At 45.9% G+C, this 71834-nt stretch overlaps 1 protein-coding gene across 4 annotated transcripts; it reads left to right on the top strand.

Annotated features, from left to right (window-relative positions):
- Positions 1 to 13129: 13129 nt before the first annotated feature.
- TLR3 (toll like receptor 3) lies at positions 13130 to 71552 on the top strand. Of its 4 annotated transcripts, none has more exons than XM_030191486.1 (5): positions 13130 to 13449; positions 31604 to 32056; positions 57373 to 57564; positions 62218 to 64058; positions 70810 to 71552. In XM_030191486.1, exons 2-5 carry the CDS (start codon positions 31613 to 31615, stop codon positions 71033 to 71035), a joined length of 2703 nt encoding a protein of 900 aa, XP_030047346.1. In that variant the 5' UTR covers positions 13130 to 13449; positions 31604 to 31612; the 3' UTR covers positions 71036 to 71552. The 4 variants fall into 4 exon arrangements, with proteins under 4 accessions (XP_030047346.1, XP_030047343.1, XP_030047344.1 ...); XM_030191483.1 differs by having other exon boundaries at positions 31592 to 32056; XM_030191484.1 differs by lacking the exon at positions 13130 to 13449 and adding an exon at positions 13590 to 13700 and having other exon boundaries at positions 31592 to 32056.
- Positions 71553 to 71834: the final 282 nt, after the last annotated feature.

The following is a 71834-nucleotide window of genomic DNA, read 5'->3' as shown; positions in this document are numbered from 1 at the left end:
TCCTAAACCACACCCTTCATATTACCCATACCATGGTGGCCTCCAATGAAGCTTCTCCCTGATGGTCACTCCTGCTTTGCTCATGCCCATGCATCCTGACCTGCTCATGTCAGTCTTGCATTTCCAGTTCACATACAGCAACTAACTTCACCTCCTGTCAGCTTTTTTCCATACTACCCTCCTAGAAACACCTGATGATCTAACAACTCATTCATCCCTAAAGAAGGAGGCTTGCATATCTAAGCCTTTGTTCTGTGCACTCATCCTTCCCCTTTCTCTTTATTCCAGGTGACCAGCAGGGCCCCTCTGCATCTCCTCCAGATGATGCCTGCTTATCCCATGCCTCCCACAGTGGACTGCCTTGAGCGACCCCTACCTGAGAAACCTTATGTTTAAAGAAAGCATGCATCAGAAAAGGTATGAAACAGCTCTCCTTGGCCTATATGTGACTTCAGCTGCAGCCTTTGTGCCTCCCATGCTGCACCACATTGAGTTGCATACAGGCCAGGGGGAGCTATGCTTTCGGATGCCATACAACTGATTAAGGAGTTGAGTCAGAAGCCCTGTGCTGACTGAAGTGGCTGTTGCACTTCCTTCCTTCCCCAGCAGCATCAACATCTGACTTAGATCCAGCTGGCAGCTTTGATATATTGCCTTTTGGAAGGCAATATATGTAGGTACTTCTATCCCTAGTGGGCTCACAACCTAGGTTTTTGTACCTGGGACAATGGAGAGTTGAGTGACTTTCCCATGGTCACAAGATGCCACAGTGAAACTCAAACCCAGTTTCTCAGCCCATTGCACTAACCATTAGACCACTGCAGTCCACTCTGCTCTTGAGCCCACCACCAGTCCTCTCCTGGGTTCTCCCGTGACTGCCAGTGCAGACTCTGCCTATCGACATCTCTGCAAGTGCCAGCGTGTCTGTGCTTGTGCCATTGCCTGATAAAATTGGGATGGCCTGGCCCGATTGGCCAACAGACCATTGAAGGAAGAAAAAGAGATGTTGGTTTATCATCATCATCATGGAGGTAGGAGGAGAAAGGACCTATTATGTTCAATGCCTTTTTTTGGCCTGGTCAGGTGGGAGACAGAGAGAGGGGAATTTAGGGAATAGGAGGAGAAAAAGAAGGATTGGGGACAGTGGGACAAAAAGAGGTGAGTGTGGGATGAAATTGGGTCTTGGAATGATATGAGAAGAAATGGGGACAAAAAGAGATAGAGATGGAATGGTTGGGACAGGAAAGTGTTGGGTAGCAAGAGGAGAAAAGAAAGAGAAAGGGTGGGTGTAGGATAGAAAGAGAGGGAGAAACTGAGGGGTAAAAGGAGGGAAGCTGTAGTGGACACAAGGAGGGAAGACCGATGGGAGGAGGCAGAGAGGAGAGTATGGAGATGTGTCAAGATAAGCAAAGGGAGTATTGCAACAGGAGGGGCAAAGAGAGGCAGTAAGAGAACAGCGGGATGTCAGGAGACTGTGAGATGAAAGGATGGGAAACATGTATGGGGGGGGGGGGAGAGTGTAAGGGGTAAGACAAGAGAGAGGGAGGAAGTAAGAAGCTGTTGGATACAGTTTGCAAGGGGAAATAGGATTAGGAAGAGATATGGGTAGTGTTTTTGTGGGGTAGAAGATGTTTGGCTTCTTAGAGTGGGAGGTGTTATGTTGGAGCCATCAAGCCCCTCTTGATGTTTTTGCTGGTGTGGGAGGTATGGTGTTGGGGACCACCCTGACCAAGCCATCCTGTTCTTTTGATTGGAGTGGATAATATTGTGTTGGAGCTGCCAAGTCACTCTTGTTTTTCTGAAGGGGGAAAGTGCTTTATAGTGACCATCGAACCTCTCTTGTTTTTGTGGAGGTGGGAGGTGCTATGCTGGTGCTTCTGAGCCCATCTTGTTGTATGACACATATATAAGTATTATTTTTTGTTTTGTTGAAATTATGTGTGTTTATGATTTTTGTAAGCCACTTAGTGGTAAGCAGGGTAGAAGTTGTAAAAATAAATACATACGGAATCTTCTACTATAAGTATTACCACACACCACTGCATGAGTTTAATATCTCTGTCTCAGAGAAACAGTCTTGATGGGCAACCACAAAAGTTGAAGTCAATTAAACTATGGAATGTTTGATGTCTGATAACAATTTGTGACATTCCATGCTACCTCTGTTCACACAGGCTTTGTTCTAGGGTGTATACTGAGTAAAGGTAGGATTCTGAAAATGGTACAAAGTCCCTTTGTTCTGGAAATGAAACTCCATCTATAGCTATTAGCAGGGGCAGCAGAATGCCTTTTAGTTTGGGAGTGCCCAAACTCCACCCCCAGCCCTGTTCCTTCCCTACCATTCCATAGTTTCCCCCCATGGTGTTCATTATCTATCTCCTTCCCTTCCTCCCTCCCTCTCAACCCTCTCCCATGGTGTTCAGCATTTCTCTTCTTCACACATTTTTGAATCCCCCCCCCCCCCCAGTTTTTTCCAGGCATCGACCACCCTCTCCATGAAAAAGATTTCTCTGACTCAGGGGCGTAGCTACGGGTGGGCCTGGGTGGGCCCAGGCCCACCCAATCTCAGCTCAGGCCCACCCAATTTTACAGCAGCTGAGCAGCCATACTGTTGCCACAGCCTTAATTTCTTCCCTGACAGCGCCGGCGGGGCCGCTCAGCCACCTCCCACATGGTTTTCTCATCAGTCGGCACTCACTGGCAGCTCCTCCTCCTACCTCAGCCAGCGTGCGATGCCGGGCCTCAAGTAATTTTGTGCTAAACACAGTCTCACGGAGGTTAGCTGAGGCCAGAGACGGCAAAGGGAATCTTCTTCAATAAGCCCTGCAGCTCCGGTGTTTTTTAAAATGTATATCAGTGCTAAAGGCCTCCAGCAAGAACAACTAGCAATGCTCCTGCCTTGTTTGCTGCTGCTCGGGAGTCGGGCTTAGGGGGAGCCTCCGCTCCATGCTCTTAGGGCTGCTGTCTGCTGTTCTGCCTCTGTTCCCTTCCCTGCAGGCAGCTCTAGCTTCTAATCAGTGTCGCTTGTCTGCCCCTGCAGCACGTGTGTTGTGCACACCAGTGACCAATCCTGCATGACTCCTGTCTCCGAGTCTCAGTCTGAGCATGCAGGATTCAAACCTGTGCCAAAGTTAAGGAGTCGGGAGCCCTGCCAGCTGGTGCTGCGTTTAACTTAGCCGTCCTGGCTGGCCCCATCCTTTGTAGCTGGGGAAGTCCGGGCATTTATAATAATCCTGCCCCAGACCAGGGTTGCCAGGTGGAAAATTTTTTTCTAGCCCAATCCAGCCCAAAAAACAGCCCAAAACCCGCCCAAACACAAACCCCGCCCCTGACACCCCCACCCCCGCGTCATCACCCCCGCCCCCGCCGTCATCGGCCCCGCCTCCCCCGTCACCGGCCCCGCCTCCCCGTCATCGACCCCGCCTCCCACATCATCGGCCCCGCCTCCCCGTCATCGGCCCCGCCTCCCACGTCATCGGCCCCGCCCAAAACGTCATTAACCCCGCCCAAAAACGTCACTAACCCCGCCCCCCGCGGCCGAAAAAGGCAAAAAGCCGCCCAAAAAACCGCCCTGAAGCCCAAAAAGCAGCCCAAAAAACCGCAACCCGCCGCGGGCAAAAATTTCCTGCGGCGGGTCGCGGAAAACTGCCCAATTGGGCGGTAAAACCGGCCACCTGGCAACACTGCCCCAGACTCCTGCAATGTGTCAGTAGCCTCTGTAGCGGCATTGATGTGAAGCCTGCTCCCCTCCCCCCTAACCAGTCTCCAGCACTGCACCAGGATCAAGGTCAGTAGACTTATCTTGAATCGCTGCACTGGAAACTTCTCTGCACTGTGCTTGGGTGAAAAAAAAAAGTTTTGTATTTAATGCTGGTGGGCTCTGCAATGTCCAGTTAAATAAAATGTTTTATATTTTATGTTTGTGGGCTTTTGGGTGGAGGTAGGTGATTGGGAAGGGTAGGGGAGTTGTCAGGCTATGGGGGGGGGGGGGGGGGGGGGGAGGGTGGGGCTGTTGCCAGAATGGGAGGGGGAGGGAAGAGTTGATTTTGGGCTATGGGGGAGGGGGTAGGAAGGGCAGGGCTGATGCCGGGCTACAGGAGGGGTAGAGAAGGGTAGGGCTAATTTTTGATCCTTTATTCTGAAATAGGTGAGGGTTTGTCTGTGTTCTGCATGTGACCCAAAGGTAAGAAATTCTGCTGGCATGTGGTTTATGTGGGGATCTATATGAATGTGACTTCTCTGTCTTTTCAAATGGGACACGTATTGTTGTTGTGTATATTTGTATGTTCAGATTTGGTGGTGTTTTAAGGTTTGCTACATAGGCTATGAAAAGCTTCTTCATAAGATTTAGTGTTACTTCACAAATAATCTGGAATGAAAGAAAGGAATTTTGTGTTGCTGTTACAGAGGTCCTACCAGAATTTTAGTACACGTTTTGTATGGAAAATTGTAAGAGGAAAAATCTTAGCTGTGCACTGTGACAGGTCTGCCTAGTAATTTTTAGGCTGGTGTCCAATTTGCCATATTTATCTAAAGTTTTAGAAAAGGTGGTTTTAACACAACTGCTTGATTTTGTTGAGAAGCAGGGGGGTTCTTTCTGAGTTTGTCTGGTTTCAGGAAGTTCCATAGTATGGAAACTGTTTTGTTGGAAATTACCTATTAGTTCTGTTAGACCCAAGTGCCGCCTTTGATACATGTGGAGGGACATTTTTGATATGATATCTAAATCCAATTTTGGACGTTTTGCTGAAAACATCCAAAAATCAAATGGAACATAGAGAGTTTCGAATGAGGAAAAAGCTTTTGTTTGTTTCGAGAATGGCCATTTCTTAGATGTTTTGTAGATTTTTCTTTTTGTGCTCAGTCTGCCCGATATTTAAAACCATTTAACCAGCCAGGTATGGCTCCGGGCAGGTTAAATGGCATTTAACCGGCTATCTGGCAATATTCAGCCGGAGATCACTGAATATTGTTGGTTAGCACTTAGCAGATAACTGGTTATATTGCAAGATATATCCAGCTATCCGCTAATATTCAGTGCATTGGCAGAAAGGTTTTGTGGGCACATTAGGCCATCAAAAAGCAGTAATATCTTTGGCCATTTAAACTTAACAGAATATCAGCATGGCCAGTTATGTTTATACATTGAATATCCAGCTCGGCTCTGTTTGCGGAAGGCAGCTTGGCTAGCTCCTGGGGTCTGAATATTGGGCCATAGTGCCCACCCAAATTAGCTCTGGGCCCACCCAAAATTGCAGGTCTAGCTACGCCACTGCTCTGACTATTCCTATGTCTACCACCCCACAACCTCAATTTATGTCCGCTAGTTTTACCACTTTCCCTTCTCTGGAAAATATTTGTTTCTATATTAATATCTTTCAAGTACTTAAACGTGTGTATCTTTATCTCTCCTGTCCCTCCTTTCCTCTAGGGTATACATATTCAGGTCTTCCAGTCTCTTCTCATATGTCGTTTGGTACAAGCCCCATATCGTTCTTCTCGCCTTCCTCTGGACCGCTTTAAGTCTTCTTACATCTTTAGCAAGATATGGCCTTCAAAACTGTGGGGGGGGGGGTACACTAGACATTAAGGAAAGTTTTTTTGTTTTGTTTTTACAGTTGTGGTCGAGGTGGGTGGGTGGGTAGGGATGGGAGATGCACTAGACACCAGGGATTCATTTAATTCAGAGGTTGGTTTTCCGAAGCATAGGTTGGAGGGGGGGGGGGGGGGGGGTTAATGCAGACCATTATAACTTTTTTTTTATGTTACCTTTCTTGTTAGTAGTACCTGAGCCAATCACTGCTCAGGCATTGATAGAAAAGGTGATATTTTGCAATGAATTGCAAATTACTGCCGTGACTTTAACATGGCAGTAATTTGGATGCTCATTGCTTACATAGCAGCGGACTTTCTTCGTGTTAATTATGTTAGAACCAGCATGATGAGCTGGTTCTACTGTGTGTCTTTCTGCATTGGCATCTGATTTTTCTCATAGTAATAGGTGTTAGAACAGGGGAGAAACAGGTGCAGTCTCCAGTCCTCAGTGTTCCTGTCTTCTGTGGTCCTGTCTCAAGTCCTCAGTGTCTCCATCTCCGAGCCCTGTTGTGTCTCCAGTTCCAGCCTTGCTTCCATATCGCCAGATCCAGTCTTGCCTCTGTGTCTCCAGTTCCAGCCTTGCATCCGTGTCTTCAGTTCCAAATTTGCCTCCATGTCTGCAGTCCCAGCCTTGCCTCTGTGCCTCCAGTTCCAGCTGTGCCTGTGTGTCTCCAGCCTAGACTTGGTGTTCCAGTCTGCAGTCCAACCCAACGATCCTGCCTTCAACCCTGCCTCAGTGTGTGACTTGTCTGCCATCTGTCAGGACCTCCTGACTCTTGGGTTGGGAAACTGACAGTGGTCCAAGGGCTCACCACTCAGACTGTTGACAGACTGCGAAGTCCATGAGCTTGACCGAGTCACCAGCCTTGCAGCTCCTTCAACAGCTGGCTCTGCAGCTTCAACAGCTATCCGGGGCAGTCCAGGACTTAACCCTTCGGATGGACCATCTTCCGAGTCCTGCAGTGTCCCAGACCACAAGTGCTCCTTCCACAGCAGCCAACTCTGGATTAGCTCCAGTTGTAACACCAACTGTATCAGGGGTTCATTTGGCACCTCCTCCCCAGTTCAATGGGAACCCAAAGTCCTGCAGGGGTTTCCTCAACCAGTGCCAAATAATATTTGAACTTCAGGCATGGCACTTCGTTTCTGACAGGGTCCGAGTAGCGTATATCATCTCACTTCTTTTGGTTCCAGACCTTGCTTGGGCCTCTCCTATTTGGGAGTGAAATAACCTGGTACTAAACAACCTAAATGAGTTCCTTGGATATTTCCGCCTTCAGAAAATGGAAGAAGGAACCATCTGAAAATAACAAGAAGCAACATAAGGAGTGTCAAAGCAAATGCAAGGAATTTTAAATCAGCTGACCCTGGCATTTAAAAGTTTTTAGAACGCCACGGCCATCTTTTATTGAGAAGCAGATTGTGATACACACTGCATGAAGATTAAGGTACTTTGGGTCCTCGGGGGCTTTTATTGGCCTACTAAAGTTTATTATATTTGATGTCTTTTAATATTCTTTTGTAGGGGAACGCCTTGAAACAGCCTTGGGCGAAACGTGTTGGCACAGTAACCCCTTACTTATAGCTCAGATAAGTAATGATTGTCAACTTATCAGCTTATATGTTTTAGAAATGTTCATAAATCAACTGAGTGAAAATTGCATGAAGTAAAAGAAAATATAAAATTTGAAAAAAAGTTAAGAAAATCATTTTGGATTGATGAAGAGATAAGGTGTTAAACCTGCTTCCATTATCTCCAAAGCCGATGGCTTAAGTGGAAGTCTTCCTCTGAAGATCCAGTTTTGTATAATTGTGATGATAGTTGTTTGATTACAGCAACAATTAATATATAGCTTGTTTATGGACATACAGCTGTTGTTCTGACTATATTGAATATTTCTATAGAGCCTACACTTTTTTTTTTGAAGGTTACTCTTCCAGGTATCATCCCCAGACCCAGTGACGTACCAAGGGGGGGGGGGGGGGGTCCGCCCCGGTGTCAGCGGGTGGGGGGTGCTCCGCGAGAGCTGACAGCTTTTTTTTTAAAATCTGTGCAGCGATCGCCAATGCAGGCAGCGCCTCGCGTCTGCCCTGCATGAACTGAAAAGAGAAAATCGCTTCTGGCGTCGGGCCTTCCCTCGCTTGTTGTCCCGCCCTCGAGGAAATAGGAAGTTACCTCAAAAGAGGGCAGGACAACAAGCGAGGGAAGGCCCGATGCCAGAAGCGATTTTCTCTTTTCAGTTCATGCAGGGCAGATGCGAGGCGCTGCCTGCATCGCTGCACGGATTAAAAAAAAAAAAAAAGCAGGGTGGTGGCTTTAGGGTGAAAGAGGGCTCAGGGCTCTCGATGGAGGGGGGCTCAGAGGGGAGAAGGGGATTGGTGAGGGTGCTTAGAGGGGAGAAGGGGATTGGGGAGGGTGAGGGTGCTCAGAGGGGAGAATGGGATTGGGGAGGGTGGGGGTGCTCATAAGGGAGAAGGGGATTGGGGAGGGTGGGGGGTGCTCATAGAGGAGAAGGGGATTGGGGAGGGTGGGGGAGCTCAGAGGGGAGAAGGGGATTGGAGAGGGGAGTGCTCAGATGGGAGAAGGGGTCTGAAGTTGGAACTGGGGTCTGACAAGGGGGCAGGTGGGAGAATGGGTCTGGGGCTGAAAAGGGGGGATGCAAGGCATGTGGTGGATGAAGGGGGCTGGAACTGGGGGCTGAAAAGGAGGGTATTTGGGATAAGGGGGCTAGTACTGGAACTGGGGGCTGAAACGGGGCAGGGGCTGAAACTGGGGGCTGAAGCTCGGGACTGATGGGAGAAAAGGGCTGGGGACTGCTGGGATAGTGGGGCTGAAAAGGGGGGCAGGTGGGAGATGTGGGCTGTGGCTGGAACTAGGGGTAGGTGGAATAAGGGTGTGAAAAGAGGGGGCAGAGAGAGAGGGGACAGACCCTGGATGGAAGTGGGGAGCGTGAGGGAGGGCAGACCTTGGATGGATGGGAGAGGGAGGGCAGACGGATTGAAGGGGCAGAGAGAAAGGGCAGATAGTGGGTGGAAGGGGGAGAGAGAAAGAGGGCAGACTGGGGTAAATGGTGGATGGAAGGGGCAGAGATAGAGGGCAGATGTGGATGGAAGCGAGAGAGAGAGGGCAGATGTTGATGGAAGGGGGAGAGAGAGATGGCAGACTGGGGCAGATGGTGGATGGAAGGGGCTGAAATAGACGGCAGACAGTGGATGGAAGGGAGAGGGCAGACAGTGGATGGAAGGGGCAGAGAGAGAGGGCAGACAGTGGATGGAAGGGACATTAGAGAGGGCAGACACTGGAGGGCAGAGAGAGAGAGAGAGAGCGAAGACAGATGCTGGATGGAAGGAAGACTGTGAAAAGAAGATGAGGAAAGCAGAAACCAGAGACAACAAACTGTAAATAAAATACATTTTTTTATTTTTTTGCTTTAACATGTAAATGAGGTAATCTTTTTATTGGACTAATTTTAATACATTTTGACTTAACTTTCAGAGAACAAAACCCCCTTCCTCAGGTCAGGATAGGATAATGTAACAGCACTATACTGTATTGACCTGAGGAAGGAGATTTTGGCCTCTGGAAGCTAAATGTATTAGTCCAATAAAATGGTATTATTTTATTTTCTGTATTTGTTTTCTGTATTTGTAAAGTGGTGATTGGTGTTAGTTTTTTCAAATTTACATCTGCTGTCTTTATATTTTGCACAGTACTAGGTGACAGTTTCTGTTTCTGTGGTGTTGCATTGTATGCAGAGTCTGGCATCGGGGGTTCAGTTTAATTTTTGTCTAAATAGATTACTTATTCTATAGTGGATTAGGGTGTATCTGTGTTTGTGAAAATGACATGGCTTTCGGTTGGCATTGACAGCAGGATCCACGATCTGTACTAATCTGTCTGTTTTCGTTTTACAATAGGCGAATTGATGTTCTAGTGCTCACTGTAGTGTTTAAGATGCTTTCCTTTTCCTTGTGTGACTCGTACAAATTACTGCTTATGGTATGGTAGAATCGCTCTATAGGTCCTGAATGTTTTGTATTCTCGGTATGCCTAGTACTGGATTTGGGGGGGGGGGGGGGTTAAAAAATGACCGGCCCCGGGTGTCAACTACCCTAGGTATGCCACTGCCCAGACCAACGGCCAGACAGAGAGGGTCAACCAGAAGGACTGGTCACAACTACTGCCTTGGGTGGTGTTCTGTCACCACAATCATGCCTGTGCCTCCTCCAGGTCCTCGCTTTTCAACACCAGGGCCGATCCAAACCGGTAAGTAGGTTAAGCACTGCAGGGGGGCGTCTGCCTTCAAGAGCGCCGCTTTGCAAGCAAGCAAGCTCTGCTGAGGCTTTTGTTTTTCAGTATCTAATCTCTGCTGCTCATCTCAGTCTGGCTCCAAAGCGGGAGCTGTCAGCTCTCTGTCCTGTCCCCTCCCCCCTCCCAAGCAGAGAAATATCCTCCTCGTGTTTGTCAGAGGCAGTGGCGTTCCTAGGGGGTCTGACACCCGGGGCGGATCGCCGATGCGCCCCACCCCCCGGGTGCAGCGCCCCCAGGATGCAGCGCGGCCCCCCCCGGCAAAAGGACACCCCCGCGAAGGAACCCCCCCCCGGGTGCACACCGCTGGGGGGGTGCCGCACACATCTGTCCTCCATTCGTTCCATGCTTCTTCTCTGCCCTGGAACAGGAAGTAACCTATTCCGGGGCAGAGAAGAAGCATGGAATGAATGGAGGACAGTCACGCGCGGCACCCCCCCAGCGGCGTGGACCGCACCCACCGCCCCCCCCTAGGAACACCACTGGTCAGAGGACCTCACTACTCCAACTGAATCTGGCTCCGAAATAACTTGTGGGAGTGCAGCTACCTCTGCCCCCTGTCCCCCACCTGGTGACAAGAAGGAAAGCCTGAGGAGGCTCCAGCACAGGCACTCACTATGAGCTCAGGAGCTAAGCAGCAGCATAGTATTCTCTGCAGCCACCCCTTCAACACATTGGGATTGAGAGTGAAACCAGGAGCTGGAATCCAGCCCAGAGAGGGCTCAGAGATAGCACAGCAGAGCCTGAACCCTTGTTTTGTCAGAGACTGCTGTTTAGTGCTGCACCTGATCCACCCTTTTCCACCCCAACACAGCAACTCACAGGGCAGGAGGGCTAGATGGCTGCTTTCAATTCCTAACCATCACCAATCTCCTATCTCTCATTCCCACTTCAGTAACTCCGGTTAGTCTGTCCAACTCAGATTGTAGAATATGTTAGTTTATGCTGATTAAGTCTGTCCTAGCTAGATCCTAAGCTGTGCTCGATGGTGTTAGTTTGACCAGTTGACTGTAAGCATTGCTAGTTGTCCTAATTAGATTACTAGAGGTGTTAGCCTTGTTAGTTGTGCTAGTCTGTTTGTCCTATCTAGATTGTAAGCTCGTTTGAGCAGGGACTGTCTCTTCATGTGCAAATGTAAAGCGCTGCGTATGCCTAGTAGCACTATAGACATGTTAAGTAGTAGTAGTGGTAGTAGAGTGGGCCTGGGGGGAGGAATGGGGTTGGATGAAAGGATGAATGGGAGTGAGGGAGCCTGGGTGGGAATGGGAATGGATGAGGGGATGAATGGGAGTGAGGAGGAATTATGCTGTATGAGAGAATGTAGAGGAGGGAACAGGGAGATGGAGGAATGCTGGGCATAGATGCTGGGGGGGGGGGGGGGGGAGAGAAAAAGAGGGTTGGGTATGAAGGGAGAAGGCTGAGAAAGAGAGACTATAGGGAATGGGAAGGCTATTGTGCTGCATGCAGAGTCTAACTTCTTAGGATTTCAGGTTAATTTTTGAAGAATTTGAAGAGGGGCTATCTCTGTTCTGCATGTGTGACTGCAAGGCCAAGAGTCTGAATAGGGATCTGTTTGTTAGATTCTGAAATTTGTTTTTCAGAGTTGGCAAGACTGTCTGTTCTCCTAATTCCTGGTCTGTGTGCCAAGTTATTTTTCTTCTATACTGGTGTAATATTTTCAATGATGCCATGGCTGGTAAAAAGGGTGTGTCTACTGTGGGGGCAGAGCCATAGTGATCCCGCCCCTAGATGGGTAGGGGCGCCGATTAATAGACTGCAGGAGGGCGCTAGAAACCCTAGGGCCAGCCCTGTTCAACACTGTGTTTAGGCGTTACCTGAGGATCCCCCTGCCAGTGCCCCTTACGCCCTCTGTACTGGCCATGGAAGCTGCAGTCAAAATCATTCACGAAGCTTTGGAAAACCACCCAGGATACCTGGAACAGGCTGCTGACATGTATAAGCAGCAGGCAGATAGGAAAAGATACCCAGCTCCTCAATTTCACCCTGGAAACTTGGCCGTCCACACGGAACTTACGGCTCAAGACTCTGTTCATCAAGTTCACCCCTCGGTTCACTGGGCCCTACCCCGTGCATTGTTAAGTAGGTCCAATAACCTACCAACTGAAGTTACCTCCCACCTTGCATATCCATCACACTTTTCACGTGTCCCTCTTGAAACCCCTCGTGTTGAGGAGAGGACAGAGGGCCCCTCTAGCACCTACTGCTATTGAAGCTGATCCTGGCACAGAATTTGAAATCCAAAGCATCCTTGATTCCCAGAGAGTACGAGGGAAGCTCTGCTATCTCACTGCCTGGAAAGGTTATGGTCCTGAGGAGAACTCCATGCCCTAGCTCTTCTCCGAAGATTTCATCACCTGTTTCCTCATAAACCTACACTGTTCCCCAGTTCAGATTCCCCCCCAACCTACTCAGCTCCTTCAGCGGCATCTTTGGGGTCCGTGGTGACTGCCTCCCGTGCTCCGAGGCACTTTTTCGCCCAGTGCCCGGTCTATGATACCACACCATTACTACATCATTAGGGGCCGACATCAGTGAGTGCATGTGCTGAAGAGGTAACTTTGACACCAGCGACCTGAGGGGAGGAGTGGCGCCTTGTGATGACTTCATTATTGATTACACAAAAGAACATAAAATTTTACAGTTCTTTCAGGTTGAAAATGATATGAAATGATTTAGGAAACCATGCTACCAACAAGTCTATAGCCTGCACTGCTTGGACCCAACCTTAACCTCTCTGCTTCAGATTAATGTCCCAGTCATGTAGGAAAGCAGGCTGGAAATCGTTGGATTACCAAGAATACTCTCTTCCAGGATTGCAATTGTGTGCTTCTTCCTGCCTGTCTTAGCTGCATCTCCAGGAACCTTTTTTCCAGCATTTATTTAGGAAAAACTCAGCCTGGCTAGAGTCCTGCAGAACAGCAATTTGCAAAAACTTTAAAACCACAGGCCCACCTTAAAGTACAGATGTATCTGGTAGCTCTGGTAATGACTTAAAGGCCTGTTTCCTTCTGTATTTTTTTATTCCATGTTTCCAACATTGAGGCCCGGCTGCAGCTACTTCCAGTGCTAAAATATTGGGCAGCTTGCCAGCAGATCACACCCTGAAAGAGTTACGGGAGGCGGAGGAGACGCTGTACAAGGGCAGGGCAGCAGACTGGAGCAGGGGGGGGGGGGGGGGGTGCTGGAAGAGTTGCGAACCTTAAGGAAAGGAGAGGAGACGGTCTGTGGGGACGGTGTAAAAGCCAGATCTGCGGGATTCTCGGGATCTTCCGGATCGTATCCGTTTTTTACCTCTTGCCCGGTCTGTGGCACAAAAATCAAATCAAACGCAAGAACTCCATAAAACTCCTCAAGCTGTGCTTACTATACTGGCCTTACCTGTCTCTTTCTTAAGTTCAGTGTACAAGACATCAAAGAGAGAGAGAGAGAGCGCGTAATGCGTGACGTGTGCTGGCAGAGGTTCAGGAGCTGCTGAGAGCCTGAGCTCAACCTCTTTTTCTCCCAGGATCGCAAGCCAAGCCACGGTAAGTTTTGTGGTCCTGCCCTTTGCTGTCCCTTCCTCCCGTATTGAGCATTGAAAGAGAAAGGTGCTCCCCCTAATTCAAGCCTCTCTGCTAGTTATAGGTGGGCTTTTCGTAGCTACGTATTATTCTGCACTTTTCCAGGGGGGCGGGGTTTTGCACAATTGTATCCAAGACACGAATAGATCCTATTTGTGCTGTTTGCTGAAGTTACTTTCTGCATCCAAACTGTGTTTGACGACCGATGCGTTCAGGTAACTTTAGCTTTTTTGCTACCCAATTGGCTGTGCATTCAGGGGTTTTGATTACAGTTGACCCCAGATGGAGGCGATACACGCCGATATTTATTAAAGGACTCTTGATTGTGCCACTCTTGAAGGCCCTATTGTGCTTTTTTGTTGTTGTTGTTGTTCTTCTTCTTCTTCTTCTTCATGTTTGTGCACTTTTGGACTTTTTGCTAGCTTTAGCGGTGTTTCACCATGAAGTGAAGTATACTGTATGTCTAATGGAGGAAATGCACTATTTCATTACATCTTTTCCCACTGGCACACATAGCGCCAGATTCAGTAAATGGCACCCAAAGTTAGGCATCAGGAAGAATCCGCACTATTCTATAAAGGCTGCTCATCATATTGCTTAGTGTGGATTTGCATGCCCAAATTTTGGGGCGAGGACTTACACCTGGTGTAAACGCTGTTGTGCAACTAGTGGCAGTTGTGTTACAGAATAGGGTGATCTACACACATACAAAAAGATTTTCTGGAATTGGCAAGCCTGACACCAACGTTCTGCCTAGCGTGGTCTAATGACATCCCAAGGCGGGTATGGAGGGGCGAGAGATTGCACCAAGCAATAGATAAGACCAGATACAAATCAAGGTAAGGTATACACAAAAAGTAGCACATATCAATTTATCTTGTTGGGCAGACTGGATGGACCGTGAAGGTCTTTTTCTGCCGTCATCTACAATGTTACTATCCAGCTTATTTTCGAAACAGATCGCTGGCCATCTTCCGACACAAATCGGGAGATGGCCGGCCATCTCCTGAAGCCGGCCAAATCGGTATAATCGAAAGCCGATTTTGGCCAGCTCCAACTGCTTTCCATCGCAGAGCCGGCCAAACTTCAAGGGGGTGTTTTGGCAGAGTAGCGAAGGCGGGACGGGGTGTGGTTACAAGATGGCCGGCTTCAGCTGATAATGGAAAAAAGATGGCCGGCTCTGACGAGCATTTCACCGGCTTCACTTGGTCCATTTATTTTTAGGACCAAGTCTGAAAAAAGTGCCCCAATTGACCAGATGACCACCGGAGGGAATCAGGGATCACCTCCCCTTACTCCCCCAGTGGTCACCAACCCCCTTCCACCCCCCAAAAAACTTTTTTGCCAGCCTGAAATGTCATACCTAGCTCCCTGACAGCAGTATGCAAGTCCCTGGAGCAGTTTTTAGTGGGTGCAGTGCACTTCAGGCAGGTGGACCCAAGCCCATCCCCCCCTGCCTGTTACACTTGTGGTGGTAAATGGGAGCCCTCCAAACCCCCTGAAAATGCACTGTACCCACATCTAGGTGCCCCCTTCACCCACAAGGGATATGGTAATGGTGTAGAGTTGTAGGGAGTGGGTTTTTTTGGGGGGGGGGGGTTGGGGGGCTCAGCACCCAAGGTAAGGGAGCTACGCACCTGGGAGCTATTTTAAATTTTTTTTTTAATTTTTTAGAAGTGCCCTCTAGGGTGCCCGGTTGGTGTCCTGGCATGTCAGGGGGACCAGTACACTACGGGTTTGAGATGGCTGGCATTAGTTTCCAGCCATTCGATGCCTCTCCACGTTACACCCATAACCCTCCCCATAGTTTATACATCATATATACCACCCCTCACACATCCACCTGATCCAGCTGTAGGGGTGAGTATGTGTTATGAGGTAGATGATACATAATGGAGTATTTATTATTTTTTATTTATTTATGATATTTATACCCCACATTATCCCGAAAACAAGCTTGAGTTCAATGTGGTTTACAATTTAGATTAAAAATCCAGAGTTTGAATTTCAACAATAGTGAAGTAGTATGATGAAGTGGCTGAGCGTAACAGCTTAGCAAATAAACTACAAACGGTGTACATATCAATAGATTTGGCAATACAGAAAAGAGACAAGATTATCAACTGGTTATTGTTATATTAACTAATGTAATGAATTCTGGAATGAATTGGTAAAGAAATGAGTTTTTAGTAATTTTCAAATTGTAAGCAGGTAGGATGAAATCGTGAAATCAGCAGAAAGTTCTAACTTATATACCACGTTTTTAAAATTTGTTAGACAAAGTATGAGAGGGTCCCTGGCTCCAAGGAAGGCTTTATGTGAAGATATTTCTGTTAAATGGTTCATATAATCTGGAGCCAGTCTATGCAATAGTATGTGCAGGGGGGAGGGGGAGTACAATGTCATAGAGGCATGGAGGACATGGGTGTATTTGATAGCAATTTGGGGATTTACGTATATTTTTGGGGGGAGGGGCTCTGGGAAACACAGGAGGAAAAGCCTCCCACTTTGTTAAACTGCAGTAAAAAGTTTACAACATGGGTAGTGGATTCGTGGAATGCCCTCCCACGGGAGGTGGTGGAAAACGGTAATGGAATTCAAACATGCGTGGGATAAACGCAAAGGAATCCTGTTTAGAAGGAATGGATCCACAGAATCTTAGCGGAGATTGGGTGGCAACACCAGTAATTGGGAAGAAAAACCAGTGTTGGGCAGACTTCTACGGTCTACGCCCTGATTGTGACTGAATAGATATGGATGGGCTTGAGGGTAAATTTTAAGGGGCTTCGACTTTAGCTTCAGAACTTTTAGTACAAGAAGAGTGCTGGGCAGACTTCTACGGTCTGTGCCCTGATAATGCAAGGACAAATCAAACTCGGGTATACTTATAAAGTATCACATACCATGTAAACATATTTGATTATCTTGAGAATTTGCTGCACCCCTCCCCCCCACCAAAGAGTTGCCATGTTGGTTATTAAGACTTATTTTGCTTATCTGTGAACTGCTATTAACTATAGAGTAATATGCTTTAAGTGTGACATCATTTTAATGTTTCACTAAGTAATGAGGCAATTCTACAACTGGGCAGCTCCATTTAGGTGCCCTGAGGATGTGCAATAAGAGGTTATTTTATAACATCACCTTGGCAGTCAGGATCCATTACAGAATACAAGCATAACCCAGTATTGGCGGCAGTGGTGTAGCCACAGGAGGGCCTGCATTTAGTGCTCAGGCCCACCCAACAGTAGCACACATTTAGCGGTAGCTGATGGGGATCTGAAGCTCAACCAGCTGAAGACCCCCTGATGCTCAGTTTTCAGCACATGCCTGCGCCATACTGTCAAGGTGGAATGAAGCATTTTTCCACCAGCTGAAATATTTTTTTTGGTGGTGGTTGGGAGGGGGGAGAACACTTGGAGCCCACCCACTTCCTGCCTAGGCCCACCCAAAATTTGTTGTCTGGCTACGCCCCTGTTTGGCGGCCTAACTGACACACCTGCAGTTGCACCAGCCGTAGACCTTGTGTAAACTTCAGGGCTGGCCTTAGCAGTTGTAGGGCCCTGTGTGGACCAGTTTAGTGGGCCCCCCGCCCCACCTGAGAATGAAAGTCTGCCTCACTGTGCTGGAGCCCCCTCCTCCCATACTGAATTTCATGAAACTGAGCATGCATAAGGCAGGCTGGCCCTCCTACATACTTGGCTTTTAAGCATGCGTGAACTAAGCATATGTGTGTGGAGGAGGGGCAGCAGTCCGTGGAAAATGCCGCCAACTGCCAGGCCCCAGGTACAGGACTGCTTCCATTGGTGGAGCACAGGGCCCTGTGCGGCTGCCCCTGTCGCCCTTGCATAATGCCAGCCCTGGTAAACTTCAGGCACCTAAATATGGCAAGGATGTGCTGTAACTTACAGTATGTTGTATGTTACAAGTGTCACTGGGAGCCCTGGCCATGCTTCAACCATGTATATGCCACCCCCCTTGCATTTACACACTATAAAGCCAGTTCAACAAATTTGCGCCTACGAGTAGGCACCAAATACCCGTATACTTACACATACGGAGGAAAAGGAGGCATCACTAATTGGTACTTACATGTGTATGTGGTTGGTGCTATTCTGTAACATACATGAGCATTGATGTCTGCGTATGTGTGACGGGAGGCATACATGACAGTGGAGCATGAACGAGCAATGGGCGAAAACACCAGATTTGTGCATAACTCACACTATTTTGTGTAAGATAACCATGAGCACTTAAGCCTGCCACTGACGTGGTATAAGTGATTGCTTGACGTGTTTGCCCTCCCTCTTCCCGTATTCTGCATACTTGCCATTACAGAATACTGCTTGGTGCTATTGTTTCTGACATTTATTTCTTGGCATCAGGTTTGGTGCTCTGCAGAATTCCCTCCTCTGTAACTTAAATGCCATTAAAGAATAGTGCTTAGGTTATCCTGCTGGCAGTTTCACAGGTAGGTGAACACTTATGTGCATAAGTTGCTAGAATTTAATACATTTGTGCACACAAGGGGCACTTAAATGCGGACACCTAAAATTAAAGTATTGCTCGTTTACAGCTAGATTCTATATATCACACCTAAAAAATCAGGCCCAAAATGAAATGCGCCTAGTGCATTCTATAAAGTACACCTACACTTCCACCCGGTTTATAGAATACGTCGAGCACCTGTCCGCATGACTAAATTTAGTTGCAGACAGCAGTGGCGTAGCAAGGGCGGGGCGGTGGAGGCGGTCCGCCCCGGGTGTCACCAGAAAGGGGGGTGCCGCCGCTCCCGCTGCTCTTCATCCTGGCACCCCCCCCCCCCGCACCAGCCCTTTAAAAATAAATTGCCGACGCGATAGTGAGCGCAGCACCTCGTGTGCAAGTAAAAGAAGCGGATCCGATCATCTCATTGGGCCTTCCCTCACTGTCACGCCCTCCTCTGACGCAACTTCCTATTTCCTCTAGGGTGGGACAGTGAAGGAAGGCCCAATGAGATGATCGGATTCGCTTCTTTTACTTGCACACGAGGTGCTGCGCTCGCTATCGCGTCGGCAATTTCTTTTTAAAGACCGGGTGGCAGGGAGAAGACGAGGCAGGGTGGGGGACAGATGGGGTGAAGGTGGGGGGACTCGGATAGCAGAAGGGACTGGGTGGGAGACAGATGGGGTGAGGGGGACTCGGATGGGCAGAAGGGACTGGGTGGGAGACAGATGGGGTGAGGGTGGGGGGGCACTTGGATAGCAGAAGGGACTGGGTGGGAGACAGATGGGGTGAGGGGGACTTGGATGGGCAGAAGGGACTGGGTGGGAGACAGATGGGGTGAGGGTGGGGGGCACTTGGATAGCAGAAGGGACTGGGTGGGAGGCAGATGGGGTGAGGGGGACTCGGATGGGCAGAAGGGACTGGGTGGGAGACAGATGGGGTGAGGGTGGGGGGCACTTGGATAGCAGAAGGGACTGGGTGGGAGGCAGATGGGGTGAGGGGGACTCGGATGGGCAGAAGGGACTGGGTGGGAGACAGATGGGAGAAGGGGCATGGAGCTGGAACTGGGGTCTGAAAAGTGAGCAGGAGGGAGAATGGGGTCATGCCTGGGGCGGGGGTGGATGGGAGAATCAATGGATCTGGAACTAGGGGCAGCCGCAGGTGGGAACTGGGAGCCGAAAAGAGGGGGCAGTGAGAGAGGGGGATAGATCCTGGATGGAATGGGGAGTGAGAGGGAGGGCAGACCCTGAATGGATGGGAGGGGGAAAGAGAGAGGGCAAATGGTGAATCGAAGGAGCAGAGAGAAAGGGCAGACAGTGGATAGAAGGGAGTGAAAGGACAGACAGTGGATGGAAGGGGGCAGAAATAGAGGGCAAATGCTAGAGGGAACGGAGAGAGAGAGGGCAGATGGTGGATGGAAGAGGGAGAGAGAGATGGCAGACTGGGGCAGATGGTGGATGGAAGGGGCAGAAATAGAGGGCAGATGTGGATGGAAGGGACATTAGAGAGTGCAGACACTGGATGGCAGAGAGAGAGAGCGAAGACAGATGCTGGATGGAAGGAAGACGGTGAAAAGAAGATGAGGAAAGCAGAAACCAAAGACAACAAACTGTAAATATATATTTTTATTATTTTGCTTTAGGATATAGTATTTTTAGCTGTGTTAATAAATGTTTATAAATAGAACATGTAAATAAGGTAATCTTTTTATTGGACTAATTTTAATACATTTTGACTTAACTTTCAGAGAACAAAACTCCCTTCCTCAGATCAGGATAGGATACTGTAACAGCACTATACTGTATTGACCTGAGGAAGGAGATTTTGGCCTCTGGAAGCTAAATGTATTAGTCCAATAAAATGGTATTATTTTATTTTTTGTATTTGTTTTATTTCTATTTGTTAATTTGTAAAGTGGTGATTGGTATTTGTTAGTTTTTTCAAATTTACATCTGCTGTCTTTATATTTTGCACAGTACTAGGGGACAGTTTCTGTTTCTGTGGTGTTGCATTGTATGCAGAGTCTGGCATCGGGGGTTCAGTTTAATTTTTGTCTAAATAGAAAGTTTATGATTACTTATTCTATAGTGGATTAGGGTATATCTGTGTTTGTGAAAAAGACATGGCTTTCAGTTGGCATTGACTGTGCAGGATCGACGATCTGTACTATTCTGTCTGGTTTCGTTTTACACTAGGTGAATTGATGTTCTAGTGCTCACTGTAGTGCTTAAGATGCTTTCCTTTTCCTTGTGTGACTCGTAGAAACGACTGCTTATGATATGGTAAAATTGCTCTATAGGTCGTGAGTGTTTTGCATTCTCGGTATGCCTAGTACTGGATTTGGGGGGGGGGGGGGTGTTAAAAAATGACCGGCCCCGGGTGTCAACTACCCTAGCTACGCCACTGGCAGACAGTTACACCAAGTAAAACTTGGTGCAAATGCCGACACCTAAATTACACACGTACTGGTTGTATCCTATAACGACGCACATAGATTTTAGAAACGCCTACAACCCGTCCGTTCCATGCCCCCTATTCAACTATGCAACTTAGAATTTACACACATCACATTATAGAACACGCTTAAACAGTTCTGTGCGTAAATTCTAATTAAAGCCAATTAGTGTCTAATTGCTTGTTAAGTGGCAATTATCAGTGCAGATTGACTTGTTAACTAATTAAGCTGTGCGCACAAATGCAGAATACGACTGGATTTGTGTGTGCAACTTAAGTCACGCTATATAGAATCCTGGGACAAATGCTTAGTTGCAGCTAAGCTTTCATTCTTGTTCTCATGAGTTTGCCCTTAGAGAGAGAGTAAGTAATCACTTTTATTGACTGATTCACTGTTAACTCAGCTTTATCTTTAGAAGGAAAGGCAGGTGGTGAACAAGCTTCAAATGCAAATAGAAAGTGCTCAGCATGTTCCCTGGTTGTGGGTGCTTCAAATGCAAATAGAAAGTGCTCAGCATGTTCCCTGGTTGTGGGTGCTTCAAATGCAAATAGAAAGTGCTCAGCATGTTCCCTGGTTGTGGATGCTTCAAATGCAAATAGAAAGTGCTCAGCATGTTCCCTGGTTGTGGGTGCAGCACCTGTTTCAGATAGTGAAAGACCAGTCAGCTCGTTCACCCACAACTGTTGCTAATTATATTGCATTTAGGAGACTTGTCATACCAGTGTCTGCATGCTTGAAATAGTAAGCGGTCTTGAATGCAAAAATTATAGGGACAGGCTTATGAACCTCAACATGTATACGCTGGAAGAGAGGAGGGAGAAAGGAGACATGATAGAAACGTTTAAATATTTCAAGGGCATTTATGTACAGGAAGAGAGCCTTTTTCAAATGAAGGAGAGCTCTGGAATGATGGGGGCATATGACAAAGATAAGAGGGAATAGGCTTAGGAGTAAGCTAAGGAAGTATTATTTCACAGAAAGGGTGGTGGAGGTGGTGGAGTCGAGGACTGTTCCAGAATTTAAAAAGGCATGGGATAAGCATGGGGGATTGCTTAGGAACAGGAAGAATTAGGGGTTACAGAGGATGGGCAGACTGGATGGGTCATATGGCCTTTATCTGCTATCATGTTTCTATGTTTAAGGTGCATTTGCAAAAAGCAAGAATGCCTGTTGCTGACTATGGTCATCTGCCGGTCCACATTTGGTGGTCTGCACATGTGTGACCGTGCACATGCACACATGCAGGAGTCAGGAGTTGGAAGCAGCTGCTAAGGCCTCTGGAGTCAGGGCTCCCAGGCTCTGCTTTCCAGGAATGATCCCGAGTCACTCCAACATCTTTAGAACAGGAACAGAAAACAGCACGGATTGATACAAGGTTGCTACAATTTCAGACTATTGCCACACAGCTAGATATCCACTCTGACCCCTGCATCACTGTCCAGCCGGTGCCAAGGTGGTCCACGGGTGGAGTCCAGGCAGAGCCAGGAGTTATTTGGACACCAGCAATATTAGGTGGTGCTGCCTGCAGAGATATCCGGGCAAGTAGGGCTGTATAAATATTAGTCCTACCTTTGCCCAGTTAGCTATGCAAGCATGGCACTGAATACCAGTTGTACCTGCATAACTTCCAGGTACCACCACCACTGACCCAGATTTTTAATGCTGGTGGCTGGCTATGGCCCGGCACTAAATACCTGGGTCTGTAAAGTGTTTATAAAGATGCTGACCACCACCAGCTCAATATTGACCCAAATGTATGCTGTGCACCCCCTAGGACTAGAGCAGGCAAAAATGAGGCTATTTAAACTCCAGCTGAGCTGGGATAATGAAGGGGAGACCAGAAGGTGAGAGGGGCAGCTGCAGCTTTTCCTGAGTCACAGCAAGTAGAGGTTGAGAACTGGCAACCTATAGCAGAATTTAGAAAAGGTACAGAGTAGGGTTCAAGCTACAGCAGTCAGAGAAGACCGGTTGTCATACCTATCCCAGCTTTTCTGAGCTTGGAAGATGCAGAAAGTCTTGGAAAACCTTCTGGTGAGGTTTCACTGTTTGTGCAGTGAATAGTAGAGGAGTGTGGTAGCCGTGTTAGTCCACTCTTAAGGTTATCAATAGAAATCAAACAAAATAAAACATGGAAAAGAAAATAAGATGATACCTTTTTTATTGGACATAACTTAATACATTTCTTGATTAGCTTTCGAAGGTTGCCCTTCTTCGTCAGATCGGAAATAAGCAAATGTGCTAGCTGACAGTGTATATAAGTGAAAACATTCAAGCAGTGAATAGAAAACGATCTGTGAAGTCCTGTGTTGCAACTGTGTGGCTTATTTCACCAGATTGATGCAAAAGTGGAAGATATGAATGGCAGATTTGACATAGTTGAGACACAGGTGACACAGCTGGTTTCTCAGCTGTTGCACATACTAGGGTAAAGGATAGTCTGGTTCTCCATAAGCACGTGGAAATATTGGAAAACCAGCTTAGCCTAGAAATTTAAGATTTTTGAACTTTTTAGTATTATTATTATTATTTATTGCACTTGTATCCCACATTTTCCCACCTATTTGCAGGCTCAATGTGGCTTACAAAGACCTGTCATGGCAGCGCCATCCCAGAGTAAAAGATACAGTTGGTGTTACAAAGAAATTAAGGATGGTAAAGAAGTACTAGTAAACAATTATAGAAAGAGGCGTTCAGATTCAGGGTAGTGTGGTGAGGTGTTATAATTAGGCTAAGGATCTTCGTGGTAGGCCTTGTGGAAAAGTTTTCAGAGCTTTGCGAAAGTTAGTTATTTCGCTAATTGCTTTCATGTTGGTTTGTAGTGCATTCCACAGTTGCGTGCTCATGTAGGAAAAGCTGGTTGCATGTGTTAGTTTGTATTTTAGTCCTTTACAGCTGGGGAAGTGTAGATTAAGGAATGTGCGGGCCGATTATTTAGCATTTCTGGGAGGCAAGTCCACAAGGTCTAGCATGTAGGTCGGGGCATCTCCGTAAATGATTTTATGAACAATCATGCAGATTTTGAACGCGATACGTTCTTTAAGTGGGAGCCAGTGTAGTTTCTCTCTTAGGGGTTTTGCACTTTCATATTTTGTTTTTCCAAATATGAGTCTGGCTGCAGTGTTCTGGGTTGTTTGAAGTTTCTTGATAGTTTGTTCTTTACAGCCCACGTAGAGTGCGTTGCAATAGTCCAGGTGACTTAATACCATAGACTGTACCAGGTTGCGAAAAATGTTTCTTGGGAAAAAAGGTCTCACTCTTTTGAGTTTCCACATGGAGTGAAACATTTCTTAGTTGTATTTTTCGAGTGTGAGATTTCGATCAATGGTGACTCCAAGGATTTTCAGTGTGTTTGAGACGGGAAGGGAACAGTTTGGTATGGTTATGGTGGTAAATTCTTTTGTGTTATGTTGTGAGGTGAGTATAAGACATTGTGTTTTTTCTGCATTAAGTTTTAGTTGAAATGCATCCACCCAGGAGTGCATGATTTGGAAGCTTTGGTTGTTATCGTTGGTAATTTCCTGTAGATCATGTTTGAACGGGATATAAATTGTGACATCATCTGCATATATGTATGGATTGAGGTTTTGGTTGGCTAGTAGCTTGGCTAAGGGTATCATCATTAGATTGAAGAGGGTTGATGAGAGGGGGGATCCTTGGGGGACTCCGCATTCAGGTGTCCATGGGGTAGATATAGCCGCATTAGCTGTTACTTGGTATGATCTTGTAGTCAAGAATCCTCTAAACCAGTTAAGAACGTTGCCTCCGACTCCAAAGTATTCTAGAATATGTAGTAGTATGGCGTGGTTGACCATGTCGAAGGCACTGGACATGTCAAATTGTAGGAGAAGTATGTTGTTGCCAGTTGCAATTGTTTGTTTAAATTTATTCATTAGAGTTACTAGTACTGTTTCAGTACTATGGTTCGACCGAAATCCTGATTGAGACTCGTGAAGTATAGAAAATTTATTTAGGTAGTTAGTGAGCTGTTTCATCACTACGCCCTCCATAAGTTTGGTTATCAGCGGGATAGATGCTACTGGACGGTAATTGGTTAAGACACTTGTACTTTTCTTTACGTCTTTAGATAAAGGAGTAAGTAGGATATTTCCTTTATCCTTTGGGAAGAGACCATTTTGTAGCATGTAGTTCAGGTGCCTCGTGAGGTCTGTTTTGAGTTGTTGAAGGGCATATCTTATAAGGTTATTGGGGCAGATGTCTAATTTGCATTGCGATTTGGCATATCTTCCAAGCGATTGGGAGATGTTATCGGTCAAGAGTATGTCAAAGTTGGTCCATGATCGGTCTGCTGGATATTCCCCTGGTATTGGATCTAAACACTCGAGAGGTTGACATAATCAGTTGTGTTGATAGGTATCATGAGTCGTAGCTTTATAATTTTCTCTTTGAAGTAATTCGCAAGCTTGTTTGCTGATGGGATGTCAGTGTTGTTAGAGGTGACCGGTGTGGTATTTAGTAGTTTGTTTACGAGTTGGAAGAGTTTATGTGTATCCTTGTAGTTTGCCCTTTGTCATCTGAAACTTTTCTAAGGAAGTACTTCAGTGTGATAATATTTTCTGATGTTGATCAGTTATTTCTAATTACTGTTTGCCTAGAAGTATGGTGAAGAAAAACAAAAAGGGAAGGGGCTTGTGATCAGCTGTCTTTAAATGATTCTATTGCGTTAACTATTTCTTGAGATGGATACTTTTGAGACATGAGCCATCTTTCTTGCTAATTTTGCTTTTGAGGTTGACAGTTGATGGTATTGAAAGCATACTTTAAGAAGAAGGATTTTCCTTTATTTTGTGGCAAGAAAATACATGAGTTCCCAAATAAGGGGGAATGAATTTCTTCAGGTGAGATTTCATTTCTTAGGATTATGCTGTTGCAATGCCTGTTGATGTGGACATGTTTTATTTTGAATTTTCCTTTCTGAGTACTTATAGATTAAAGAGTTAAAAAATATCCTTAACCTTTTCCAAAGTTAAGGATGAATGTGCCTATTCTTGCCAGCCACACACACGTCAGTCTAGATTTTGCTTGTAAACTGTGAACACGTCCTGTATCTGTGTCAATGCTGATGAAATTTCTCAGATATAGGGATAGCCAGCCTCTGTGGCCATAGAAAAAAAATCTGCAGTGCAGAATCACACTGAATTTTTTTTCTGTGAGCATCAGCTTTGCCATACATACAGAACATGCTCAGGTTTTACAAGAAAAGCCTAGAAGGATTTGTGTTAAGTGACAGACGTAGAGATCCCTCACTGACAGCTTATATCTGAGGGGGCTCAAGGAACTCAGAGATGTTCTGGCGGCTCCGCTGCCTGACCTCTTCAATGCTTCCTTAGAGTCTGGAGTGGTCCTGGAGGACTGGAGAAGGGCGGATGTGGTCCCTCTGCACAAGAGCGGAAGTAAGGAGGAGGTTGGGAATTACAGACCTGTCATTCTGACCTTGATGGTGAGTAAACTAATGGAAATGCTTCTAAAGCAGAGGATCATGAGGTTTCTCAAAATGAATGGCCTGCAGGACTCAAGGCAGCATGGATGGGGGGGGGGGGGGGGGGGTGCTAGATGTGGTGTACTTGGATTGTAGCAAAGCCTTGGACATGGTTCTGCACAGGCGACTGATTAAGAAACTGAGTGCCCTTGATATGGAACCTAAAGTTACTGACAGAGTTAAAAACTGGTTAAATGGGAGGAGACAGAGGGTAGTGGTAAATGGAGCTTCCTCTGAGGGAAAGGATATTATCAATGGTGTACCACAGGGGTTGGTCCTTGGACCGCCTCTTTTTAACATCTTTGTGAGTGATATTGTGGAAGGGCTGTCTGGTAAGGTTTATCTCTTTGCAGATGATACCAAACTCTGTAATAGGGTGGTCACCCTGGAGAGTGTGGATGGCATGAAGAAGGATCTAGCGAAGCTTGAAGAATAGCCTGATAATGTCAACTAAGATTTAATGCTAAGAAATGCAGGGTCATTCACTTGGGTTACAAGAATCCAAGGGCATAGTACAATATAGGGAGTAAAGTGCTTCTGTTTATAAAAGTAGAGCTTGACTTGGGGATGATTGTGTTGATAACCTTAAGGTGGCCAAAGAGGTAGAAAAGGCAATGGTCAAAGCCAGAAGGATGCTTGGGTGCATAAGAAGAGGGATGACCAGCAGTAAAAAAGAGGCGATAGTGCTCTTGTATATGTCTCTGGTGAGGCTCCATGCAATTATGGAGAATGCACCTACAGAACGATATAAACAGGATGGAGTCGGTCCAAAGGGCAACTACTAAATTGGTAAGTGGTCTTTGTCATAGGACATATAGGGACAGGCTCATGAAACTAAACATGTATACGCTGGAAGAGAGGGGATATGATAGAGATGTTTAAATACCTCAGTGGCGTTAATGTACAGGAGGTGAGCCTTTTTCAAATTAAGGAAAACTCTGGAATGAGAGGGCATAGGATGAAGATAAGAGGAAATAGGTTCAGGAGTAACCTAAGAAAATACTCATTCACGGAAAGGGTGGTAGATGCATGGAATGTCCTCCCCGTGGAGGTGCTGGAGACTAGGACTATGTCTGAATTTAAGAAAGCATGGGACAGGCACTTTGGAACTCTTAGGAAAAGGAGGAGTTAGTGGTTACTGAGGAAGGGCAGGCTGGATGGGCCACTTTGCTCTTATGTTGTCATGTTTCTATGTTTCTAAAAGTCAGCATGTGTAGAGCTCTGCCTGCAACACCTCGAGCCAGTCTCCTTCCTCCTGGGACCAACGTTGTCCAGTGTTTCGCTTAGCTGTTTCAGGGTCCAAACAACAGGGAGAATACGGTGGCCATATTCTCCTTGTTGTTTGGGCCTGGCCAACGTTGGACTTGAAACTGAGCAACTTCCCCAACTTCCTGCACTATGCGGCTCAAGTATCTGCAGAGCCCGGAAGAGGAAGGAGAAAAAAAATCCAAAGCCTGAGTTCTGCTGTAGATGTAAACAAGGCGGAAAGAGAGAGAAAATGGGCAAACATAAGAATAGCATTACTGGGTCAGATCGGTGGTCCATCTAGGCCAGTATCCTGCTTCCAACAGTGGCCAATTCAGGTCACAAGTACCTGACAGAATCCAAAATAGTAGCAGTATATTCCATGGCACCAATCCTTGAGCAAGCAGTGCCTTCTTCCATGTCCATCCCAATAAAAAACTATGGACTTTTCCTCCAGAAACTTGGCCAAACCTTTTTTAAACCCATATATGCTAACCACTGTTACCACGTCCTCTGGCAGTGAATTCCAGAGCTTAACTCGCTGAGTGAAAAAATATTTCCTCCTATTGGTTTTAAAAGTATTTTCATTTAATTTCATTTCAACGTCCCCTCTTTGTACTTTTTGACAGAGTGAAGAATCTTTTCATTTTTACCCCTTCTACACCACTCAAGATTTTATAGACCTCAATCATATCCCCCCTCAGCCGTCTCTTTTCCACGCTGAAGAGCTCTAACCTCTTTAGCCTTTCCTCAGATGGGAAGAGCTCTAGCCTCGTTATCATTTTGGTGGCTCTTCTTTGAACCTTTTCTAATTCTGCTATATGTTTTTGTAGATATGGTGACCAGAACTGAATGCAATACTCAAAGTGAGGTCGCACCATGGAGCGATACAGAGGCATTATAATATTCCTGGTCTTATTTTGCATACCTTTCCTAATAATTCCTAGCATCCTGTTTGCTTTATTGGCCACTGCCAAACACTGGACAGAAGATTTCAGCGTATTGTCTACTAATGACACCTAGATCTTTTTATTGAGTGCTGACTCCTAAGGTGGACCCTAGTATCAGGTAACTATGATTCAGATTATTCTTCCCAATGTGCATTATTTTCCATTTGTCCACATTAAATTTCATCTGCCATTTGGATGCCCAGTCAGCAGTCGAGAAAGGTATAAAGGGATGCCAGAATTATGTATTTTGTGTACTAGGGAGAGCAGCTATTGCTCGTGAAGAAGAGAGTTGGCATGGGCACGTTTCTTTCATCCAGTAATCAATTTCAGAGCTGAGTTTTGTATAATCTGAAGATATCGGATATCTTGTGCTTGAGCACCTTGCAACAGGAAATTATAGCAGTCAAGTCGTGCCACGACAAAGGAATGAGTGAGTATACAGAAAGCTGATTTCTCGAATAAATGACAAACAGAGCAGATCTGTTTTTAGATATAGAAACAGCATTTAATAGTATTAGAGATATATGGTTGGAAGCTCATGGTTTCATCAAGGATTGTGCCTGAGTTTTTTTTTATCAAAGAGCTGAGTCACAAGAGCACCAGCTAGAGAGGTGAGAATAGGAGGTGTAGGGTATCCCTTGTGTCCTGTAATAAGCCCTCTTGTTTTTTCAGGGTTTATTTTGAGTCTATGTAGTGGGAGCCATTTGGCCACACTTATCAAGTAGCGATTTAGATTGTTGATTTCCTGTTTGTTGTTGCAATTTAGATGTACCAAAATCTGAATGCTGTCTGCATATATAAACGTGGCTAAGCCTAGCGATTGGATAAGTGTATGGAGGGATGACATAAAGATATTGAAAAGTGTTTGGGCTAGTATGGATCCCTGGGGTACCCCACAGGGAAGAGAGTAAGAATGGGAAAGAGAGTTCATCCATTGAACAATATTACTTCAGTCTGAGAGATATGATCAATTCAAGCCAGTCTAAGACTTTGTCGGTAATGCCTATGTTTTATAGTCTGGCCAAAAGAAGGCCATGATCTATCAGGTCAAATTCTGAGGAAAGATCTAATGATAAAAGTATTGAGGTTCTGTCTTGATCTTGAGCCTCGTAGAAAATGTAGTGACACCTAAGAGAGCTGTTACAGTAATATGTGATTTTCTAAAATCAGTCTCTTGGGTTGAAGAGTGTTTAGTTTTCTCTAGGAAATCCTCTAATTGATTTAGTGCAGTGTGTTCTGTGATTTTGGATATGTAAGGGATTTGGGTTATTGGACAATAGAAATCCGATTGTAGGTAGTCTAGGGTCCTTTGCTTTCGGATAGATGAAAGTAGGTTTTCATGGCAGAGGAACTATAAGCCCTCATTGAGACTTGAGGCTATCATGACATGGAGGTATGGTGTAACGGTAGTTTGAAAGTGTTTCATGAAGCAAGATTGTAGTGGATCCTGTGGTGCTGTGGTGGATTTCACAATCCGTAGCACCTCAATAAATAAAGAATATCCATTATTCAGTAACCAAGGCTGCTGCTTTCTCCATCAAAGAACCAATGTTATGGAATAATTTACTTGGCTATTTAAGGTTAAGCACATCATTGCAGCAGTTTAAAAGGGCATTGAACACATATTTTTTTTGTTCAGGCTTCTTTCACTGAGTAATTGGAGGTCTTGCATTTTTTTTTTCCTGTTAGGCATTGTTTTTAGATGATAGGGCTTTTTATGGTCACAGTATGATGTTGTGACTGTTTATCTAAGTTGTATTATGGATTGTGTTTGTTTTAACCTGTAAAGCACTTAGGTTTAAGCGGTCTAGAAATTGTTTTAAATAAATAAATAAAGGTAAGGTGTGCCGATACCGGGTTATGCTAGTGTTCTATAATGGCACCTGGGCACTCAGATGCCCTTCTAGACTAATTTATCACCATATAGTAACATAACATAGTAGATGACGACACAAAAAGACCTGCATGGTCCATCCAGTCTGCCCAACAAGATAAACTCATATGTGTTACTTTTTGTGTATACCTGACCTTGATTTGTTTCTGCCATTTTCAGGGCACAGACCATAGAAGTCTGCCCAGCACTAGCCCTGCCTCCCCCCACTGGCTCTGCCACCCAATCTCCGCTAAGCTTCTGAGGATCCATTCCTTCTGAACAGGATTCCTTTATGTTTATCCCAGGCATTTTTGAATTCTGTTACCATTTTCATCACCACCTTCCGCAGGAGGGCATTCCAAGTATCCACCACTCTCTCCGTGAAAAAATACTAGGGGAGCTTAAACAGGGGCACCCAGTTATAGAATTGCCCCATGAATGTTACTGAACCATTTCTTTTATTAGGCAAAATAATAATTTTAGAAGAAAGAATGTTTTTTAAAGGGTTCAGGACTAACTCTGGGAATTAGCCCCCTGATATTCAGCACTATTTAACCAGCCAGGAGCTGTTCCTGGCCGGAGCTGTTAATATTCAGTACGACATAGCTGGTTATCAATATTCATCAGCTCACCAGCTAAGTTTAGGGGCCAGATAGACCCACGTAAATAGCTATAACTTAGCCAGTCAGCTGATGAATAATCAACTTAACCAGCTATGTTCATAGCGGCCAAACAAATCCTGGAAATTCAATGCCAGTCACTAGATACTGCATGGCATTGAATTTCTGGGTTTGCCGCCATCTGCGGGAGTTAGCCGGGCTGCCTCTCGTGATCTGAATTTCGGCCAGTAGGATTCTAAATTGGTCCCTAAAGGGTCCTTTTACCAAGCTGTGATAAGCAGTAATGTGTGCTTACTGCAGCTTAAAATGCTTTACCATGGGGCATGTTCAGACATCCCGTGGTAATTTCGACATTAGCACATTCTCCTACCCATGCACTAAAAATAGATTTTATTTTAGCGCTGGGGGCAGAGAGCAGGTATATTCTGTGCTAATTGGTTGGCGCAGCTACATTGTCATGCACTAACCGATTAGCACATGGTTAGCGCATGAACCCTTTCCACCTACAGAATAGGTGGTGGTAGGTGCTGATGTGCTAATGGTCACACACTAATGGGAAAATAGTGCACGGCCATTAATAGAAAATCCCCCCCCCAAATTTGGCCATTTTACACATGCGGTAAAGATGGCCTTAGTGTGCAGGAATAACCTATTTAAGCACGTGCTAAGGCCACTCTTTACCAATTTGGTAAAAAAGCCCCTGAATTTCTAACTTTAAGAGCCCAGCTTTTTTTTTTTTAATATCCTCCTCTAAACAAAAAAAAGACATCCATGGCAACAACATAAATCCTGCATAAAATTGATGTGATATATTTCCCTTGTATTGGTAGAAGTTAAATGCTGCTCTCAATACTGTTGTCTGTGTTGTTTTTTTCTCTGTTAGGTATCGCAATATGTTTTTAGTATACTGTTGTCACTGCTGGGCATATAATATTCAAAACAGATATCTAATGACCTCTGTAATCTGTGATGTGCTTTTAGTTTGCTTTGCAGAAAAGAACCATGACAGATCCCTTCCCCTGTAGAATCAACATTCTATTGGGAATGTTTACCGTCTGCCTGCTCTGCACCTCTGCTGAGAATCAATGCAAGATCCACAAGGAAATGGCTGACTGCAGTCATTTAAAACTATCTCAGATCCCTGCAGATTTGCCCAGTAACATAACAGCTTTGAACCTTTCTCATAACCAGTTAAAGGGCCTGCCACCTGCAAATCTGTCCAGATACCAACAGCTAGTTGCTCTGAATGCTGGATATAACCTTATCACAAAGGTTGACACGGCCCTTTGCCAGAATCTGCCAGTGCTGAAAGTGTTGAACCTACAGCACAATGAATTACAACAGATGTCTGAAAAGTACTACTGCCATTGTGCCAGCCTGATCGAGCTCAGCTTAGCAAGCAACAGGATAGAAGAAATCCGTGGGGATCCTTTCCTAAACCTCAAGGTAAGATCTCAGCACTCAGGATTCACATTTGGCAGTAAAGGTTTGTACATGAATATCCCCATACTGTACATAGGGAAGCTACTGCTTGCCCTGGGATTGGTAACATGGAATGTTGCTACTATTTGGGTTTCTGCCAGGTATTTGTGACCTGGATTGGCTACTACTGGGCTAGATGGATCATTGGTCTGACCCAGTATGGCTATTCTTATGTACAAATTTCCTGTGCTTAGCTTTCTGTGACCTTAACCCTTATTTACCCCTGAAGACAGACTGGCTGATTTTTTTGTTTAAAGTTTTTTTTTATTCCTAATTGGTAACACAACAGTGATCCAAGATGCTGATCACAGTCAGAAAGGTAGCGCCAGCAGGATCTCTCCAGGCCCTTATTAAAACTTGCTATAGTTGGGTGCCAGAGGGTAAGAGCTTCCTTTGGTTTACAGTCACTGTTGGTGTCTGGGTATATTGCACAATATGGATATTTTTGTAATTTCTTTTGTGGTTTGCGGCTTTAAGCTAAGAATAGAGCATGGCAAACTTGTTGAAAGGACTGCTGATGTATGTATATCTTTTTGCTAGACATTAAATATGAAATCTCTTATTTAATTTGTGACATTTATATCCCACATTATCCCAATGAAGTTTGAGTTCAGTGTGGCTTACAATAAGCAGTATAGGATAAATAATAAAGAATAATGCAGAAGAAAGTAATTTGTTGTAAGAAGCCAATTTTACAATACAGTATCATAAACATACTGGGATAGCTACGGATGTTCAACATTTAGAAAATCTATTATGAATGAGAAATTGTACATGAAGCAAAGAGAAAGTTAATGGTAAATAGAGTAATAACCAATTCATATAATAATTGATTGTTTGAGATATGGCTGTTCTTAGTGAGGATTTGTTTGAATAGGAATGATTTGAGGATTATGCGGAATCTAGTATATTCCTGTATATTTCTAATTTTGGGTGGTAAGGAGTTCCACTGTTTGGTTCCTGGGTAAGTGAAGTCTGCAGAGTGGACAGATTTATAGATCACTTTTTTGCAATTTGGGAGGTGTAGTCTGAGAGAGTTTCTTACCTTATATTTAGTGTTTCTTTGAAGTAAGTTTATTAATGGTACCATATAGTCTGGAGCTGTGCCATTTAGTATTTGAAAGATAAAGGTACATAATTTGAAGGTGATTCTCCCTTTGATGGCAAGCCAGTGTAATTTGATTAATAAAGGGAAGGCACTTTCAAAATGAGAAATTTTGTAATTGATGTGACTTTGGGGTCCTTTTGGTAAAGTGCCTGAATTATCTCACCTGTGCCGCAACTGTTGGGGGTTTCCAGCATTTCCCGTACAGTTACCTCACAGAAAAAAACATCTTTACTGGGTGGAAAGTGTACTGACAGCACAGAGGTGCACTTACAGGCCGATGATCAAACTCCCTGCGCTGTTTTGAACAGTGCTGAAAAATTAGCCCCAGAACAGTGTCGGGAATTAAAGCCCTGATGATCAAAACTAATAGCATGCAAATTTATGCACACTATTAGTTTTTTTTTTAATTTTTTATTAATGATAAAGTCATACATCCATATACATAGACTTAGAAATAACAGAATTGACTTTAAAGGCAAAAAAGAAAAACCAGTACTTACAACCAAATGGTTAAAGTATAACACACTAAATTTACATTTGTCCCCAATAATAGGATCAAGATACTAGGAAATATTTCAATCAACAAAGAGAAAAAAAAAATTAATAATTAACGGAGGGGGCAGCTCGAATATCTACAGCCAACTTTAACAGCGCTTAAATTAGGGAGGCAAAGCAACAGGTGATCTAACTGTTTCCTTAGATGATATGAATTGTAATAATTTTAAAGGGGAAAAGAATATATAATTATTTGCTTCATACGTTATGAAGCATTTACATGGAAACTTTAACAGGAAAGTTGCACCCAAATTAATCACTCTAGTTTTATAGGATAGAAATTCCTTCCTCCTTTTTTGAGTGCTTCTTGCCAAATCTGGAAAAATTTGAATTTTCCCCCCCAAAAATACATCATTTAAATGACGAAAGTAAAGTCTTAAAATGTTATTTCTATCCAGTTCAAGGGAGAAGGAGACAATCAGCGTAGTTCTCTCTGTGACTATCTCCAGAGAGGTTTCCAGAAACTCAGTAAGATTTAAATCAGGAGGATTTTGTGGTTGATTTTCCCCTTTTTTAGTTCCTGAAATGTATTGAGTCCTCGTAATAGGAGGACAAGCCTCCATAGGTATCCCCAATATCTCATTAAAGTATTTTTTTAGACTATCAGTAGCTGAAATTAAGGGAGATTTAGGAAACCTCAAAAACCTGAGATTATTCCTGCTTCCGTTATTCTCCAAGTATTCTATCTTTCTCTCTTGAATTTCTTTATCTTTTATCATAGTCACTGTTAAGTCCTTCAGTTGTTTAACTTCTTCTTCAATACCCCCAAGTTTTTGCTTATATTCCTGAACTTCTATGGACAAATTTTGAGAAGTCTGCTTTAATTCCTTAATTTCGCCAGTCATAGAAACATTCATCTGTAGTAACGTTTTGTTCACCTGCTGGATTGTGTCCCATAGTACTTCCATTGTCACCCGAATTGGTCTTATCAAATCTCCACTCTCTCCAGGAGGTAGTCCTCGGGGAATAGGTGGAGCGGCCTGAAACTGACCCTGCATAGTTGCTCCGTTCACCGGGATAGTAACACTGAGAGATCCTCCATCCACAGGAGACACGCACTCGAGCTGCTGTGGTATCGCCAGCGTCAACTTACTTCCGGGCTGTGGAGGAGGGGTGAAATCAGGAGGACTCAACGTCGCTCCCTCAGCGCTGCGCTCAGGCCCCTGCGGGGTCGAGCCCGCCGAAGTAGGAATCCGAGCACCCAGAGTGCTGATTCCGAAGCTCTCAAGAGGTGCCTGCCACGAGACTGGGGTTGACGTCGAGGCCTTGGAGGTAGGAGCCTGAGTTTTCCCCTTTCTCTTCCCCATCTCGATTAAAAAGAGACGGAGTAAGAGCTTCTGTTGGCACCGCAACTCTCTTTAGACTCAGGAACTCAGCGCTCACACGACCGTTAGCGCCGCCATCTTGATGCACACTATTAGTTTTGATCATCAGAAACTTATGCAGAAGTTGTTTGACAGGTCTGGGCTGTCTTTAAGCGTGGACCTGCCAAACATACCAATGCAAGGTGCTGGATGTCCAGTGGACCTCCAGACCCCCCACCCCAGACAGAGACCTCCAGCCCTCCACCCTGGTGGTCTAGTGTCCCCCAAACACCACATATCTTGAAGACGGAGGAGGGAGAAGCATTCCCTCCTCCTTCCAGTGTTGCCTTCAAAATGGTGGCACTCTGCCATGCCCAGTGCATCCTCGGATGCGCTGGGCGGGCCTTCCCTACTGTGTAAGGGGGTTTCTCCCTTGCGAATCCCACCCAGCGCATCCCAGGATGCATTGGGCAGGATAGGGCACCGCCATTTTGGAGGGAGTGCTACTCCCTCCTCTGTCTTCAAGGTACGGATGGGGATTCAAGGGGCACTAGACCATGGGGGAGGGGCTGGAGGCCTCCGCACCTCCACCCCTCTAACCTTCTCTGTCTGAGGGGAGGGGGTTTGGGGGCTTCTACCTGGGGGATGGGGGCTAGATATCCACTGGACCTCCAGCTCCTTGTGTCTGGGGTGGGATGGGGGGCCTGCAAGCATGCAGATGCATGCTGGACAAGGCTCCCCATTCTTTCCCAATGCTCTGCAAACCCTAAGGCCAGCTCTGAGCTAGCATAGTGTTTGCTATGGCAGAAGCACCCTTGTGTGGCGCGCTGCCCGCTGAGCATTAGGGAGGAATAGTTAATACCCTGTTTACCATGCCTTTGCATGCTACATGCGGTGAGAGCCGGCAAACTCATTGTTTCATGCGTTCACCGGCTCTGATCATGGGGCAGGAGCAAATGCGGGCAGTATTACGGCACTAATAGCCTCTAGCGGTCAGGTTTGCTCCTGGGCATTAGTGCCTCCTGACTGTAGTGATAACAGCAAGCTATGCCCATTTCCTACTCATAACTGGGTATGTAGTTAACACGTGAATTGGCATGTGCATTCAGTCCTAATGGTTACTGTTTTCATGTGCTAACGGTTACTGGGTGTTAATTCACACGCTGACTGCTGCCGCATTTTAGTAAAAGAGCCCCTTAATTTGCTTTTGCATATTTGTTGAGCTCTGTTTCTGCTCCTGGAGTTAGCTGCAGTTGGGGTACCGTGCCATGAGCACTCTTTTTCAACTACCCTAATAATCTCCCACCTAACTTGGAGGCTGGTGTAATGAAATGTGGAAGGTGTAGCATACAAATTATTGCAGGTTCTGTACGCATTTTTCTATGCTAAGATATCCACCATGAGCACAGAAGAGTTAAGTGCACAAGAAAACTGTGTTTAAAGACTTGCTCACACCTCAGCACATTGGTAATTTATTTATTGGGATTTGTTAACCGTCTTTATGAAGAGATTCACCCAAGGCAGCGTACAGCAGGGAAATCCAATGTTCATGAAGTCATTCGTAACTGATCTCAAATGCAAAGATGTGCATAGAAGGCCTGAAGGTTTCATGCCTGATTTTCTAATGCTGGGATTTAACCTCGTGGTCTGAGGAGGAGTAAAGAGAAAGCTTGTTTTTCTGTGTCTAGAGTTAGGTCTTGTGCCAGTTTCGTTTTTAGTGTGTCAGCATGAACTGCCCATAGGCATGAGGAAACTGTGTGCTGAAGCTCAGTGTTCAGTTTGAAAGTATGGCTTATTTTAGTCCCTCTGTCTAGTTACTGCAGTGACAGCCTTTGGCCAGGTGCCATGCACCAAGAATCCTTTTGCAAAGGTGGACTCTGAGTCCAGCTGCTAGGTACAGAGTCTGGGATTTCCCTTCCTCCCTCCCAAATTCCTTTCCTAGTCCTGGCTAACAAGGAATCCCTGCAAGGCCAGTACTACCATGTCACTTGGTCTGTGATCACAAATAAACACACACAGGTAGACATTCTTATCTCTTGTTTGTCCTGTTTGTCTGTCCTAATTAGATTGTAAGCTCAGTTGAGCAGGGACTGTCTCTTCATGTTCAAGTGTACAGCGCTGTGTACGTCTAGTAGCGCCAGTGCTTTTTTTGTAGAAAAAAAGGTGCCGGTACTCATTATGGGCGGGGTCACCACATATGGCTCCACCCCTGATAGCCACACCCACATTAACCACACCCCCTATACCAGCCATGGCGCATATAAACAGACATCATTGAAAATATTACAGTACTATAGGAGAAAAAAATAACGTGATTTGCTAAGTAGTAGTAGTAGTATACCCAGTGCAAAATAAGACAGCCAATGTAAATTCTCAAATTAGACATATTACAAACACTAAAATGAAAATAAAATGATTTTTTTCTACCTTTGTTGTCTGGTGACTGTTTTTCTTTCCATATTGGTCCCAGTCTGTGATTCTCCTTTCCTTTGTTTTCGCTTAACTCTTCTGTGCCATTTGTCATTTTTGTCTCCTTTTTCTTTGCTTTCTTCAATATTTTTCAGGCTCTCTCTCTGTCCAGATTTAATTCATTCTTACTATCCATTCTTTAATTTCCTTCATCTACCTGTGGCTTTTCATCTTTTCCTCACCCTTGTTCTCCCCATGCCCCTTCCTCTTATTCTCCAGTCTTTCTCTATTCCTCTTTTCCATCCAGCAGCTCTGCTTTCTCTCCCCATCCTTCCAGTGTCTCCCCTATTTCTTTCTGCATTCTTCCATCCAGCATCTTCCCTCTTTCTCTCCCTATCCTTCCGTTTTCCCTCTCTCTCTCCCCATCCTTCCATCTGTTTTTCTCCCTCTCTCTCCCCATCCTTCCGTTTTCCCTCTCTTTCCTCATCCTTCCATCTGTTTTTCCCTCTCTCCCCAATCCTTCCATCTGTGTTTTTCCCTCTCTCCCCATCCTTCCATCTGTTTTTCCCCTCTCCCCAATCCTTCCATCTGTTTTTCCCTCTCTCTCCCCAATCCTTCCCTCTGTTGTTTTCCCTCTTTCTCTCACTCCCCAATCCTTCTCTCTGTTGTTTTCCCTCTTTCTCTCACTCCCCAATCCTTCCTCTGTTGGTTTCCCTCTTTCTCTCTCTCCCCAATCCTTCCCTCTGTTTTCCCTCTTTCTCTCACTCCCCAATCCTTCCCTCTGTTGGTTTCCCTCTTTCTCTCTCTCCCCATCCTTCCATTGGTTTTCCCCTCTCTCCCCAATCCTTCCATCTGTTTTTCCCTCTCTCTCCCCAATCCTTCCCACTGTTGGTTTCCCTCTTTCTCTCACTCCCCAATCCTTCCTCTGTTGGTTTCCCTCTTTCTCTCTCCCCCCAATCCTTCCCTCTGTTGGATTCCCTCTCCCTGTCAAGTTTGGCGCGAACGGCGCGAAGTCGCGACGCACGCGGCACAGCCCCTATTTCCGGCCGCTGCTGCTTCTCCTGTTGAGCAGCAGCGGCCGCTACACAAAGAAAAAGAAGATTAAAAAAAAACAAAACTTCAAACCTGGCTGAAACGCGGCACCCCGGCACTGTAGACAGCCATTAGGCATTGGCTGTTGCCCCACAGCCGCTCCTCCTCTTGCCTCTACGTCACTGCCCCTGGAGGAAGACCCCGGAGGAGCGCAGTGACGTAGAGGCAAGAGGAGGAGCGGCTGCGGGGCAACAGCCAATGCCTAATGGCTGTCTACAGTGCCGGGGTGCCGCGTTTCAGCCAGGTTTGAAGTTTTTTTAAAAATCTTTTTCTTTGTGTAGCGGCCGCTGCTGCTCAACAGGAGAAGCAGCAGCGGCCGGAAATGGGGGCTGGCACTGCGACTGCGTGCGGGACATGGACTCACTGGGCGGGGGGAGCAAAAAAAAAAGGTGCCGGTACGCCGTACCGTTGCGTACCGGCACAAAAAAAGCACTGAGTAGCGCTATAGAAATGATAAGTAGTAGTAGTATAGTAGTACATTCTGACACATGTCTAACACGCCACACACACCCCTGCATATACATACAGGCTATCACTTAATCAATACACACCTTTTTACATTTTTTAAAAGTAGCTGTCAAAAGTCATATTCAGCCTTGTAAGTGTTATTAAAGTCTCCTGTGAAAAGATTACAGGTGAGGATAGCTCAGTAAGTTCACATGCTCAGTGGCAGTAATGTACATGGGAACAATGGCACAAATGGCAGATGAAATTTAATGTGGAAAAATGCCAAGTGATACATATTGGGAAGAATAATCCAAATCATAGTTACTTGATGCTAGGGTCCACCTTAGGAGTCAGCACTCAAGAAAAAGATCTAGGTGTCACTGTACACAATACACTGAAATCTTTTGCCCGGTGTGCGGCGGCAGCCAAAAAAAGCAAACAGGATGCTAGGAATTATTAGGAAAGGGATGCAAAATAAGACCAAGAATATTATAATGCCTCTTTATTGCTCCATGGTGTGACCTCACCTTGAGTACTGCGTTCAATTCTGGTCGTCGTATCTCAAAAAAATACAGCGGAATTAGGCAAGATTCAAAGAAGAGCAACCAAAATGATAAAGGGGATGGAACTCCTCTCGTCTGAGGAAAGGTTAAAGAGATTAGGGCTCTTCAGCTTGGCAAAGAGATGGCTGAGGGGGGATATGACTGAGGTCTATAAAATCCTGAGTGGTGAAAAACAGGTAAAAATGAATCAATTTTTCCTTGTCATCAGCAGCAGATGAATCCATTACGAATGGTTGTGTCCACCTACCAGCAGGGGGAGATAGAGAACACTGAAAACCATAGTGCCTCTAGGATGGCTAGCTCCATCTGCCTCTCAGTATTTCTCTATCTCCCAGCAGGGTTGGATGCAGCTTGTTCAGCTCCTTCAAGATTCTGCCTGGGGTGGCTCCTGTGCTTTTGCCAGTTGTAGCAGAGGTGTTGTGGCTAAGTGGAGCCCATTTTAAAGGCACATAGGTTCGCCCTTTCCCTGCCTTACCCTCCCCCCGGGGTGGATGTAGGCATATAGGTTCGCCCTTTCCCTGCCTTTCCCACCCTCTTCTGCCTCCGGAGTGCCTCTGTAGCTGCTTGCCTCCAACTTTCCTCACAGCGTTAAAAAAAAAACGCGCTTTTCAGCGCTGCGATTTCTGAGGCTTTTCCTGACTGTGCAGTGTGACCGAAGCTCTTGAACTTGGTCCTTGGCGGTAAGAGCGGTACTCAGCTCCTACGGGGAGGGCCCGCGGATGGCATTCCAATTGGGGTGATTTGGGTGCGAAGCTGCCATTTTTAATTTTATTCCGCCGTTTTTCGGCGATGGCTGCTGAGGGAGTTAAGTGCTCTTCCCATTGTGGCGAGCGCAGATCAGCAGCGGGGCTCTGTAAAATGTGCTATTCAGACGGTAGAGCCAGTACGAGCATGGTGAGCGATGTTTCTTCCCGCTCGATGGAGCTGGCAGCAGGCGCCATCTTGGAAGCGCCGAATGGCTCGACCCCCGCGGTTGTGGAGGAGTCTGAGAGCAGAGGAGCGCCTCGGGCCGAGGCTACCAGAGGAGCTCCGTTCCCCATGGCTCCTAATTCGGAGACTGGAGGTCAGAGTGAGTTTTTCTCCCCTGAGTTTGTGCTTATTTTACATAAAGCCTTCATGCTGATAAGAGCTCTGCCGCAGGTGTCTGACACTGTGTTGCTACCTCAGATCAGTGGGTCCTGGACCTGATCAGAGAAGGTTACCGATTGGATTTCGGTGCCCCGGTGAGAGATGTGTTTGTGGAGTCCCGATGCGGCACTGCCGTGAAACGGGCGGCGGTAGAGGAGACCTTACAAGTCTTGTTGCACCTTGGAGCGGTGATCCCTATGCCTCCCACTGAACACGGCTGCGGTCGTTACTCCATTTGTTTTGTGGTGCCGCGAAAAGGCGGGTCTTTTGGCCCATTCTCAACTTCAAGAAAGTCAACGAGTCACTAAGAGTGTGGCATTTTCACATGGAAACCCTGCACTCCGTCATTGCGGCGGTACAGCCAGGAGAGTTCCTCACACCTCTGGACCTAAAAGAAGCTTACTTGCACATTCCTATATGGCCCCCGCACCAACGGTCCCTCCGTTTTGTGGTGTTGGGAAAACATTTCCAGTTTCGGGCCTTGCCTTTTGGCCTCACCACAGCTCCCCAAACCTTTTCCAAGGTAATGGTGGTAGTAGCTGCCTTTCTCAGGTGAGAGGGTATCCGGGTTCACCTGTAACTCGACAACTGGCTCATCAGAGCGGACTGTGCAGAAGAGAGTCGTCATGTAACAGCCAGAGTGGTCTCAGTACTGCAATCTCTGGGCTGAGTCGTCAATATTCCCGACCTATTACGGTGCAAGCTTCAGAATCAGGTCCGTCTGCTCCTGAAGATGCCTCGCCCAGCTGTTGGGGTCGATGACGGCCACCTTGGAAGTGATGCCATGGGCAAGAGCACACATGAGACCTCTGCAGATTGCCCTGCTTCAACGATGGTCTCCTATGTCCCAGGATTATCAACGCAGACTCACGTGGCTCCCTGTGGCCCGACTCAGTATGGAGTGGTGGCTCTCAGACAGCATGCTGCAGCGAGGAATGCCACTAGCGCTTCCCGATTGGTGCCTGGTGGTAACGGATGCCAGCCTGAGGGGCTGGGGAGCACATTGCCAGGGAAGCTATACTCAGGGTCTGTGGACTCCCAAGGAAACAGGGTGGTCCATCAATTGCTTGGAACTGAGAGCGATATTCCAGGCTCTTCTGGCCTTTCACAAGACTCTGGAGGGACTGGCTGTCAGAGTTCTGTTGGACAACACGACAGCAGTGGCCTACATAAATCGACAAGGCGGCACTCAGTGTCAAGCACTGGCCGCAAAGGCCGCTCAGATATGCCACTGGGCTGAGCTACATCTGTAGCTTCTGTCAGCAGCTCACATAGCAGGTCAGAGCAACGTGCAAGATGATTTTCTAAGCAGGTATCAAATCGACCCTGTGGAGTGGGAACTGGCAGACGAAGTGTTCCTTCAGATCTGTGCCAAATGGGGAACGCCCGTAGCGGATCTTATGGCCTCAAGCACAAATGCCAAAGTCCCGTCCTTTTTCAGCAGACAGAGAGATCCTCGCTCGGCGGGGTTGGATGCCTTGGATCAACCCTGGCTTCCGGGCCTCCTGTATGTGTTTCCTCCTTGGCCCTTGATAGGGCGAGTCCTCCTGCGAATTCAGCTACATCAAGGAGTGGAGATTCTCATTTCCCCGGATTGGCCCAGGCAGCCGTGGTACGCGGACCTCCAGCAGATGCTGGTGGAGGCCCCTCTTCCTTTGCCTCTGGTACCGAACCTGTTGATGCAGGGCCCGGTGACCATGGAGGATCCCTGCCGCTTTGGTCTTACGGCATGGCTCTTGAGAGGGTGTAATTGAGAGACAAAGGCTATTCTAACAAGGTCATCTCCACTCTCTTGCAGGCCCGCAAGTGGTCCACTTCTGTTGCTTATGCTTGGATCTGGCGCCGGTTTGAGGTGTGGTGTGTTTCAAAGGCGATCACACCCACGAGGGCTACAGTCTCACCGATACTGGAGTTTCTGCAGGATGGTTTACAAAAAGGCTTGGCCTACAATTCCCTGCGTGTTCAAGTGACAGCTTTGGCATGTTTTTGGGGGAAGGTCTCGGGCCTCTCCCTGGCTGCGCATCTGGACATTGCACGGTTTCTTAGAGGGGTGCTTCGGCTCCGGCCTCCCGTGTGGGCCCCTTGTCCGGCTTTGAACCTGGGGCTAGTATTAAAGGCTCTTCAGTGTTCGCCCTTCGAGCCGCTGAGGCGTGCTTCAGAGAGCTTCGGAGAAGGATGTGACTCTAAAAACAGTCTTTTTGGTGGCCATTACATCGGCGAGACGGGTGTCTGAGCTCCAGGCGCTGTCCTGTCGAGACCCATTTCTGCAATTCTCAGAGTCCGGAGTTACGGTACATACAGTGCCTTCCTTCCTGTCAAAGGTGGTTTCAGCGTTTCACCTAAACCAGCCTATTTATCTGCCCTCCTTTTCTATGGAGGAGTTTCCGGAATGTTTTGGGCAGTTGCACCTTCTGGATGTGCGCAGGGCTCTGTTGCAGTATCTGCAGATGTCAAATGCTTTCAGGACCTCTGATCACCTTTTTGTATTGTTGTCAGGTCCTCGCAGAGGGTCTCCAGCATCTAAAGCCATTATAGCCCGTTGGCTTAAGGAAGCCATTTTTTTCTACATATCTGCTATCTGCCCGGCCTTCGCCTGACGCCTTTAAGGCACATTCCACAAGAGCGATTTCTTCCTCTTGGGCTGAGATGGGAGCACTCTCTCTTCAAGAGATATGTAGTGCAGCTACTTGGGATTCTAAGCTCTCTTTTGCCTGTCATTACAGGCTGGATGTGGCTGCCAGGAGAGATGCTCTTTTTGGAGCACAAGTGCTTGCGCGTGGTGTGGCTTGTTCCCGCCCTATCTAGGGATTGCTTTGATACATCCCATTCGTAATGGATTCATCTGCTGCTGATGACAAGGAAGGGAAAATTAGGTTCTTACCTTGGTAATTTTCTTTCCTTTAGTCACAGCAGATGAATCCATGATCCCTCCCTGATTGACTCTGTTTTGTGTTCAGTTTTTCCTGCAGACATGTTCCCTCTTTGGGAGAAGTTGGAAAACAGTCTTCAGGAGTTCTGTTCTACTATAGGAGGTTGAGTTCGTCCCTCCTTTGTGTTATTGCTCCTGTTCTGGGGCGTTTGTTCACTGTGAGGAAAGTTCTTTTGTATGCTACTTTGCGGTTTAACACTGCTTTGGAAGCTTCAAAATACTGAGAGGCAGATAGAGCTAGCCGTCCTAGAGGCACTATGGTTTTCAGTGTTCTCTATCTCCCCCTGCTGGTAGGTGGACACAACCCATTCGTAATGGATTCATCTGCTGTGACTAAAGGAAAGAAAATTACCAAGGTGTAAGAACCTAATTTTCCCATCCAAGGTCAAAAAAAGAATGACAGCTGTCAACACATTGCATATGCTTGCAAGGAATGCTAAACAAAAAGAGATGACAGCTGTAAACAAATTGCATGTGTCCAAGGTCAAAAAAGGAATGACAGCTGTCAACAAATTACATGTGCCAGCTGAAAAGGTGAAAAAAAAGGAGATGACAGCTGTCAAATTGCATGAGACTGCAAGGATGGTCAAAAAAGAAATAACAGCTGTCAATATATTGCACATGCCTGCAATGAATGTCAAAATGGGGTGACAGCTGTCAGCACATTGCATGTGCCTGTAATTAATGTGAAAAAGAGATGACATCTGTGAACACATTGCATATATCTGCAAATACATCAAAAAAAGTGATGACAGCTGTGAACACATTTTATGTACCTGCAAGGAAGCCAAAAAAAAAAAGCATGACAGCTGTCAACACATTGTATGTACCTACAAAAAAGGTGAAAACAGGGATGACAGCTGTCAACAAATTGCATGTGTATACAAGATAGGTGAAAAAAGGGATGACAACTGTCAACACATTGCAAGTGCCTGCAAGGAATGTCAAACAAAGGGATGACAGCTGTCAAATTGCATGAGCCTGTAAGGATGGTCAAAAAAGGGATGACAGCTTTCAACAAATTGAAGGTCCCTGCAAGGAAGGTGAAAAAAGGGATGAAACCTGTCAACACATTGCATGTGTCCAAGGTCAAAAAAGGAATGACAGCTGTCAACACATTGCATATACCTGCAAAGAATGTCAAAAAGGGGATGACAGCTGTTCTCAAATTTCATGAACCTGCAAATACTTGAAAAAAGAGATGACAGCTATGTACATATTTTATGTACCCGCAAGGAAGGTGAAAAAAAAGCAACAGTTATCAACACATTACATGTGCCCAATGTCAAAAAAGGAATGACAGCTGTCAACACATTGCATGTGTCTGCAAAGAAAATCAAAAAAGGGATGTCAGCTGTCAACCAATTGCATGTGCCTGCAAAAACTGTGAAAAAAGGGGTGGCAGCTGTCAAATATCAGAAGCATGCAAGTATGGTCAAAAAAGGGATGACAGCTGTTAACACACTGCATATGCCTGCAATGAAAGTGAAAAAAAGGGATGACAGCTGTCAACACATTGCATAAGCTTGCAAGGATGGTTAAAAAAGGGATTGAGAGCTGTCAACGCATTGCATGTGTCTGCAAAGAAGGTCAAAATAGGGATGACAACTGTCAGCACTTTGCATGTACTTGCAAAAAAGGTGAAAAAAAGGAAGACAGCTGTTAACAAATTGCATGTGCATGCAAGGACGGTGAAAAAAGGGATGACAGCTGTCTACACATTGCATGTGCTTGCAAAGAATGCAAAAACTGGAAGACAGCTGTTCTCAAATTGCATGAGCCTGCAAATACTTGAAAAAAGGGATGACATCTGTGAACACAATTATGTACCTGCAAAGGAAGGTGAAAAAAAGCAACACAGCTGTCAACACATTGCATGTGTCTTGAAGGAAAGTCAAATAAAGGGATGTCAGCTGTCAACAAATTGCATGTGCCTCCAAAAAATGTTAAAAAGGGGGTGACAGCTGTCAAATATAAGCATGCAAGTATGATCAAAAAAGGGATGACAGCTATCAACACATTGCATATGCCTGCAATGAATGTGAAAATAGGGATTGACAGTTGTCAACAACTTTAATCTGTCTGCAAAGAAGATCAAAATAGGGATGACAACTGTCAGCACTTTGCATCTGTCTACAAAAAAGGTGAAAAAAAAGGATGACAGCTGTCAACGAACTGTATGTGCATGCAAGGAAGGTGAAATATGGATTACAGCTGTCAACACATTGAATGGGTACAAGGTGAAAAAAGGGATGACAGCTGTCAACACACTGTATGTGTCCTGTCTCTAGAGGTGAGCCCTTAGGTACCCTAAGGCCTCGCAAGGCCCAGAGGGCAGCCGAGCACCCCGAATCTTCACCCGCGGCGACCGCCGTTCACCGAGGGTTGAGCCCTCAGCTGCAGGCGGCCAGCAGGACTGCTGGAACCGCGGGGTGACGGCTGACCTGGCCGGTAGTTAGAACGCAGTCTATAGGGGAGGACTAGCAGGGCCGGCTAGCCAAAAAGGCACAATCTCTGAAGGAGAAGTTAGCAGGATGGCTAACCAAAGTCCAGTCTCTGTAGGAAGGCTAGCAGGACGGCTAGCAAGAAGGCACAGTCTCCACAGGAGGGCTAGCAGGACGGCTAGCAGGACGGCTAGCAAGAAGGCACCGTCTCCGCAGGAGGACTAGCAGGACGGCTAGCAAGAAGGCACAGTCTCCGCAGGAGGGCTAGCAGGACGGCTAGCAAGAAGACAGTCTCTGAAGAAGGCTAGCAGGACGGCTAGCCAGAAGGCACAGTCTCCGCAGGAGGGCTAGCAGGACGGCTAGCCAGAAGGCACAGTCTCCGCAGGAGGGCTAGCAGGACGGCTAGCCAGAAGGCACAGTCTCCGCAGGAGGGCTAGCAGGACGGCTAGCAAGAAGGCACAGTCTCCGCAGGAGGGCTAGCAGGGCGGCTAGCCAGAAGGCACAGTCTCCGCAGGAGGGCTAGCAGGACGGCTAGCAAGAAGGCACAGTCTCCGCAGGAGGGCTAGCAGGACGGCTAGCAAGAAGACAGTCTCTGAAGAAGGCTAGCAGGACGGCTAGCCAGAAGGCACAGTCTCCGTAGGAGGGCTAGCAGGACGGCTAGCAAGAAGACAGTCTCTGAGGGATAGCACAGGGAAACCCACTGTGACGGCTTCAGTAACCAACGAACCGGAAGCAGTGAGTCTCCCTGCATCCCGGTTTAAATGTCGCGCCGTTCCGCCTCCTCCCCGGGAGAGGAACCAACCAACCCGACCCCAGGAGACAATGGGCCTCGGGATTGGTCGGCCCACTCTCCAGGCGGGGCCTCAGGACCGGCGCACCAATCCCGGGCGCGATGGGCGGAGCCTGAGTGCTGGTCCGCCCTTGGAGGCGTCGATGCTGGCGCCGCCATCTTGGTTGGCGCGATGCCCCGTTCTCCGCGGCCGGCGCTCGCCCGGGCGGTTCGCTGGTCCCTGCGACCGTATCGGCCTTCCCGGGGGTTCCCCTTCGCCACCCCGGGCGTCGCGGGGCTCGCGGATCCGCGCCCCCTCCACCGGAGGCACAGGTAGGACCGGGGAACGGGACAGTATCCTCCCCGGATGCCCCCTTTCCCCCGGGCCCGGGTTTAGATGGAAACCGGGCGTGGAACGCTCTGATCAAGTCCGGCACATGAACGTTCGCTGCGGGTTCCCAGGAGTTGTCTTCAGGACCAAAATGTTTCCAGGCTAACAAATAATACAGTCTTCCTCGCCGCTTCTTAGAATCTAGCACCTCCTCCACTTCATACTCCGGATCGGGAGTAACCTCGAGGGCTTCATCCTCGGGTTGGTGAGGGTGCCATCTAGACCCACGAAATTTCTTCAACAAAGAAATGTGAAAGGCGTTGTGTACTCGTAAGGCCGTCGGTAACCGTAACCGGTACGTTACTGTTCCAATTCGTTCCTGGACAGCAAAAGGTCCAATGTATCGAGGTCCCAGCCTCCGGGAGGGCACCCGGAGTCTCAAATACCTTGTGCTTAACCATACCTTCTGCCCCGGCTGGAGCACTGGGGCGGGCCGCCGGTGGCGATCTGCAAAGACTTTGTTTTGGGCAGCTGTCTTTTGTAGTTGCTCCCGAGCCATCTTCCAGACCTTCTGCAGATCGGCTAGAGTTTGGTTCCCCACGGGGGTTAGCGCTGTAGATGGGAACGGCCCTGGAAGCCGAGGATGTCGTCCGTATACCACGAAGAACGGAGAGTGTCCTGAGGACGAGTGGTCACTCTGATTATAAGCAAACGCGGCCCATGGCAGCAGAGAGGCCCAATTATCTTGACGTTTGTTGACAAACGCCCGCAAGAACCCTTTTAATGTCTGGTTTATCCTTTCGACCATGCCGTTGGTTTGGGGGTGGTAGGCGGATGAAAAGTGAGTCTCTACCCCCAAGGCCGTGCACAAGGCTCTCCAGAAGCGTGAGGTGAATTGGGGTCCTCGGTCGCTGACGATCCGAATGGGCAGCCCATGTAACCGAAAAATGTGTTGAATGAAGCATTGTGCTAACGAGGCCGCCGACGGAAGGCTTGGTAATGGGACAAAATGAGCCATTTTGGAGAACCGGTCCACCACCACCCAAATCACGGTGTGCCCCCGGGAGCTGGGAAGGTCGGTGATAAAATCCATGGATAACTCGGTCCAGGGGGCGGTTGGTACGGATAGTGGTTGCAGGTCCCCCACGGGAGGCCCCACTAGTGGCTTCGTTCGTGCACAAACAGGACATGTAGTAACGAACTGGAGAATATCCCGCCTCATATGAGGCCATTGATACTGTCTTGCAATGAACCGGAGGGTCTTTTGATACCCGAAATGCCCGGCCCATCTAGAGGAATGCCCCCATTGCATTATTCTTTCTCGGTCGGCGGCCGGCACTACCTCCTTTGTCGGCGAGACGTTCCCCGTAGCCGCACTGAGACATGCCGGGTTTAACATAGGATGGACCTCCTTGGTCTCCTCAGGAACCTCGAATGCTCGAGAGAGAGAGTCCGCTGGGGTATTCTGAGTAGCCGCCCGAAACACCAACTGAAAATGAAATCTGGCAAAGAATAACGACCATCGGGCCTGTCGGGGATTTAACCGCTAAGCCTCTTGAAGATACAGGAGATTCTTGTGATCCGTGATCACCGTAAATCGATGCTCCGCTCCCTCCAGCAGATGCCTCCATTCCTGCAGGGCGAGTTTCAAGGCCAAGAGTTCTCTATCCCCTACCGTGTAATTACGTTCGGCCGGGGAGAATTTACGCGAGAAGAAAGAGCAAGGTTGACGTTGTCCGTTGGGGTTGACTTGAGAGATGACTGCCCCTGCCCCTAAGGCGGATGCGTCCACTTCCACAATGAAAGGTTTTTCGGGATCTGGAGCCAACAGAATGGACGCTGAGTTGAACGCCTCTTTCACCTGACGAAAGGCCGCTTGCGCCTCCAGCGACCAGTCCCGGACTTTCGCGTTCTTTTTGGTAAGCGCCGTCAGCGGAGCTGTCAGTTGGGAATACTGAGGGATAAACTGGCGATAATAGTTCGCGAACCCCAGGAAACGTTGCAGCGCTTTCAATCCCAGCGGTTGTGGCCACTCCCGAATCGCACGGAGTTTATCTGGCTCCATCTGTAACCCCCCGGGTAACAGAATATGCCCCAAAAAGGGTAGCGACCGCTGATGAAAGGCGCACTTACTGAGTTTAGCGAATAGGCGGGCTTGTCGTAACCGCTGCAGTACTGCACGGACGTGGCCCGTATGTTCAGCGGGGTCTTTGGAAAACACCAGGATATCGTCCAGGTATACAATCACCGTGGAGTTCAGCAAATCCTCCAGCACATAGTTGATGAGTCGCTGAAACACCGCTGGGGCATTACATAGGCCGAACGGCCTCACCCGGTACTCGAAATGCCCCTCGTGGGTGTTGAAGGCCGTTTTCCATTCGTCCCCTTGCCGGATTCGAACTAAATTGTAGGCCCCCCGCAAGTCCAACTTGGTAAACATCTGGGCCCCTTGCAGCCTATCAAAGAGCTCGGGAATGAGTGGTAGAGGAAAGCGATCCTTCACGGTGATGGCATTTAACCCTCGATAGTCAATACAGGGCCTCAAGGATCCATCCTTCTTGGTGACAAAAAAGAATCCCGCCCCGGCAGGGGACGTAGAGGGCCGGATGAACCCTTTCCGCAGGTTCTCCCGGATATATTCCTGCATTACCTTGGACTCCCCCCGGGACAGGGTATACAGTCGGCCCCGGGGTGGCATGGTATCCGTCATCAAATTAATGGCACAGTCGAACGACCGGTGAGGAGGTAGCACCTCCGCTTCCTTAGGACTGAACACATCTGCAAAGTCTCTATAATCCATGGGCAGGGAGCCCAGCTCTACCCGTCCCCCACCGGGCACAATAGTTAATGCAGGGCAGCTGCCGGTCCGGCCCTTACAACAGTTCTCCTGACAGGAACTACCCCAAGCCTGGATACTTCCTCCGGTCCAGTCAATAACAGGACTGTGACACCGTAGCCATGGCAATCCTAGGACCACGGGGTGAATAGTCCGGGATAGTACCAGGAATTGAACTTCCTCCCGGTGATCCTCCCCCACCTGCAATCCCAAAGAGGGGGTGATCTCCGTGACCGGCTGTGGCAGAGTAGTTCCCTGGATGGAGGTTATCCTCAGCTCGGGCCTCCGCGGAAGCGTAGGCCAGCCCATTTGTTGCAACAGTTCGAGCCCGATGAAGTTACCCCCGGACCCCGAGTCCACCAGAGCCCGGGTCTGGATCGTGGTCTCGTGCCATCGTAATATTACCGGCAGTGTTATGAGGGAGTCCGGTAGGGGAGCGGAGTGCCCCAAGACCCCTCCCCTCAGGGTGCCTTGGGGAAGGCGTTTCCCGCCCGGGCGGGACAGGTCCGGATGAAATGTCCAGCCTCGCCACAATAGAAGCACAATCCGTTCGACAAACGTTTCTGCCTGTCGGCGGGAGCCAGCCGTTGACGGCCCATTACCATTGGCTCCTCCCCATTCTCCCTGGAGTCCCGGTTCCCACGGCGAGGGGACGGCCCTTTGCTCCTCCGGAAGGTCCCCCGGGCCCACTTCTGCTGCTCCGCCCGGGCTCTAGCTCGCTCCTGGAACCGGGTATCTACTCGTATGCAGAGCGAAATCAGAGCATCTAATTGTCCTGGGACCTCTCGTCCCGTCAATTCGTCCTTGATTCGTTCTTGTAATCCTTCCATAAAGATGGCCATCAAGGACTCCGGATTCCAGCGCAGCTCCGTGGCTAAGGTCCGAAAACGAATAGCATATTCGGCCACCGTCCCTTCACCCTGATGGATCCGCAGTAGTTCCGACGCCACGGACGAGGGTCTGCCAGGAAGGTCGAACACCATCCGGAACCGGTGCTGAAATTCACTGTAGTCATCCAAGATGGGGTCCTGTTGTTCGTTTAGTGGGGCCACCCAGGCCTGGGCTTTCCCTTCACAGAGGCCCATAATGTAGCCCACTTTACTCTGGTCCGAAGCAAATGCCTCCGGTTGCATCCGGAAGGCTAGGTTGCACTGGTTGAGGAACCCCCGACAACCTCCGGGGGTCCCATCGTATCGTGCCGGCTCAGGGAACCGAGGTCCCGTGCGGAACCCTCCCAAACGGGGAGCCGCTGCGGCCTGGTTCTGTACCTGAAGCGTTGAAAGTTGAGAACACACGTTCTGGAGCGCCCCGGACAGGGCGTTCAGCTGCTCCTGCTGCTGCTGAAGTACCTTGGCCAGGTCCCGTAGATCAGGTTGCGTCGGCGAGCTCATGGCTTCCGGTTCCTGTCCTGTCTCTAGAGGTGAGCCCTTAGGTACCCTAAGGCCTCGCAAGGCCCAGAGGGCAGCCGAGCACCCCGAATCTTCACCCGCGGCGACCGCCGTTCACCGAGGGTTGAGCCCTCAGCTGCAGGCGGCCAGCAGGACTGCTGGAACCACGGGGTGACGGCTGACCTGGCTGGTAGTTAGAACGCAGTCTATAGGGGAGGACTAGCAGGGCCGGCTAGCCAAAAAGGCACAATCTCTGAAGGAGAAGTTAGCAGGACGGCTAACCAAAGTCCAGTCTCTGTAGGAAGGCTAGCAGGACGGCTAGCAAGAAGGCACAGTCTCCACAGGAGGGCTAGCAGGACGGCTAGCAAGAAGGCACCGTCTCCGCAGGAGGACTAGCAGGACGGCTAGCAAGAAGGCACAGTCTCCGCAGGAGGGCTAGCAGGACGGCTAGCAAGAAGACAGTCTCTGAAGAAGGCTAGCAGGACGGCTAGCCAGAAGGCACAGTCTCCGCAGGAGGGCTAGCAGGACGGCTAGCAAGAAGGCACAGTCTCCGCAGGAGGGCTAGCAGGACGGCTAGCCAGAAGGCACAGTCTCCGCAGGAGGGCTAGCAGGACGGCTAGCAAGAAGGCACAGTCTCCGCAGGAGGGCTAGCAGGACGGCTAGCCAGAAGGCACAGTCTCCGCAGGAGGGCTAGCAGGACGGCTAGCAAGAAGGCACAGTCTCCGCAGGAGGACTAGCAGGATGGCTAGCAAGAAGACAGTCTCTGAAGAAGGCTAGCAGGACGGCTAGCCAGAAGGCACAGTCTCCGCAGGAGGGCTAGCAGGACGGCTAGCAAGAAGACAGTCTCTGAGGGATAGCACAGGGAAACCCACTGTGACGGCTTCAGTAACCAACGAACCGGAAGCAGTGAGTCTCCCTGCATCCCGGTTTAAATGTCGCGCCGTTCCGCCTCCTCCCCGGGAGAGGAACCAACCAACCCGACCCCAGGAGACAATGGGCCTCGGGATTGGTCGGCCCACTCTCCAGGCGGGGCCTCAGGACCGGCGCACCAATCCCGGGCGCGATGGGCGGAGCCTGAGCGCTGGTCCGCCCTTGGAGGCGTCGATGCTGGCGCCGCCATCTTGGTTGGCGCGATGCCCCATTCTCCGCGGCCGGCGCTCGCCCGGGCGGTTCGCTGGTCCCTGCGACCGTATCGGCCTTCCCGGGGGTTCCCCTTCGCCACCCCGGGCGTCGCGGGGCTCGCGGATCCGCGTCCCCTCCACCGGAGGCACAGGTAGGACTGGGGAACGGGACAGTATGTACTTGAAAAGAAAGTCAAAAACTGGATGACAGCTGTCAAATATTATAAGCATGCAAGTATGGTCAAAAAAAGGGATGACAGATGTCAACACATTGCATGTACCTGCAGACAAGGTGAAAACAGGGATGACAGCTGTCAACAAATTGTATGTGCATGGCAAGGAAGGTGAAAAAAGGGATAACAGCTGTCAACACATTGTATGTGCTTGAAAAGAATGACAAAAACTGGATGACAGTTGTCAACACATTGCATGTGCCAGTAAGTAAAGTAAAAAAAATGGATGACTTCTGTCAACACACTGCATGTGCCTGCAAGGAATGCCAAACAAAGGGATGACAGCTATTAACACATTGCATATGCATGCAATGAATATTAAAAAAAGGGATGACAGCTGTCAACACATTGCGTGTGCCTGCAAGGATGGTCAAAGAAGGTATGACAGCTGTCAACACATTGCATGTGTCCAAGGTCAAAAAAGGGATGACAGCTCAACACATTGCTTATGCCTTTAGTGAATATAAAGAAAGGGATGACAGCTGTCAACACATTGCATGTGCCCAAGGCGAGAAAAGGGATGACAGCTGTCAACAGATTGCATATCCCTGCAAAAAAAAGTGAAAAAAAGGGATGACAGCTGTCAATTTGCATATGCCTGCAAGGATGATCAAAAAAGCGGTGATATCTGTCAGCATATTGCATATGCCTGCAATGAATGTCAAAAATGGGATGACAGTTGTCAACACATTGCACACATTGCACGTGCCTGCAATGAATGTCTAAAAAGGGATGGCAGCTGTCTACACATTGCATGTGCTTGCAAAGAATGTCAAAAACTGGATGACAGCTGTCAACACACTGCATGTGCCTGCAAGGGATGACAGCTGTCAAATTGCATGTGTCTGCAAGGATGGTCAAAAAAGGAATGACAGTTGTCAAGATTTTGCATGTGGCTGCTAAGAACTTTAAGGAAAGCAATAAGCTGTCAATACATTGCATGTGCCTGACAAAGGCTGGTGTAAATGTTGGCGCCAGACTAATGGTAGGTGCACAAATGCAGGTATTCTATAACATTGCATTGCATCTAAATTCTAGGAACACTCCTGACCGCCCATGCCCCTCCCATGGCCACATCCCCATTGGAGTTCACACTATGAAATCTAGGCACACATGTTATAGAATAGGGCGTAGAGCAGATCTATGCATAACTCGTAATTACTGGCAATTGACATGAATGCTCTGAACAAGTTACCCCAGTCTTTTTGGCAGCCTAATCTAATCTCAGTTTAATTTAGTAACATCTACTATGTTAATATGTTAAACTGAGATTAGATTAGGCTGCCAAAAAGACTGGGGTAACTTGTTCAGAGCATTCATGTCATAACCCTAACATGAACTGGCATGAGACAGCCAGATCTTTGGCATCAGTAGTATTGGTGGCTGTTTGGATTATTACAAACCTTTGTGGGTAAAAAAAAAAAAATTGGGAAGGGGCCTGCGTGATGGATTAATAATTATGTATTAAATTTGGGATTTGTAAATTAGTAGAAGCAAAACACAGCAGAGAGAACAAAGGACCAGTGCAGAGCCAAAGGAGTCTTTTTACAAACGTTAATTAATAAAAATAAGTGGCAAACAACAGGGACTCAATATGGGCCATGTGTGGCCTAGTGGTTAGGGTGGTGGACTTTGGTCCTGGGGGAACTGAGGAACTGAGTTCAATTCCCACTTCAGGCACAGGCAGCTCCTTGTGACTCTGGGCAAGTCACTTAACCCTCCATTGCCCCAGGTACATATAAGTACCTGTATACAATATGTAAGCCACATTGAGCCTGCCATGAGTGGGAAAGCACAGGGTACAAATGTAACAAAAAAAAAAGATGTCTTATTTTGGACCACATACAAGGAAAACACCGCTGGAGGGGGTGCTAAAAATGTGATTGCCTTCTGGTGAATTTAATGTAATGTATATGAGGAGTTAGACATGTTTGGTGACTCATTATATGATAGTTATCTATGAGACAGTCATGAACCTGAAAAGAAGTAGTTTAAAACTTACGTATACATATGGGGCTAGATTCTATACAGGGGCCCTGTTTACTAAGGTGTGTTAGTGTTTTTAGTGTGCCTACACTTAGCACACGTGCTAACCATGTAGGCGCCCTTAGGGATATTGTAGGCACGTACATGGTTAACACGTGTACATGGTTAACATGCGTTAAAAATGTTAACGCGCCTATAACTCTGCTTAGTAAACAGGGCCCAAATCAGTGCTGAAAAAAACCTGCCTAAGCAGTATTCTGTAAGCTGCACCTAAAGTTCTGCACGGTTTGTAGAATAACGCTTAAGTGGAGAAGTTGCATGTAAATATAAGCACTGCCATCTGCACCAATGAAAACGTGGTGCAAATGCCCACACCTAAATTTGCACACGGAGCACCCATATTCTATAATTATGCATATAACTGAAAACCACGCCCCTGATCTGCCCATGACCCTCCCATTTCTGTGCTCCCTTTTAAGGGGCCATGTGTAAACTTTAGGCACAGATCCCACACCTAAATTTACACACATTAGTCACAATTAAATTTAATTAGTGCCAATAATTGTTTGTTAAAAAGCCAATTATTGGCACTAATTGACTCAATATTCTATATTACATTGCATGTGCAGATTGGGGGCACGCCTAAATTTGTGCATACAAGTTTTGGCAACTTTTATAGAATCAGGGGGATGGTGTAAAAGCACTGAAAAGGCATCATACCTGTTAAGGAAACATTAAACAATCTCCCCCAGGCAGAGAAGGGCAATGAAGAAAACCTGTTTTGTTTTTGTTTAAGATAACTGATGAATAATTTTGCTCTAAAGGCAGAGAGGTGATAAAAATTTCCAGGCATTAATCGAGGCATATTCTACAACAATGTGCATCACTTAATTGGTTAAATAGCTAATCAGTGCTGAAAATTAGATATTAACAAACAATTATCAGCACTAATTGGCATTAATTAGAATTTATGCGCACAGCTGTATAAGCGTATTTTGTAACATGATGCTCTTAAATTCTAAGTCATATAGTTGAAAAGGGGGCATGGCCATCGGGGTGGAATAGGCTGGTCATGGGTGTTTTTAAAATCTATTTGAGTTGTTATAGAATACACCCGGTCTAAGCCTAATTTAGGCATTGGAATTTAAACTAAGTTTTACTTGGTGTTACTGCCTGCAACTAAATTTAGTATCGCGGATAGGCACTCAGCATATTCTATAATCTGCGCAGAAATTTAGGCTTATTCTATAAAGTACTTCTAGAGTTAAGCGCAATTCATAGAATATTCCTAGGCGTATTTTTTCCATGAGGAATTTTCAGGTGCCATATATAGAATCTAGTCTAATATGTGCAAAATGTACTTAGAAATTCAGCATAAAAACATAGCAAATGAGAACAGATGAAGACCAGAATGGTGCACCCTGTAAAAGCCAAAATGACGATAAGACCTGAAAACAGAAGTGGTGAAGGCCAGCACTGTAACAGAATCTAAACATGATTGGGAAAAATAGACATAGGCTGATATTCAGAGGGATTTAAGCAACCTGAAGAGGCCCTGGCCCTTTTAAATTGCTTGTTTCCGCCCAACCACCGATATTGAGCGGCACTAAACCGGGCAGTGCCGCTGACTATCGCCTCTAACCAGCCGCCCCCCCAAAAGTGGGCTGGTTAGGGACGGGCCAGGATGTGGGTTGGGGAGGAGCCGGGGCCATTCTGCCAAAAAGAATTGGCAAACACTACACTATGATGCTGTACAAAGTTGCTAGATGCTTATCCTAAATCGGCCACGGCTTTTAATGCTGCAGATGAGGTTTCCGTTAAGTATCAAAGCAAGGGATGTGAAGATTTATGCAATCCAGGCTTTTTGGTTTCTTATTTATTTTTTGATTTCTATAATTGTTCTTTCATGTTGAAATATAGACTGCTTTGTGGAGATCAATGAAACAAATTACTACTTAATTAATTTTGAATTGTGTTTTTTTAGACAGCAGAAAGGAAGAGGGGTGTGAAGGCTTTTACAAGACATTGTAGAGGATGGTAGTGGGACCAGATTTGAGATACAGGATAAAATATATAAGGAGCTAGCATTAAAGTATGAGAATGGATATGCGCATCGACTCAAAGTGAAAGAGAACAAGAGAGGAAAACTGAACAGATTGGATGGGTCAACTGGTCTATATGTGGCATCATGTTCTATGTGATGGTGATACTTTCCATTCAATATCTGTGGTCTCATAATTGTTAGAGGTAATCAATAGAAATAAAACAAAATAAAATAAGATCCAACATTTGCTTATTTCCGATCTGACGAAGAAGGGCAGCCTTCGAAAGCTAATCAAGAAATGTATTAAGTTATGTCCAATAAAAAAGGTATCATCATATTTTCTTTTCCATGTTTTATTTTGTTTTATTTCTATTGATTACCTTGCTACAAATAAATAAATAAATAAAAGTGGACTAACACGGCTACCACACCTCTCTACTCAAGATAATTGTTAGACAATCTCAACAGGGTTTTTTTTATGGATGGGGGCAGAATACCATGAATGATGAAATTTGTCTAAAATAAATTAATCCATCCCATGTAATTTGTAAATTACCTTCTTAATCATCATGTATACTGCTATTGTTTTTCAGAATTTGACTGTTTTGGATATATCTCACAATATTTTGAAATCTGTGAAGTTGGGATCCCAGCCACAGTTGCAGTCTCTGCAGGAGCTTTTATTAGCTGACAATAAAATAATTCATTTAGAAAATGTGGAACTGTATTTTCTGAACAAGACATCGTTAGAGGTACTTGACTTGTCATCAAACCCTCTGAAAAACGTAAGTGTAATTCATCTAAAAACAGTAACTTAAAATAAAGCAGAGATGGCATAAGTGGGAATGCAACATACTCCGCCTCACTGTATGGCAAATCCTAGGAGGCGGTAAATGATATTGTGAAATAAAGACATTTGACATCTTCAGTGAAGGCTTCAAAGATTAATACACAACAAAAATGCAAAAAATCTACTTATAAGGGTCCTGATATGGACCATGTTTCACTGATAGCTGCCTCAGGAAACCCTCAAAATAAGGATAACTTGTATAATATTGTTGTGACATTCTCTTTAACGTAATTTTCGGACAATGCTGTAGACGTTTGTGCTACTACATTTTGATTATTGCAGTGATTTGCTTACTGGTTTGCCAGCTTGTGCTTTAATCTTTGCAAGTAGCTCAGAACTCTGTAGCTCATCTAATTACTCAAAACTATTTCTCCGGTTTTGGCTTCTCTTCATTGCCAGTTGATAAAAAGATTAATTTTAAGATTTTGACTTTAGTTTTTAGGATTTAAAAAAATGAAAAGTACATAAGCCCAGAAAATTAGGGCTTTAAGACCTGCTGATAATTTTTCGCACTGTTAATCTACTTGGCCTCAGATCTTCTACATTTCAAGTAATGAGTCCCACTTTATGGAACTCATTGCCTGTTGACTTATAGAAAATTGATTCCTACTTTACTTTAGAAATCAAACAAAATAAAACATGGAAAAGAAAATAAGATGATACCTTTTTTATTGGACATAACTTAATACATTTCTTGATTAGCTTTCGAAGGTTGCCCTTCTTCGTCAGATCGGAAATAAGCAAATGTGCTAGCTGACAGTGTATATAAGTGAAAACATTCAAGCATTACTATGACAGTCTGACAGGGTGGGAGGATGGGGGTGGTTAGGGGGTACGCATGGGGACATCAAAGCATATCATTGATATTCCAACAGGATGGGTGTGGATAGGTGAGGGGTGGGGTGATCAACAGAGAAATACAGCTTTATGGTTTATAATGGGCTAGGAACCCCAGATCCTTGTTAAGTCCTTTCTGTTGGGTGTTAAAATAATCCTACCCACCCCCATCCTCCCACCTTGTCAGACTGTCATAGTAATGCTTGAATGTTTTCACTTATATACACTGTCAGCTAGCACATTTGCTTATTTCCGATCTGACGAAGAAGGGCAACCTTCGAAAGCTAATCAAGAAATGTATTAAGTTATGTCCAATAAAAAAGGTATCATCTTATTTTCATTTCCATGTTTTATTTTGTTTGATTTCTATTGATAACCTTAAGAGTGGACTAACACGGCTACCACACTCCTCTACTTTACTTTAGAAAGCAGCTTAAGGCTTGTTTATTCCAGAAGGCATTGTTATTTGTGACATGACACAGAGTTCGTTTTGTATGATTTGTGAATTTCTTTTATTTTATATTTTTTATTACATATTAAGTATTTGGTTATTTTGATTATGTACATTACTATTCTAATCTGCTTGGAACTGTGGACTAAGCGGAATATAAATATTTTAAATAAATACATTTAAAGATTGATAAACAATATTAAACTAGATGAAACAACTACAAGAAATAGTCATGTGAACCGGTACTCGACATCCATTAATGATTAGTGTGTGCTAAATGATAAGACATGCATTATATTCCCATTGGCATCTTATCATTTAGCACATGCTAAATCTGTTAATGCACCTTAGTAAAAAGACCCCTTTGTGTGGAAACAGCTTAGGGCAGGCAATACCTCACTACTGTTCATTCTTTATTCTGGTAGAAAGATGCCACCAGAGTGCCAACACACCCTTCACATTTAAAGGGAATAGTCACGTGAACTGGTTCTCGACATGTGCTACCGTTGAGTGGGCCTGAGCCCTAAGTGGGTGGGCCCTGGCCCACCTGTGGCTATGCCACTGCACTGGCCTGAATATCGGCCACTGCCTGGTTGTCTTCAGGTGACCGCATATACCTGGATTTTCAATGCTGGAGCCTAGACACGACCTAGCATTGAATATCCACAGTTAATTCAGCTCACAGCTATAAGTGACTTCAAAACCACTGACTACTGCAAGCTGAATATCTACCCCTGAGTTTTTAGTAAGGAAAGCTTTTAGCCCATTTTATGCACATAGAAAAGATTTCCTACTGAGTTAAGCCAATAAACAGTGTACATTATACATACTATTTCCTAAGGATCAGTCCAATCTGATCAGCTGATCCAAAAACGATTCGCACATAGGCAGGACAATTTCCAAATTACATTTTTATGGATAAATGACTATTTTCACACATAAATTAACTACTGCCCATCCCTCCTATAAGCAAAAGATCATGTATTGATCCACATGTATGCTTCTACCCAAATTGAACAGGAGACATTTCTGGGAGTGAGATTAAAGTGGAGAATGCAGGGCCAGCACAGCAACTAGGCAGACACCTAGGACAGTAACTTCTGGGGGGTGACAAAGAGCAATTTTCTCTTGAAAATCTGGTAAAAATTCTGAGGATTAAACTTTGCAAGTACTGATGTTTTGAAAATGGCCACAATGGCATCTTATTTATTCATATTTACAGTGCTTTTTTTTGTAGAAAAAAAGGTGCCGGTACTCATTATGGGCAGGGTCACCACATATGACTCCACCCCTATTATAGCCACACCCACATTAGTCACATCCCGTATACCAGCCATGGCGCATATAAACAGACATCATTGAAAATATTATACTAGTATAGGAGAAAAAAATAACGTGATTTTTTTTTCATTATAAATAATTTCTGTAAGCTGTTACAGCTCCAGTATACCCAGTGTAAAATAAGACAGCAGATGTAAATTCTCAAATTGCACATATTCCAAACACTAAAATGAAAATAAAATGATTTTTTTCTACCTTTGTTGTCTGGTGACTTTGTTTTTCTAGCCATATTGGTCCCAGTCTCTGATTGTGCTGCTTTCGATCTGTTCTCTTAACTCCGTTTCCAGGGCTTCCTTTCCATATATTTCTTTACTTTCCTCCTTTCTTCTTCATTTCTTGTCCTACATCCATAAGTAAAAGCTGGGTCCTCCTCCGTGGAATTGACTGGAGGAGGTATAACATGGATCCAGCTTTTGCCTATTTTCTCCATCCATGTGCAGTTTTTCTCCTCTCTTCCCTTTCCCTCATCTCCATCCATGTGCATCTTCTTCTTTTTTTTCTTTCCATCCCTCCATCCATGTCCAGCACTTCTCCTCTCTCCTTCCCTCTATCCATGTCCAGCATTTCTCCTCTCTCTTCCCTCCCCTGCATCCATATAAAGCAATAATTCTCTGTCCCCTCTCCTCCATCCAAGTCCAGCATTTCTCCTCTTTCCCCGCCAACTCCTCCATCCATCCATCCATGTCCAGCAATTCTCCTCTATCTCCTGCTCTCCTCTCCATCCATTTCCAGCATTTCTCCTCTCTCCCCTGCCCTCCCCTCTCATCCATGTGCATCTGCTTCCTGTCTTCACTTCCCTCCATCCATGTCTAGCATGTCTCCTCTCTCCCCTGCCCTCCCCTCCCACATCCAGCAATTCTCCTCTATCCCCTGTCCTCTCCTGCCATCCATGTCCAGCGATTCTCCTCTCTCCACTTCCCTCCCCTCTCATCCATGTCCAACAATTCTCCTCTCTCCCCTGCCCTCCCCTTCCATCCATGTCCAGCGAATCCCTTCGCTGACCTCCCCTCCCATCCATATCCAGTATGTCTCCTCTCTCCCCTGCCCTCCCCTCTCATCCATGTGCAGCGATTCTCCTCTGCCCCCTGTCCTCCCCTGTCTTATACCCTGATAAAAATGACCTCACACATCCTTGACAATTTAAGGCCCGATATTCAAATCAATTTAGCAGGCCGCTGACTGGTTAACTTGCTTGGTTGGGGCTATCCGCTAATATTGAGTGCCGCTTAATTGGCTATGTGCTGCGGAATATTGCGGTTAGTGCCAAACACAAAAGGGCCCTTTTACAAAGGTGCAGGAGGGCTAGCCCAATCGGCACTTCCACCGGGGTAGGACATGCGCCTGGCAGTAATTCTGATTTTGATGCGCACTGAATCTCGCGGTAGAAAATAATTTTCTATTTTCTACCACGGGGGCATTCCCGATGCTAACCGGCAGCGCGCCCATATTGGCACTGCTAGGTCAGTGGGTGACGGTAAGGGCTCAGGCCATAAATAGGCACGCACTAGTTTTAATATTAGTGCAGGCTCATGTCCTACCTAGCCCATTAAAAAATAGCTTTTTTCCCTGCCGTGGCAAAAAATAGCCTAACGTGTCTAAAAGTCACACCCACACTACTGCAGGCCACGTTTGTAAAAAGACCCCAAAGCTAGCTATCTTGGGGGTGTTCTTGGGTGGAGTCACACTTGGCCACTGATATTCAGCACTGAAGCAGTCACGGTTAGCATATAAAAGGGACCGGATAAATGTCCTATTTTTATGCGCTCATGGCCTCTTAAGTGATGAATATCAGCTTAAGTGGCTATGTGTTAGCCAGCTTAAAAATAAATGGATATTCAAAGCTGAAGCCCGCACAGGTCCCAGCTTTGAATATTTGGGAATAACACTGTCGGTGGTGAGCACACACTCACTGCCAATGGCTGAATATTTCCCCCCTAAAACTTAACCTCTGTTCTTTAGTTTCAAACAGGTTGTTTTCGTGTCATTGCAAATCTACATGCTCTCCTGTTGGAAAAGGTACCTCTGGGTCCAGAACTGTTAGAGAAGCTCTGTTCAGAATTATCTGGGACAGGAATCCAGACTTTGTTACTACGCAACATCCAGCTTTCAAGTATCTCCAATACAACTTTCTCTGGATTGTCTATGACAAATTTAACCTCTTTAAATCTTGCCAGCAACGGTTTGTCTATAATCAGTAATGGTGCTTTTGCCTCACTTCCACAGTTAGAACACTTAAACTTGGAGAATAATCATATTTTTCATTTGACTGCATTGACATTTTTTGGTTTATCAAATTTGGAAAGTTTGAACTTGAAAAAATCTCTCATAGGAACCAACAGCTCTAAATTTTCCATAATTGATGATCTTTCCTTTCACTGGCTGGGACGCTTAGAGCATCTTATCATGGAGGACAACTGTTTTTCAGAAATTACTCCTAATACTTTTACAGGCCTCTCAAGTCTAAGATATTTGACCCTCTGTAACTGTTCCACAGATTTAAAAACAGTAACTAATAAAACATTTTCATCACTTTTCAACTCTTCTTTAATCTCTCTTAACCTCACAAAATGTGGAATCATTAGATTGCAGGAAGGAGCCTTTTCCTCATTGAGATCCCTACAGGTATTAGATTTGGGACTTAATCAAATTGACCAAGAGCTCAGAGGTTATGAGTTGAAAGGTCTGGACAGTATTGAGATGATTTATTTATCCTTCAACAAACATCTGTCATTAGGAAAGAATTCATTCAGTTTTGTTCCTAGTCTTAGAAAATTGTTCATGAGAAGAACAGCACTTAATATTCCAGACTTCGCACCTTCTCCATTTCATTCCTTACAAAATTTGACAGTCTTGGACCTCAGTAACAATAATCTTGCTAATTTTGGAGAAGATATATTGGATGGTCTTCACAACCTTGAAAATCTGAATTTACAACACAATAACTTGGCTCGACTCTGGAAACGTGTTAACCCTGGTGGTCCTGTTTTGTTTTTAAAACATTCAGTTAGTTTGCAGATACTTCGTTTGGACTCAAATGGCTTGGATGAGATCCCTGTAAATGCATTCAGGGGCTTGTCTAAATTAAAATACCTGGGATTAGGATTAAATAATTTGAATTTTTTTCCATGGTCTGTTTTTGATGATCAAAGATCTCTTGATATACTGAACCTGCATAAAAATCTCATAACATCTGTTGAAAAACCAGTGTTTGAGAGTGTTTTTAAGAGCCTTAAGACACTAGACATGAGTGCTAACCCTTTTGACTGTACCTGTGAAAGCATCTCTTGGTTTATTAATTGGATTAATGTGACTAACACAAGCATAACTGACCTGAGTTCTGAGTATATTTGTAATACACCACCTAAATATCATGGCTCTTTTGTAACACAGTTTGATAACTCAGCCTGCAAAGATATGGCCCCTTTCCGAGTCCTGTTTATAATTAATACCACTGTTATACTTGTTTTCATCTTCATTGTCATGCTGGTCAGATTTCAAGGGTGGAGGATAGCATTTTACTGGAATGTCTCGGTGAATCGAATTCTTGGTTTTAAAGAAATAGACAAAGTGGGAGAGCAGTTTGAATATGATGCCTATATTATTCATGCCAAGAAGGATGAGAATTGGGTGGTGAAACATTTGATTCCTCTAGAAGAATCCAGTGTCAGATTTTGTTTTGAGGAAAGAGATCTAGAAGCAGGCTTACCTAGGCTCGAAGGGATCATTGACAGTATGAAAAGGAGCAGGAAGATCATTTTTGTCATCACACAATATTTCTTAAAGGATCCTTGGTGCCATAGGTAAGTGTGATCGGTCCTTATGTATGTATTAATTTTATTGAATAATATTCTTGTATATAAATGAGGAGTTTAATGAAATTTAAGTGCCAGGTCTGTGGATGCTGAGCATCCCCAGTATTGAGGAAGCTTCTTCATTGCGTCCACAGAGGTGTAATCTCTGCTGTGTTTAGCACCCCCAATCATTTTGAAAAGATGTGACACCTATGAATACAGAGATTTAGGGGCCCTTTTACTAAGGTGCTCCGAAAAATGGCATGCGCTGGTGTAGGCACATGTATTGGACGCGCACAGCACCATATTTTAGCGCGCCTGCAAAAAAGGCCTTTTATTTGGCCGAAAATGGATATGCAGCAAAATTAAAACCAGTGCGCATCCATTTTGGGCCTGAGGCCTTACTGCCACTCATTCACTTAGTGGTAAGGTCTCACACGTTAACCAGGTGGTAATCATCAGCGCACGTACACTATTGATTACCACCCGGCTAGCGCCACTTGGTAGAAAATAGAAATTATTTTCTGCCATGCATTTTGGACACGCGTCAAGATTAGAATTACTGCCCAGGGCACGTGGTAGCCAGACAGTAGTTCAAATTTGACGCACACTATGCGTAGGTGCCTACGCGCCTTAGTAAAAGGGCCCCTTAGGTTGCAGGATACAATATAATATAATACAACAAAATGTCTAGTCTGCTATATACCAACTAAGAATCAATGCAGATTACAATTCAAATAAAGACTAGACCATCGCTAGAGAAATAAAAATACAAAATCATATATAAACAATCCAAGCTATATTAGAACATCAAACAAGCTCAAAAAATAAATCGAAAATCAGTAAGGCTTTAACATCTTATGACATCTCAGGATTCAACTAATCTCAACTCCAAATGAAGGGAATTCCAACATTTCACAGAGCAGTAAACAAAACCAGAACTGTGATAGGACTGATACTTCACTTGCTTTACAGAAGGAAACTGCAGCAAACAATAGTCTTTAGATCTTAGAGAGCGAATTGTTGTTCCCACAGTAAATAACATCACTACGTAGATAATCAAGGACATAACCATAAAATAATTTCAGACTTATTTTTGAAAGAGAAGGGCGCTCATCTTTCGACACAAATCGCAAGATGTGCGTCCTTTTCACAGGGTCGCCCAAATCGGCATAATCGAAAGCCGATTTTGGGCGTCCTCAACTGCTTTCCGTCGCGGGGATGACCAAAGTTCACGGGGGCGTGTCAGAGGCGTAGTGAAGGCGGGACTGGGGCACGCCTAACACATTGGTTTCCTCGACCGATAATGGAAAAAAGAAGGGCGAACCCTGATGAACACTTGGACGACTTTACCTGGTCCTTTTTTTTCTTACGACCAAGCCACAAAAATGTGCCCTAAATGACCAGATGACCACCAGAGGGAATCAGGGATGACCTCCCCTTACTCCCCCAGTGGTCACTAACCCCCTCCCACCCTCAAAAACAATTTAAAAAATATTTTTTCCAGCCTCTATGCCAGGCTCAAATATCATACCCAGCTCCATGACAGCAGTATTCAGGTCCCTGGAGCAGTTTTAGTGGGTGCTGTGCACTTCAGGCAGGTGGACCCAGGCCCACCCCCCACCCCCACCTGTTACACTTGTGGTGGTAAATGTGAGCCCTCCAAAACCCACCACAAACCCACTGTACCCACATGTAGGTGCCCCCCTTCACCCATAAGGGCTATGGTAGTGGTGTACAGTTTTGGGGGGGGGGGGTTGGGGGGCTCAGCACACAAGGTAAGGGAGCTATTCACCTGGGAGCAATTTCTGAAGTCCACTGCAGTGCCCCCTAGGGTGCCTGGTTAGTGTCTTGGCATGTCAGGGGGACCAATGCACTACGAATGCTGGCTCCTCCCACGACCAAAGGGCTTGGATTTGGTTGTTTCTGAGATGGGCGTCCTCGGTTTTGATTGTGGCCGAAAATTGGGGACGGCGATCTCTAAGGTCAACCTAAATTTCGCGCTTTGGGCGTCTCCGACTATTATCGAAACGAAAGATGGATGCCCATCTTGTTTCGATAATACGGGTTTCCCCACCCCTTCGCCGGGATGTCTTGAGAGGACATCCTCAGGAAAACTTGGGCACCCCTTTAGATTATGCCCATCTTTGTGGACAAGAATATAGAGCTTAAATATACATCATGCTTCAATAGAAAGCCAATGAAGAGATCGTAACAAAGGAGTAACATGATCAAACAAATCATTTTGCTGCTGTATTCTGTAAAATCTGCAAATGTTTTAAAGATGTCTGAGAACATCCAGTATAGAGTGAATTGCAATAATCAAGCTGAGACAGCACCAGCGCCCAAATGTTTGACTCATCAGACATTTAATAAGCTGGAGCTGTGTCAACTTGAAAAACACTTTCCTGGTTAATTGTGAAATTTGGCCCTTCAAAGTTAAGTGAGGTTCCAGAGACGGGGGGAGGTATCTCTGTCACACACACACTCTCTCACATACTCTCTCTCACAGTCAATGTCTTTCTCACTCTCACACTATGTCTCACACTGTATCACATTCACTCTCTATGTGTCACACAGTCACTCACGCACTCTCTTGGTCTCATACACTCAGTCTCACAGAGAATCTGTGTCACACACACACACACTCTCTCTCTGTCACACACACTGTATCTGTGTGAAACACACTCTCTCTCACACTGTGTCTCACATACGCACTTGCACACACTCATTCTCACACACACACTCTCTCACAGACACACTTGCACCCAGACTCTCTCTCTCTCTCTCTCTCACACACACACACTCGCACATTCACTCTCTCTCTCTCACACACAGCCACTCTCACATACACTCTGTCAAACATACACACTCCGAGGAAAACCTTGCTAGCGCCCGTTTCATTTGTGTCAGAAACGGGCCTTTTTTACTAGTTAACAAATAAAACGAAAACAGAAAATAAGTTGATACGTTCTTATTGGACTAACTAGCTACATTTTTTTACTAGTTTTTGGAGGCTAAAAGCTCCTTCTTTAATTTAGGATAAGTATACTATTACAGCAGTATACTGTCCTGACCTGGAGAATTAGGTTTTGGATTCCGAAAGCTAGTCACCAAGGATTAAATTCTATAAATGGTGCCAAAAAAATCGCTTAGCGCTGTTCTATAAATGGCGTTCAAAGTTAGGTACATTTATAGAATAGCACTTACAGCCGGGAACTGCAACTACTTATAAGCATGAATATTTACATCAGCTCAACCCTGTTGTAAATCCACATACCTAAATTAGGCACAGATTCTCTAACAAAGTGGATACATTGTGGGAATGCCACAGTCTGCTTGTGACCCTCCTGTGGCTGTGCTGTCTTTTTGGAGCTGCTTGTAGATAAATGCATGGAAATACAGTGTTACCAATTAGCACCAATGGCCCAATTATCAGCGCTAATTGGCTTGTTATTCAATTAAATTGCATACACAAATTGGGCACACACACACAACTTTTAGCAACTTTTATAGAATTTGGGGACAAATGTATTTAGTTCTATATAAAGGTGTCACTTTATTTTTTTTGTTTTTTTCTTTTATTTATATTTATTAACTTTTAAACTGGACTAACATGGCTACTGCATTACCTCATCTTAAATTAACAATAAAATTATTTTTTCTACCTTTGCTGCCTGGCCATTTAATTTTTTTTAATTGAGTTGGTCCCAGTCTCTGTTCACTGCTTTCCTGTCTTCTTCACCTTTTCCACTACAACTAATGCCAACACTGATCTGTTTCGTTCAGCTTTCTTTCATTTTTTTTCTACCTAAGCATTCAGATTTCATCATATTATCCCATCTTCAATTTCTCTCTCTATACTGTCTATCTACAGCTTTTCATCTCTTTCCCTTACTATACTCCTCTCATTCTCCTTTCCCAGTTTTTCACTATCTCTTTCCTCTCTACCCCTGTCATCCAGCATCCCCTCTCTTGTCTTTCTCTCCCCTCTGCCAGCTAGCATCCCCTCTTGTCTCTCTCTCTCCACCATCCAGTTTCTCCTCTCTTTTTCCAGGGCCACCGAGAGGGGGGGCAGGGGGGACAAAATTTCCCAGGCCCGGGCCTCCAAGGGGGGCCCGGCGCCAGGGTCTCTCCTCCTGCTCCCAGGCCGCCGGTGGCCTGAGAGCAGGAGAGGGAGGTGACAGTGGTAAGAATTGGGACGGCAGCAGGGGCCCCCGGGGGCGGCCTTGCCCTGGGCCCAGCTCAGTCTCTCGGCGGCCCTGTCTTTCTCAGTTTCTCTTACCCCGTCATTCAGCATAGGCCTCTGTCCATCTCTCTGTCTCCCCCTTCCACCCACCATGCAGTATTGCCTCTGTCTCTCTCACCTCCTGTTTCTCTGTGCATCCAATCTCCTCTGTCTCTCCCCTCACCCCATTCCCTTGTCATCCAACATTGCCTCTGCGACTCTCCGCACACCCCATCCCCCCTGTCATTCAGCATTGCCTGTCTCTCCCTCCCCCCCCCCCCCCCCCCCCCCCCCCTTGGCATACAACTCTCTCGCTCTCTTTGGCTCCCTACACTATTCAGCATTACCTTTGCCTATCTCTCTTCCCCTTGACCAGCATTGCCCCTCTCTATCATTCTCTTACTCCCCTCTCTGCTGTCTCTCATTCTCTCTAGCCAATAGTCTCTTTCTCTACCCCTTCATCCAGTATTTCCTCATCTTTCTCTTCACACACTCTCTCTCTCTCTCTCTCCCACTCTCTCCCATCCAGTCTTGCCTCATTTCTCTCTCCCTCCCCACCCTTCCATTACCAGCCTGCAGCACAGTTTCAGTCCATCCTTCTCATTGCACCTCTGCCACTGAGCTCATGCTAATAAACAACCATAGAAGAATGTGGGACCACCTGATCTCTGCAGTGCTGCTAGTGCTTCCTGTGGTGGTCCCGCCTCCTCTGATGTAGACCTCCGGGACCGGCACAGAAAGCACTAGCGACATTGCAGAGAACTAGGTCTCGTGCTCGTCTATGGTTGTTTATTAGAGCAGGCCTGGCGGCGGAGGTGCAACGGGAGGAAGCTAAACTGTGCTGTAGGGCAGGGGTGGATGGGAGGTGAGAAGCAGTGGCTCATTCTGGGGAGGTTTTAACTTCCCCAAGCTTCTTATACAGGGCACCTATATGCCAACAGCATCTAACACATGAATAATTGTGGAAAATCTCTTATACACACATATTCAGGGCTTTTTTTGAGGGGATACTTGGGGGTACTGAGTACCGGCACCTTTTCCATTGTGTGTTGAAATTGGCCCATGGTCCCCAAGTTTTAATGAAAGAGCTCAGGCTCTATACACCAATTCTGCCTTGTCATAGATTCTGTGACTGGTTGCAGGGGTCCTGGCTATTGTGGGGATGAGTCCCTCAGTGATCACCTCATCCCTGAAGGGTGGCCTGACATTTGAGTACTGGCACCTTTTTTGCTAGAAGAAACACACTGCACATATTTATAATAAACTGTAGACTATACCAGTCAAAACTTACAAGAATTTGTATAAATTTTATAAAGGGGGATATCGGAGGCTCAAAAGCATTAAAAACTAATATAATTGTGATGTCAGCATTAAGCCAAAATGATTATCACCACTGACTCCTAGCAGTTTTTTTTCTTTTTTTTTTTCTTCATGAGTCCAAGTGCCATACGAATGTTAATTATACATCTTCATCATACTGTACATCAATACAAGAGTCCAAAGTCACTTAACTTTAGTTTGAAATTCTTCCCACTTCTCTCCACCATGGGATTTATCAAATGTCTTCCTCTTTTCTAAAACTACTCTAGTTTAGCCGATGGTGTCACGCCTGTATTGGGCTTCTTCAGGGAGCATCAGAATGCAAAAAAAAAAAAAACCAACCCCAAAAAGAATGTAACTCCATTCCTTTAATTTACCAAATAAAATCTCAGGGGTGGACTGAGTGTTCTGGGCCCCATGGGCCCCTAACCACCTATCAAAAGTGATTAAATTAGATTGAAGCTAGGGGGGAGTGAGCCCCCTACTGCTATGAGCCCTCCGGCACTGCCCTGTTGTTCCAATGGTCAGTCTGCCCCTGTAAAATCTTCCTCCTGTACTTACTTTCAAGCAGGAAGTATTTATCATGGCAGATAGCAAAGCAAACTAATGCTAGCTCATGCGACCCCATGCTCCACTTTTTTAAAATGAGCCTACACAACTCAAAGAAATGCCTGTCATTCATTCTCTGAATTGGGATTATATATCATATGTTAATAAACCTTTAGAGTAGAAAGTACATTTTGGTGGTCCTTTTACTAAGGTGTTCGCTAAATGCTAAGACGTCCATTATATTCCAATGGGCGTCTTATCATTTCGCATGCACTAATCATTAGCGCATGCTAAGTCCATTAGCGCACCTTAGTAAAGGGATTTTTTGATTTGTTGTATGCCATCAGCACATGTTTATCAAGTCACTTAACCCTCCATTGCCCCAGGTACAAAAATAAGTACCTTTATATAATATGTAAGCCACTTTGATTGTACCCTCCTTTGTGACAATTAAAGCAAAAATATTACCTTTAAAAAGGTTTTCTTTTGTTGCCACTTGGAGTGGTATATTTGGGTGGTATAAAAATGACTAAGTTTATCAAGCAGAGACATATATGTTACTTTATAGAATAGAATTTACTGATGATCTAATATATGTAATCTTTTTGCAAGAAGCCATTCATGAGTGGCTTTGCTAATTATTACTTGTGTTCTTTGCTTAAGGTTCAAAGTGCACCATGCTGTACAGCAGGCTATCGAGCAAAGTCAGGATTCCATTATACTTATCTTCCTGGAGGATATTCCAGATTATAAACTGAATCAGACCTGCTTGCGCAGAGGCATGGTTAAATCACACTGCATTTTGTCTTGGCCTGCTCAGCAAGAACGAGTGACTGCATTCCGTCAGAAATTAAAAGTTGCATTGGGCTCAAGCAACAAAGTAAATTGACGTTTCAAAATAGAAAGGTGGTATTTTCTCCATATTGTTGCTTTGTGTTGCTGGGATGAGCTGAAAGAAGAAACATATTTCTAAAATTCAGTGCCACTCATGCTTTCAAGGCTGACATTAGGGGTGGCAAGCTAGACAGTTTCCTTGGGCCCCAGTGCAAGAAGGAGCTCCAGGAGCAAAGTGTTCTATCAGCCTGTAATGTATTGTACATCCTGCTGTTCCAGAGATCCCAAGCCCAGCCTTTGCACTTCTTCCTCTTGGAAAATTGATCGTTTCCCTTATCTCCAGCTCCTGCAGCTGGCACCCAGCAGGAGCAGAGTGATACATTGCCTCTACCTGTCTACCTATTGTCAGCCTCTTCCTTGTGCAAGACCAGTTTGTTATATGAACTTTGCAGAGCCTTAATGTCTCATAGGATAGGAACTACTGTGTAGTAGATGACATTGTCACTGAAATGCTTTGATGTCTCACTTATATATACTGTCATCTACCAAGATTTGCTTATTTCCGATCTGAGGAAGAAAGGCAACCTTCAAAAGCTAATCAAGAAATGCACTAAATTATGTCCAATAAAAAAGGTATCATATTTTCTTTTTCATGTTTTATTTTGTTTTATTTCTATTGATTACCTTTAAAAGTGGACTAACATGGCTATCACACCTGTTAATAGTTAAATTGCCCTGCAAGAAGTGAACAAGATCGTATAAATACAGTGGTACAGTACCATGAATAGTCTTAAAACACAAATGTGAATAATTTAAACCTGGCCCTAGCTTAAACTGGTAGTCAATGAAAATTA

The sequence above is a fragment of the Microcaecilia unicolor genome, chromosome 2 (genome assembly GCF_901765095.1).
Source record: "Microcaecilia unicolor chromosome 2, aMicUni1.1, whole genome shotgun sequence".
Lineage (NCBI taxonomy): Eukaryota > Metazoa > Chordata > Amphibia > Gymnophiona > Siphonopidae > Microcaecilia > Microcaecilia unicolor.
The sequence above is the reverse complement of the archived record's forward strand: the minus strand, read 5'-3'. Positions and strand labels throughout refer to the sequence as shown.

Coding starts and splice junctions, on each gene's coding strand:
- TLR3 (XM_030191486.1), top strand. CDS start 31,613: ATGACAGATCCCTTCCCCTGTAGAATCAACATTCTATTGGGAATGTTT. Junction 32,057..57,372: donor ATCCTTTCCTAAACCTCAAG/GTAAGATCTCAG, acceptor ATTGTTTTTCAG/AATTTGACTGTTTTGGATAT. Junction 57,565..62,217: donor CATCAAACCCTCTGAAAAAC/GTAAGTGTAATT, acceptor TCTGTTCTTTAG/TTTCAAACAGGTTGTTTTCG.